Raw genomic sequence first — 64,421 nt, forward strand, 5'->3', positions numbered from 1 at the left:
TCAACCGAAATGGGAACTTCTTCCTAGTCCTAGTAAAGTAAACACTGTTTACGAAAAACACCTACCTGGCTCACAGTCACATAAAACTATAGTACCTATTTTAAGTCATATGCACGCAATTATTGATATCAGTTGGCAAAATAATTATTCCAATTCGTCACAAGCCGATCGTGGCCATTGAGCGGCCATTACCGGCGAGCGATAAGGTTTACTGCACTCCTGCATGGTTAGTTTGACTCCCTCGCACGTAATAAATTATTTTATACAAATCTACGAGAAAGTCTAAGTGCAATTTTCCGCAAATTTGATCCCACGCCATAAAGTTCCGTTTGCCAATCACGAGGCGCGTACGCTGATTGCGACCACTTGTTTATTCTGCCGAGCTCGAACTAATCAACTTTATAAAGTCATTCTAATTAAATGCTTTAAACGAGCAAACGTAGAGAAAAGTGAGCAAACAATAGTGCTTGTACCCGTAATGAAACTAGTGAGTTAATAAGTTGCCTGTTCAAAGAGTTTAATGTAAAGAAAAACTCGTATTAATTAATTTTATAGATGCATAGAGCGCAAGTATGTAAGCTATCGATCGCAGTTAATCACAATTTATTAATATCTTATAAGAACGGTAATAGTCTATCCGCTCGGGGCCATTTGCGTCATGTAATAAAAAGCAAGAGCTTATTTATTTATTCATATTAATATGAGCGCGAATATTCTCATTGAAGTAATCGGCGGTGAGGCGGAGCGGCATAAATAGTGATGCGAGGCGTCGGCGCAGCGAATAAATACCGCGATACGATACGATCGACTCACCGTTTAACGAGAGCCTTTTCCGCGCCGCGGTGAGCCATTTAGCGAATTTCAATAGTTATCGCGCGGAGAAAAACTCGCCGCTCTGAAGACGAGTGCGAGGAGCGAGCGGCCCGAGCGGGATGGCCGTTATAAGAAAGAAGTAATAAAAAAATCAGTAGTGTGTGCGTGGTCGGAGCGTGGTGGCATAGGGCGGCGATGCAGGCCCCTCCCTACGGCCCGCCGCCTGGCGCTCCGCCGCCGCCTCAGTCGAGTCGACATCGCGCCGCGCCGCACCGGTCCGCTCGAAACGCCTCGTCGCTGCGCGCGTAAAAAGTTTCCTCGCACTGAAACTTCTAACGCGACGAATACACGCCTAAACATATTGACGAACATTGTTTACTGCGTTACTAGAGCTCGATAAAAAGTTTGTGATCTTTATTTGTTGGTGTTTTTAATTTGTAAACAACTTGTAGCTCCTGAATCTGAAAACACTGACTGACAACTGAAAAGGGATTATAAGAGTTAAGGTTGTATTTGGACTATGTTCTGCATCAATGGGATGCGCGGACGGTGAGGTCGTCTTGAGCTGTGGTCGTGGGGTCGTTCTGGGGGCTCACGGGGCCAACTTGATGCTGCTGCAGCGCGAGCGCGAGGGGGCCGCCATGGAGGAGGAGTGCTCGGCGCGGCCGTGCGCCACAGACTTCTCCATCGCCGCCATCATGGCCCGCGACCGCCAAGAGCGCCGCGAGCGCAGGAGGCACAGGGACCCCAGGGAGGACACATTGACGCCTTTAGGTTCGTATCCCCTCTCATCTAACCATTACTGGCAATACTTGCTGCAAGCTGCAAATAATGCATTGCCTTATTTAATCCTGATGCTTTGCTGTTCAGGTACCTAATTTTAATTACTTTTTTCTTCTGTAGCCTGAAAACATATTCAGTAATCATGGCCATTTTAGCTTCATACTCGTATATTTATTATTATTTTACAATGCATGTGCTCGAAAAGTGCGTTTCCTACGGAGCCATATCATGCGGAAAGTACTACTTTTCCGCACTAGTGCTTTTTGTTTTCAATTTTTTTTACAGTACATATGGTGCTACTTTCTCGCACTAGTGCAGAAAAGAGCACTTTTCCGCACTAGTGCTTTTTGTTTTCAATTTTTTTATAATTAAACTTATTTGCCATTATATGTTTTTTTTTATTTACTCGCACAATGCATAGTAAAACATTGTATGATACACGTGCGTAAAGATGATTTCCGACTCGTATTCCTTTATACACTGCTCGCTCGTGAATAAAATTCCACTCGTCGGAAATCATACACTTTCCGCACTTGTTGCATAAATAGCTAAATTTAAATCAGCCCTACAATAACAAGTAGCTATCAAACCAATGAACAATACGTTTTAGATATGCATAAGGTACATTCTATTTTGATAGTTTTCGAAAAGTAACTACACTTCACGTATAAATATTCTAAGTCGTAAACACAACGTAACGCAAGTAAATCAGTTACTTAAGTTAAAAAAATACAACAACAAACACGGGAAACTGACACAACTTTAGGAAAAAGCTGCTTTGATAAGTATTAAAGGACAACTAATAGGTATCGTATCATATCATTTATTGAATGCCAACCATGGTATTACAAGGTGTTTACATATAATTATAACATTATAGAGTACAGCATAGACCCTGCTACGGCGAGACAAATCTTAAAATAATAAATTATCCAATTTACACTTAAAACTAATACATATTTTCCGATTTCATATATTCTTCGAGAGTGTAAAAAGCTTTAGATATCAAATATTGTTTTAGTTTTGTAACAAAAGTGTAGCTACTATATGACTAGGTAAGCTATTGTAGACTCTCATCGACATGGAATGTGGTCCGTTCGAGATCATTTTGAGTTTGGCTATTTCAATTTGCACCAGTTTGTTCCTCGGCCTCAAGTTATGGTTTCCTTTACAAAGGTCTTTATTGGGTATAGAGATAAATGTAATATAGCTTGGGTATAAAGGTAATTAGTAGTAGGAAGTAACTGAAGTAAGACGTGCCATTTCATCAACATAGCCAAAGGTTCACGATTACATTAATAATTTAGCGTATTGTATTCATATTGCATAGCTGTTTATATAAAAGGTTAAAGGTTAGCGATTTTTGAGTTATCGCGGTAATTTTTCCGCTAAGAAGTTCCTGAAGTTCCGCTGCGGAACAATTTAACTTCACAACTTATGAGATTTTTACTTTTTTTAGGTAAATTTTATATTGAATAGACGTATATTCATTTATTCATCATCAACGGACATGTTATCCATGAACAATATAAGAACATGTACCTACCTAAAACAAAAACTAGCAATATGTACCTAATCAACCTAATTAGTACATACGTACCTACATATGTATAGTTAGTTTTTTACACTTATTGGATTCTCAATAAGATTTTTCTAAAGTTCTAACAAAGCTTAATTATTTTATTTTATACAGTGAATATATATACAGTACAATACCTACTAAGAATGATAAATATGTCGAAAAGAGGAAGGGTTGTTTTTATGTATTTATTTTATCAAAACCGATTTAAAAGTTAATTTAAAAAACAGTCACATTTTTTGCTTGTTGATCTCAAACTTCAACAACAAAGTCATTGACATTTACTTGCTTGTAGCTAAACACTTCTTGGTACAGTCGCCATCAGATATATCGGAGCGGCCGAGGTGCTCACAAATATCTGAACACGCCTCTATTGTCATGGCGCTAGGTGCGTGTTCAGATATTTTTGAGTCCCTCGGCCGCTCCGATATATCTGATGGCGACTGTACAACAGTAACAACATCGGGTCATAAATTGTAGTTAACTAAAATCTAGTTATTCATTTTAAAAATTAAATAAAAATGTTGCACAGACCATTCTTTGAATTGAATTGAATTGAATTATCATTTATTCACAGAATATACCAGTTATACTCTTATTCTTTGATCCCGATGTATGACTATAATCTAGCAATTGTATTGTATTTTTTTTCTAATATGCCAAAATCTTATTAGACGTTGGTACTTTACTAATATGTACATACATAGGTACTACATAATACTAACTGGCTTGTATGAAATTACATACAAGCCAGTAGCTTAGTCTGTTTCATGGAACTTAAAGATTACATATTACCTACCTATTTACATAAGTGAAATTTTTTTGGTAAAGGAAAACGTTATTGTACACCAGACTAATCCTAGTAAGTGAGTACTTTTAAGTGCCACCTATTATACAAAATATAGCTAAGGAAGTTTTAATCTAATTATATTTTTAATTGGGTTGAAATTAATTTGTTCGATAATTTTACGAGACAAAAGAAATTACACACAAAATAAATAATATTATATGTTACATGTACTTACACATAAGTTAAAAAGAAAAAAATACCAATAAGGACCAGTTTCTTGATAATCAGATGACAATCGGTTTCATAAAAAGTAGCGCCGATTCCGTTAAAAGTTAAAACGGCTACTTCCCATAAAACGGTTCCCGCACTCCTTAAGGATGCAACCGGGAAATCGCTAAGTCGAGGAGGAGAGGTCTTATGCATACATTACCTATAGAATCATTCTACATATTATGTGTTATCATGTTATACTTAGGTACCGTAATAGTTACTCATGAAATAAAACTATGAAAACGGATTATATCGCGTATATTTTTTGTATGTGGGTAAGTACTTTACTTACATTTTTCTAGCAATAAGTATTTGCAATTTGATTGTATGAGTAGGTATGTATATTAATCAATGACATTTTATAAATAATAGACGCGTGACGTTCATAGTTGACAAAACTAAAATGCAGGCAATTTTTAGAAGTTGATTGTGACAATTTTGACACATTGGCGTCAGTCGTACAACTTACTCAATATAGGTTCCGGAACCTATATTTGATGGCTCACGATCGAGCGCCTGGTGCCATATATCGACCTCCCTTTACTTACATCCATGATATTATTAATATTGTATGTATAGTCATAGACAAAGGGTATAGTGAAGTTAAAAACCGGTTAAAATGAAACTAATGTTTATTTTGTAATTTACAATACAATACAATACAATACAAATCCTCTTTATTGCACAACCTCAGAAAAAAATATTTATTTTATTATATTTATTTATACACTGTCTCAGTTTGGTCACCAGGAATGTTTATTTTTCTATTGTATTCTTAATTGATATTAAGAAACAAAATAAACATATGGCATAAAATATACCTACTGTAACTACTAAAAACAGAAAGTACAATATTCTTTATAATGTGCTCGAAAAGTGCGTTTCCTACGGAGCCATATCATGCGGAAAGTACTACTTTTCCGCACTAGTGCTTTTTGTTTTCAATTTTTTTTACAGTACATAATGGTGCTACTTTCTCGCACTAGTGCGGAAAAGAGCACTTTTCCGCACTAGTGCTTTTTGTTTTCAATTTTTTAGTAATTAAACTTATTTGCCATTATATGTTTTTTTTATTTACTCGCACAATGCATAGTAAAACATTGTATGATACACGTGCGTAAAGATGATTTCCGCACTTGTTGCATAAATAGCTATACTAGGCATTTGTACTTCTTTTCTTCTTACAGTATTTACTTCAACTAATAATTATTTATAAAAATTATAAACAATACCTTGATACAATAACAAAATTATGAAAAATCCTGAAATGGCGAAAGAGTTATAAACCCTAATTTCTTTATTATTCACAAATGATGTTAAGACATCCCACAATCGAAATCTTCAACTAATCAAAAGCAAAAACACTTACATGTTATGCTCGTAGGAAGCCATTTTCTTCATTATTAAGGTGGTAAATAATGCAGCTGCCATGTTGGCTGCCTGAAACTTCACGCCTGCATATTTAAAGCTGTTTTCGCTGGGGAAGTACTCTACATTTGTGTTTTCCTTTGTTTACGAGTAATGCGCTAATAGGATAGGGAAATTTAACTTTGGAATTAATTTCTGAAATTAGTACCTATACCTAAACATATGATAATATATTCATAGCTGTTGCTGGGAATACGTTTCTTGGTACTTAATTAATAAAAACATTGTAGTTTTTCTTTAAATAATAATATTTTTCCATTTAGATTTAAAGAAACAAAATTGCCTTTTTCTCATTAATGTGTACCTACTGCGTAGTCACAGGTAGGTAATGTACTTTGATCTTAGTGGAATTAGTTAACATACTTGGCCCTGCATTTTTTCTAAATTGATTAATTACTACTTTATAATTATATTTCAAATTTGTATACCTACATGTATATTATAGTTACTTATATTTATGTACTTTAATTATATTTAATATCTATACTTATACCTTAAATATTTAAAAAATCCATTCTATGATATGTATTTATGAGTTAACCAGTTGAGTTGGTGAGTTGACATCTGTTCTTAAAAATGTATTCTTTAAAAATGTATGTACGATTGTAACCGAAGCCAGACAAACTTCTGCAAGCCCTATAATTATTTAAAATCATATCATTAATTAGGTACTTACTTGCTTTTGTTAATTTATTTCACGCCAATGTTTTTTTATTAATACCTAGATATCGCTGCTTATCTAAAATAACGTAGTATTTCAAAAATCGTATTTTTTCAGGAGAGCTGTTTGAAAAATAAACAAAATGTATCAAGCCATAACTTTTATTGTAATAAACTAAAATCAATAATTCTTTCTGTTTCCTTCCTGTTTTTTAATAAAGTACAAGGTAAAGTACAATAATAATGTTATAAATAACAAAAACTATAGTTCAAAATCAAAAATATTTGAACATACTTAGAACAACATTGTGACGTGCAATTTTTAAGATATGGTCGAGTTTTTTTGAGCAATATGGACCCAACACAAAATAGTTCACCAAAATGGTTTATTTTTATGTCGAATATCGGCACATTCGTCTTTACCAATAAAAGTAACTATAAGTTTATCAGTAATACCGTAGTATTACGCTTTATATAAAAAAAATGTTTTCTACTTATCAACTATAATGACTTTTCAATGCTTTGATTTTTATTTAAGCCATTTCATTCCTTATTGACAATATACATTTCCATAATAAATTAAAAAATAATAATACATTAGTAAATTCAATTAAATATGTATTATCAAACTAATATATATTCCAATCGGTAATAATTTTATACAATAAATTTAGTTATTTTTATTATTAGGAACTTTTGACGAGTAAAACGCTCTGATACGAGTACCTGTACTTAACTAATAATGAATACTGTCTTATTTAATTACTCATCCCAATTATTTTTGTTTCCAGAAAAATTCGTAGACGCAGCCGCATCCGGGTCCGGTTCGCCGTCGCCACCTCTCGCCGAGTACGAGCGAGAGTCCCCCGTCGACGTGTCCTCCACGTCCGAGGCGGGTTCGGCGAGCGGCGCGGCCGGCGGCTCGCGCGCGCTGTCGCCGCCGCCGCGTAACCCCCAGCTGGCCGAGCGGTGGTCCAGCGACGAGATGAGGCACATACAGTGCCATCTCGAGACGAAGGAGCTTTGGGACAAGTTCAACGAACTGGGCACGGAGATGATTATTACGAAAACTGGCAGGTTAGTGTACAAATTGTGATTAAGTCTGCTTTTTAAATCAAAGATGCGTGAGGGGCTCAGGTCAAAGCTTAAGGGGCCCACTGACTATCAGTCCGCCGGACGATATCGGCCTGTCAGTTGTTCGGAACTGTCAAATTTTAGTTCTAACTGACAGGCCGATATCGTCCGGCGGACTGATAGTCAGTGGGCCCCTTTAACTACAAAACACACCACCAGCCACCAGGTTCAATACTACTGGAGCGATTACAGCGCATCTTACAATACACCTCAAAAAACTCAAAAATATTAGTCTTCAAGACCCTAACCCATCGTAAATATTCAACAGACAGAACAGATCGAGAAAAATGAATGGATAAGAAATTTGAACCTTTAAGACATAAGTGACATAACGACATGTCTAATAGGTATGTGTGTGTAAATATTTACGAAAATCATGTCATCATTTAAAACCACTTTTGTTGTTATACCTATATAATAGTCAAAAGTAGGTAGGTAGTAAGATTAAAAATAATGAAGACATTTCAGATAGGAAGGATACTTAAATTTAAGTACTGAAATTTTCATTAATGCGGTACCTAACTGCCTCAATTCAACATTAATTTAATTACTGATGTACTATGTATTTATAAGCCCAAATGAGGCTTGCATTCGATAATGGTGTAGCAAAAGTGGTTGGCTAACAGACGCAAATGAATCTGTTATTAAATTAGGTATTATTAACACAATAGTCCAATACTAAAACGTTACTTCATCGTCATCATAACATAACACATGCAATTTCTCCAGTATATATCTAAAACTTGAATGGCACATTAGACCACAATAGAACCTACCGCATCGCCGCTCACCGCGCTTGATTGAGCACATTTAGTCAGCGACTTGTAGTGTAGGTAAGCCATTAAGCTTTACAGCGAAATCAAAAACTTGGTGGTAGGTAATCGAATCGATTGTTGGTTAACGAGATCAAGGCGAAATCGTCGATCGGAGTCGCTGGCGATAAGGTAGGTGGCACAGTGGCGGTCGAGCGAAGCGTGTCGGTCGCGCCGCGAACGCGCACAATGGGCAATCGGCCACCGCCGCCGCGCCCGCGGTGGCCGACTACCCGACATCAAGTCGTCAATCGAAGAATTGTATAAGTTGAGGTATTGATAGTCGATACAGGTCTAGTAAAAGCGTTTGTACCGGCCATGCGAAATTAGACCTTATGCCAATATCAGACTAAAAATTAATATGGAAAACCTTTTCTGACTACATAACCTGTACTAATCTGTAGAGATCGGGGGGCACGGCAGTGCCCCCGCCAAGACGAGCAAAGCGGAGCGCAAGGGCACTACCTAATACCTTTTCTCGAAGCGCTTCGTCGTTTTTTTGAACCTTTGGGTTTGGTTTGGAAGTTTGGATTGTACCAAATAAACAAAATTCTCGGAATATGATGTTAATAGTAGTTTACTTATTAAGCATAAAAGTTTTCAATTGTATATAGCTCTTATACTTTAAATTTTATTCATATCTAAAAAAAAAACGATTTCGTCACTGACTCACTCACTCACTCACTCACTCACTGATGATCATCAAAACTCTTAGGGTATGAAATTTGGTATGTAAGATAAGATAGTATAACAACAAAAAAATTCAAACCTTGAAATTTTTAGCTCCTAAGGGGGTGAAAAGGGGGGGGGTGGAATTTTGTATGGGGAATCAGTAAAAAGCAGAATGTATAAAAAATTAAAAAATGCCCCAGATACGTATTTCAGGATTTTTAATAGTAAATTACCTCCAACCCTATTAGGAGATGGATTATTGACATAAGCAACTTACAAAAAGAAGTGAAATCCCACCAAAAACATTGTCATGTAAAATGTTGCCAAGATGAAACCATAAGGCTCGCACTGTCAAAAACTTATCAGATCTCTTCTAGGGCTTGTAGAGTTGGAAGCTTGGCTCTACAAGAGATCTGATAACTGACAGTGCGGCGAGCCTTATGGTTTCGTCTTGGCAACATTTTACATGAAAATGTTTTTGGTGGGATTACTTTTACAGCAAGATTTTTGTGTACCTACACATGTTTTTATGTTAATAGACATCGGCGGCTCGTGGCATTTAGGTAGCACTAGTGATGAGACATCTCACATATTACCTTAACTGTGACATATTTCAACTTTTGAAAATTACTACACAATTTGACAAGAAACGTTTCTGACAGTAATGTTACCGAATAAATTATACTTTAATGTCATGTAAAATTTCCGCTACTTCTGACGTCAAGTGGATTTTCACAGTTAAAGACGTAGAATAACTTGTAATAACTTAGAACAAATATTAATTATATATCACGAATGTCATATATTAACTGATTGAAAATAATTTTTCTAATTGGTTTCCTTTGTTCGACTTGTAACTTATTCGAACTTACTTGTAAAAACGCGGTTACATCGCTTAACGTCAAATGCTACCTAAATACCGTGCCTAAATGTATGTACAGTCAAGGGCATAAATATATATACATTCCCAAAGTTTCAAAAAGAAGTGTACGCTCTTACACCTTAGACAATAAAGTCGTGTTCACATATTTTTGAGCAATTTGTCTGGATCGATATTTTTGCCTTCGACTGTACTTACCATATTAGTAAAATATTATACAAGGTGGATTTTCAAATGGGGCACTGAGGCCAGCTATCCTGTGCGGCTACACCAAAATGATCCTAGGAAACCTTCCCTAACTTTTTAATTACAAATTATTGGCTATTACAGATTTCGGTAAATTAATAAGAAATAATATTGTTTATATTTAAAGTAGGTACATGAAATATCAAGTTTTCCGAAGTTTGTATATTTAGCAATATTCACACCATTTATAATAGGTGTTCGTTATCAGTGCGCCCGCGCCGTTATCGGCGGCAGTAAATCACCGCGACAGCCCGCCGATCGTGACAAATTCGCGACCTAATCTATCGATAACGACTAACGACACACCACTTTTCTCTTTTTCTGCTTTTTGTAATTTGCCAACCCTTAATGCTTAATCAATATTTTGATAACATAGGATAAGAACATCCTTAATTAAAGTACATTAAATCCGGGTAAATGTTGATCCTGGTACGAAAATTTGGATGTAGGTTGTAGGTAATGTTTACAGCTATATATTTTATGATGAATTTTTAAATATTTTTGCTTTAGAAAATATTTTTTTGTCAATATAATAATAACCTAAGTCCCAGATTTTTTTAAACGTCATAGTCCTAGAGGCCTCTTGTTAATTTTTTTGCACATAATAAATATTTGCTGTCAGTCCTGAACAGACTTTTTACAACCCTATGGTCTGTCAGAATACTCCGCGCGAGCATTCAAATTTGAAAGTGGGGGGCATCTAAAAATTTTGTACCGAAATATGTACTATCGGTGTTTATTACTATAGTAACTTACTTAATGCTGGGACTGAAGGGTGAATTTTATTATGTATAAAATTTGGTACCGCAGGACTTAGGAGGATAAAATAAATATATGTTTAAATGTTCATTTCCTTTCTAGGTAACACATAATAACTAATCTATGCGAAAAGTTTAAAATAACTACGTCACCGCTAAACGAAATATAAACGGGCACAAAACCGAGTACGGAGCACTAAACAATGCTCGCTCTTTCACGGACTATAAAGCAGTATTAATACCTTACTTATTTATTCCTTATAATGTTCTCGAGTTAACGACGCCTCGGGCATTCAGTTTTTTCTACCTCTCACCATAAAACACGACATCTGGAAACGCATTAAACGCACACAATACTTTTATACCTATGCCAACTAACACAATATTTATGCGTTAATATGATTCATAATATTGTGTTAATTCATCCTTTTCACTCTTAAAAGATTATCTAGTGCAAAAACGTTGACTTTTCTTACGAGGTATCATCATGTTTCGCCCACGTTATCTCTTTTTCTGCATTAGCGATATGTTCGTTACGGTCGTGCGAGTTAATAAAAGATTAAACGCGATAGCGAATGCTACAAAGGGCTTTGGGAAGTCGCAATGGGAGACAATTTGCCACACACCGTCACGGGAGCTTATCTGAGTCGGCCCCGTCGATTAGCATAAATCTCGCCAACTAACCGTCACGAATGTGTGTCGGACGACGCGAGCCGCGGGAGCAAAGCAAACACGAGGCGAAGTCTACTCGGGACGACGCATCGCTCGCAATGCTCGCATGTCGCGGCGACGATGCGCGACGAATCACGGCCGTCGCCCGGCCACATAAATCAGCATTATCTCGCGAGATACCCGCCGGACCCACCCCGCCATATCACGCGGCCCCGTGTCGTTCGAAAAAATTAATGACTCGGAAAAACGATTCGCTTATGAGGGATCTTTCACTGTAATTGAATTGCCCCGCGGAGATCTGCCGAGTTGTCGGGTCATATCGAGGACGTCAGATGACATTCGGTGTTCAACAATTTGTTTAAAATAAAATAAAATACGAATTCAATGCCTGTCAAGCCAATAGTACATTATGCAACATGGGGCGTAAGTTAAATATTGCAAACGAGAGTATAGTTAAAGCGCGACGGCTTGCCGGAGCGATTTATAGACTCGAGTTTGCAATATTATTACGCCCCGAGTTACACCCAAAGTTTTTCATCACACATGCGATACAAAAACGAAGTATAAAGACAAAAAACTGTTAATTATAATACTAGAAACTTCATAACTCCCTAGGGAAAATGCTTTTTTTTATAGTTCCCGCTAAGCCTGAGTGCAATTCCACATTTACTGAGCGAGTGGGATGAAAGTATTTTGCTTGGGTCGATATGTGCATCAAATCGTAATCCTCTCTGGAAGTACGCTTGCAGGATAGGTTTTGTTCTCATGAATTAGGGCATTTAACAAACATTTCACCTAGGTCAAGAAAGTATTCGAAGCTTTTATCTAGATAAAATAAGCCAAATAATACCTACAATAACTATTGGGAGCCATGCCACAACATGGTCTGTTATTTATGACAAGTGCATCACCAATTGAATGGAAGGGCTTAATCCGCGCACATTAGCTCGGTTCACCCCGAGAGATTATCATAACAGCCGTAATAGAATAATGTAAATATCCAGTAGTTGGTATGCTAATCGCGTCGGAGCGGTAAGCTGCGTTTTAAAACCTGTCTCATTGTGTGGCTCTTTCGAACTTTATTCAACTGGGGGCTATTTTTCATCCAGTGTGCAAATATTTTGATGTTTGTCAGCTTCCCGATTACGCCTTCAACTGATGCTGGTGTGTTTAGTTTTAGTGAAACACACTATCGGTAACTAGTTTTTGATAGAATTTATGGTCAGACGTAGTTTTAGATATGCCGATATAGGTAATCTGATCTTAAGTTTTGGATATATAATTGCACAGACCACCCCCTGTTTTCTGTGTATAATTGTAATTTAATGTTGACCCTATTTTTGGGTAGCAAAATCTCGGTTGCTCTCTTAGCACGACTCGCACTCGCACTAGAATATTAGTTAGACGACCGGTCTGGCCTAGTGACACTGCCTGTGAAGCCGATGGTCCTGAGTTCGAATCCCGGTAAGGGCATTTATTTGTGTGATGAGCACAGATATTTTTTCCTGAGTCATGGATGTTTTATATTTATTTAAGTATTTGTATAAGTTTTATATATACCGTTGTCTGAGTACCCGCAACACAAGTCTTCTTGAGCTTACCGTGGGATTTAGTCAATTTGTGTAAGAATGTCCCTATAATATTTATTTATTATTATTATTATTTATTTATAAAAAATAACAATAAGTCGTCCCAAGAAGGAGTGGTTCCGTACTATGCACTACATATAAGCCCTCTTACCTAATGGGCGGGCTAATTGGAAGGTGTCGAACCAACCATGCCCCCATCATTAGGCTCATTTGTCAAACCCAAACTAAACACGAAAGCCGTCTTTATCTAAAAATGAGCAGTGCGAATGGGAGAACAATACTTCAAACAGCTGCTTTAAAAGCTATTTGTCGAATGTATTGTTGTATGTGTTGGAGTTCCGACCTAAGGGTTCTGAGGTGGTTTAGGAGTTGCGGGCGAGCCAGCGCGGTGAAGATGTCTGCCGGAAGGCTGCCAACGCTTTAATCGGCGCACGGACTTGGCAGACAACGCGCTCTTTGATTTACTTCTCAACACCATTCTCTTAATATAAAGATATACGTATTTATTTGCACAATAAAATGAATAGCTTTTCGCCGCGTCTGATGTGGCCGCGATATTTTCGTGTAAAACTATTTAATTTAAAGCGTTTGACTATAATAAAACATTTGAGCAGTGAGTAATAACCATTTAAAATATTGCTTTGTTTTATATAATGTACACATTTCTTACGTATTTTATCACGCCTGCGTTTGAAGTTGTTCTTAATTAAAACACTACTCACTAATACTTCATGCGCTGTCACAACCGAGCGAGCGAACCCGCATTATAAAACAACTGAAAAAGACCATTATTTTTTTCTTTTCAAACACCACATGTAATGTATGTCCTCGCGACGGTAGCAAAACTGGAAGACACGTTTAATAGTTGAATGCATTTGAGATAGATTTAAAAGCTATAAACAAGCATCACATAAACATCAAGTCGTACAAATAATGTATTTGCCTGTGTTTTATTTACGAACAAGCAGTACAGAGCTCGCGTGTGCAATCCGCAGAACTAGCGGACAATTTATAAAGCGATACCGTGCGCGTCCCACGTGTCTCTCTACATACACATATAGATTCGGAAACTAAGTAGCAGTTTGTCACAGCTTGCGTTGTACCTATTTAAATGCTACGATTAACTATGACATCCAAAACTTCATCAGGTACTTACCTCCACAGCCCACCCCCTCTTTCCAATAATTGTAGCGAAGAGCATATTATGGACTCATCAGGATGGCGGCGCACTGTGAAAGCCCTTGAGGCGACGACGACGAATGACAATATGCACTTTCCGGCATTCCCCAGCACAAGAGCACACGCTTGTAATAGTGGATTCGTGTAAATCGTGTAATCTTTGATATTTTATAGTAATGTGGATTTAAGTGTGTGTGGGTGTCGCTCGAGTAGCGAGTGAGTCTAGCGAGGCTGCGCGCTCCCCGCGCTTACAGGTGCACGTCGGCGTCGCCCGCTCGCCATTTGTCGCGCTCGCACGATAATTGTTGATATACGATCGCGACCCGACACCGTAATTGTCAACGCTTAATCTTCTAATTGGATCGCATTTAACATGCCAGCGTGTCGCCTCCATATTGATGTGCCAATAGTAATCTCATGCGAAAAATTCATCCCCGACTTCGGTTACATTCGTAAAACATAAATCCACCGTCGCTATATAAACGCTGAACGGGCAAAGTCGAAAAGCAATTCGCAACGCCAATTTCAAGAACAGTAAAAAGTGCGATTCACAAGTGCAACTTGAAACGGCGTTTAAGAGCGAACCGAGGGCGGCGCCCACCGGGGGCGAGAAAACAATTTGGAATTTTATCGGTGGTGCCTTACCGCGCGGGGGGAAGGGAGCTGTTACCTCTGATTTATGCCCGGACATTAGGCGCGAGGTGGGCCAACGAATGCGCGAACTGCACACGAGCCGCGACCATTGCCACGCATTACATGTCTCAACACTCATACCCTACCTCACTGTAAAATAGTACTCCCCTCTGTAAACTACCCCCACCGCCACCCTACCCTTTCTTTATGAGTTTAATTCCTATCAAGCGCCGCAAAAAGCTCAAGTTCCTTGTGAATAAATACTCGGATTAATATTGTCTCCTAAAAGTTCAGCTGAAACGCAACGGATATTCCGAAGTCATTTGAATTCAAAAGCTAATTTCACTAAAACCTACTAAAACCTTTAGATGAATCGAGTTGGCCGCAACTCGCGTATTATTTAACTTGTTCCAAGTTTAAATTGAAAACGCCACCAAACTCTTTGCGGGGCCGAAGTCAAATTTTGAACTTTGCTGCTGAATCGGAAATTTCTTTATAAATATCTAATTAGCTTAAATTCAGTTGGTGTCACGCTGCCGACACTAATTTTATTCGTGAAAGACGGCGTCGGGGGGAGAGCAGGGCGAATTTTCACCGCACCGGGGTGGCGCGGTGAAAATGTATGCAAACGGGTATGCGTTATTTGACGGAACTGAAAACGACAAAAGAATGAAGAAGTACCTAAGAACGCGCGACGTTGACGCGGTGACGCGCGTCCCCCCGCGTCCGTCGCACCGCGAATTCACTTTGCTTTGTGTCTTATTACGAGATTAGCTGACACTCGTGTGATGTGACACAAATCTTTAGAGCCTTTACATTTTATGAAAATCTCTCTACATAACGACAATGCAAGGTGGCGTTACAGGTAGGCACCGCAGACTAAGTTGAAGTTGCTAATTAATAATAATAATACATGTTTTACCATACCATACGTAAGTGTCATTACTTGTACTAAAAATACCTATAAACGCTGACTTAGAACTAATTGTGATAACAATAGTTTAGAAATTTGTGAATAAAAAAAATGTTATTAAGTTAATCGAGCTGAGGGCAGAGTTACGTAGTAGGTATATATATCTATTTCATTCTAATCTTACAAGCAACGCAAGTCGTTACAAAAAGAATTACACCTATTTTTAATTTCCAACGCATTAGTAATTCAAGCACGCAACCCTATCAACTATTATCTAGGTTATGTGAAGAAAACACATGCAGGGTACCTATTAGAATACAGCGTGTAATAGATGTGTGATTCATGTAAATGCACCCTTAGCATGTATATCGGCGGCTGATCTTGCCCCGCGCGCCCCGCATATGCCGCGGGCACCCAACGTCCCGAGACTCCTGGGCTAAGGGTGTCTAAGAGAAAACGTGTAAACTAATTATGTACATTTTCGTAGCCACTTATTTACATAACCACGGGCTGAACCCCGCTTTCACCGTGAATATTTCATTTGTAATCTTTACTTTGACGGTTTAATATGACAGCTGTTGGTTTGTTTGGTGGAAACTTTTAATTTTCGTCGTTTTCTTCCGGTGCTACCGACGCCCTTTGTGTGCGTCGTCTGACGCCTCCCGACAATAATGATAGGTGATTATTGAATAAGTTTTTTCGGATAAACGTTTGGGAAAGTTTGTAAGGTGTAATTTGTAATTTTCGCTGAGACGCGCGGCATCGGTTGTTGCCTGACAAAAAGGGAAGGCGCTTATTATATTGATGACTGTTTTGTCCTCGGGTGGCATACGTGTATACCTATTTGGTTCGCGACCGATATCGACTATTAATGAGGGTGAAAAGGGTTTCCTGGGCCAAACTATTCCGCTTTCGTTTGGGAAGCAATAATTTGGTATCGGAATGGTGCGGTTGTTGTGGAGCGCGCAGGAAGCCAATAAATAAAACTATTAGTGTACCTTAGTAATGAGCGAGTGAACTGTGGCGTTTCGCGGGTATTTATACCATGCCTTCACGGGAACTAATTTATGGAACTAAGTACGCGGAAAATGTTTATGTAGAGACTTTAGCCCTTTTGCGTTTGCTTGTTGACATCCGGTACCTAGAGTACCTACTATATAGTCTAATGAGCAAACTGTGCGATATTACTTAAGTTGTAAAAGTAAGCATTTTTAACGGCAAACATTTTGTATCTAATTACAAACTTAATTGGATGTAACAAACTAATAAAGGGGTAAAGGGGCCCACTGATTACCAGTCCGCCGACGATATCGGCCTGTCAGTTGTTCGGAACAGTTATTTTTTTGTTCTAACTGACAGGCTGATATCGTCCGGCGGACTGATAATCAGTGGGCCGCTTAAGGATTAGGTAATTATGTCAGTGCTACTAATAACATACCAAACATAGCATGAGTAAAATGAACTTCTAATATTTAGCAGAAACGTGTTTATTCTTTTAAATTAATTTTAAAACTACGGTGGCTTTGTATTATCCACAAATCAGAATTCTTTATATGTAACTGAAAATGTACTTACCTGAAATAATTTTACAGTAACATTCCCTTCGCGCCCAGTTACAGTCAAGCATAGTGGTAACCTCCACCGCCAACGACGTACTAAGCACTATAAAAGTAATTCATAGAACCGTGCACAATCAGTATTATTGTTTAACAGTCATAATCATAAAGCATGGTCTAGACAAGTTTAGCCATCATTCAAGACAAGCGCAGTCCGTTTGATCTCGACGAGTGTCGACGGACGCGCTGCACTAACCGCCGGTGTGGGCTGTCACCTGCTACTTTCGGATGACAATTTGTTAGCCCACCGGGCGTTAAAACACATTACTCATAAACTCATAATGACAACTTCAATACCTACCTACCTAGTTACTACTACTAAGTTCAAAGTAGGTATTCTTGTACTAGCTTCTATCCTCGACTTTGTTCTCGTTTATCGCATTTCCATTCCTAATTTCACTCGTTCATTTACTCCCTTAAGGATGATTCACGTTAGACCGGGCCGTGACCGGGCCGGAGCTTCCGGCGCTTCGTTTTCTATGGTCGCACGTGATCACCTGTCATGTCATAGAAAAGTAAGCGCCGGAAGCTCCGGCCCGGTCAAGGCCCGGTCTAACGGGAGTCATCCTTTATGGAATGGTTTTTGAGCAAAGAGTATTTTATATCACCGAAAATGATCTATGTGCCAATTTTTACCTACATACTGTGGTGGGATTTGCTTAAAGAGTACCTAAATAAAATCCTCACAAACTTTCGCATCTAGGAATAATAATAATAATAATTAGCATATTTTTTCTATAACGGTAATTTCATGAAATAAGAATTCCGATGATTCGAAAAATGGAATTTATGACACATCTGCTGCAGCTTGAAGTTAGCAAACCGCCGTTAATCGAGAAATACCAGAGTATGCAAATATGTAATCGCGCGGTAGTTTGGCGCAACCCCAATAATCTAGCGAGAGGTCACGACATTATCAACGGACCTCCATCGCAGCGATTACAGCCGGGGGTAGGGTTACCACATACCGTTATGTAGGTACAAAGTCCTGGCATTATCCCTGTTTCTTAAACAAAATTCCTCGTGATGGACAACTGGGAGGTTGTTTTATATTCGATTTGTAACATTTTTCCTAAAAAAATTATGTTTACATTTATCCGTTTTGAAATAAATGTCCCTTTAGGTCAGTTAGGAGACTAATAACCGCACTGGTACGTACGTGATATGTTTACCTAATGAAATTACATATCGTCACTACTTTGAAAAAACCTCGTATCTCACACTGTTACTCAAGGTTGAAACGCAGTAACTCTGCATGCATCCCATACATAGTTACCACATTTTTCTTTTGATTGACAGAAGAAGATACGAGTTTCTTTCAAAGTACATATACACATACAGCCACGGGGAGAAACTTGAGTTTCTCAGCCTTATTTTTTTATCCAGTCCTGAAATATATCTAATAATTCCTGAAAAGTTGTAATGTCTGGTAACCCTGGCCGGGAGACGCCTCCCCGTTGACATGTAGCGTTTTAACAGTTAGTACGTGCCTCCCCAACCTCCCCCGGCCCGGAACTGACGACATTAGCAGCCGCAGACATAGGGCACGTCTCCAGCCAGACGTTGACATACGTAATACGTAGCTATAGCTACACTTAACATTCTTGAGACGTGCACACGCTTTATAAGTACTACATCGTCTTCTGGAGATTTGCGTCGCATGGTTTTAACTTGTCAAGCGAATGTAGGTACCTACCATCCAGTCATCAATCTCGCATGTCTTGGCGTACTTACTTTATTACGTACATTATTCATAGTTTTTCTTTACAATGGTTTGTTAGATATTTCTTAAACATACAAAAAATAATTTGCATAAAATCTATTATCTACGGGTTTACACTGTCTCAATAGGTGCTGTTAACGCCTACTTTTTTCAATGAACAGCTGCGGTGTTCAATAGGCTCATCTTACAGCATGTAGAGACTATTCTAATAGGCCTTAAATAATTCATATCAGGTAGCATAAGCAGTTTATTTTACCGCGGGTATTGTTTCCTTAGTACGTTCTAAAACACATTAGATGTGTTCTTGTACCTACACTTAAACGCCATAATTAGATACTGTTTTTTTATGAAAATGAGACACCCAAACCAAGCTTTTACAGTTTTAGCGTAATCACATGAAAACACGTTTGATATAACTTTCAGAACCACAATTGTAATATGTCCTACCTATGCACTCTCACTTTTGTTTAAATAGATAATCAAATAATAAAGAGCATTAGTGCTTAAATATTGTCAACATTACCATATTGACACCCTTCTAAGATCAAAACAACATTAGTAATTCTACTTCGCAAAAAAAAAAAACATTTTGCTTCCCAATGAATTGTCATTTGTGATAAGAAAGCATTATGATATTTAATTTATTCTCCTGTTTGAAAGAACTAATGTTAACATACGAACAGGGCGGTTAGAATAATCAAAGGAAAGGTGGTGCGAGTGGTAAATTAGGTAGCGTGGGGGGTGCAGGCGACAGTTTTCGCAATATTGTCGCCAAAGTTCCCAATTTCGGTGTCGAGTTGCGAAACTCTTCGCCGGTGTTGTGAACGGAAGTACACACACAGCAGGTGTGGCCATTGAGCACAAAAAGGAGAGGAGCCCATTAATACTTAATTTTTCGCCTACCAGTTGTAAATTTTAAACTAGCTACTTGATTTCTTATGATAACCTATGATATGAATCTATGATTGATTTAGTTAATAAATTACATGCTATTTCCATGTTTGACTTTCACCATTGCCATATTTTTAACGAAAACATACCTATACCTACATAGTTACAGTGAAAGTGAGGAAATCCATTTTGATCGTATTTTAAATTTAAACCACATCTTGGCGGATGTAAAGTAAAAAAAAATTAAGTATTCTGAAAAATAATCTTCGTGTAATTTTCACCACGTAAGTAAGGAGTATTCAACCTTATTGGTTTTCCACATAATATATATGTGTAAAATTACATCGGTAGGTACCAATTTGGTTTAAAAGCATTTCGGCTTTGTAGTGTAGTGTAGACAACAATTACATAAATCCTATCGCAGTGACATTTTGAATTTCATGTGCAAATAACGAGTCATCCACGACACCGCAACACCTCGTAAAATTTACAAGCGACTGAAATACACGGGAAACAAGAAGAGCTTGGACGTCGCTATGCAATGTGACACCATTACCGCGAGGAGACAATAGGAGCAGAAAGAGGAGGAATTTCGCGGCCGTCGGCTGACTGCGCTGTAACGCCCCTGGCACTTCAGCGCGTGCATAACACTATTTTGTAATCCTTTTTTTAAATAGTATTTTGGTCTAGGATTTACTAAAACATACATTTGCTAATTTATGACTGATAGGCTACTAGGTATATTTTTCTGGATGAAACGAAAATTCTTCCTAGAGGCGCAATTAAAGTGTGTTGTGATTAGTACCTACTGTTGTAGGCGTAGCACAGGAGTGGCGTAACAGTATCTCGTCCGCGAGATAGACAACCCTCTCTAATTAATACACTGAAGAAAAAACGGCGTAGCTTGTATTGAACGAGTCTTTGATATATCTGTATATAGTTTATTTGCTATTTTTCTTAGCTCTAGCCATACAGTTATTAAAAATGACGAGCTGATACTTTTGCAACAATAATTACAATACCACAATCATCGTCGAGTTGTTTATTTCGCTTACTTCACCAAATGATTGTTTTAACAAAATCTGTTCCCGTGTGTGGCACTGATCGAATGTTGTTTGTTGGAATTGGAACTGATGAGTGTCCTCCTCGGGACATTCGTCGGATTCCTTGCCCCGCCTCCGACGCTCATAAAGCTCCACCACGTATTCATAGTAGGGAATGCGAAGAGGCCCATTCGGCCGCATTATTTCCCGGTTTTTTCGCTCATGTTATGTCGGAATTAAATTAGCTTTTTTTCCGTTTTGTTGGTACATTAAGTAATTGATTCTATGCGCGATGTTGGAGATGCATCTTCACTGAAAAATAGACTTTTTAGCAATGAGAACGCCAGGTGTAGTCTAATTATATCATTGTATGTTGTTTTAACCTATTTATATATTGTTAAGTTACATGATACAAATATAACCTACCTGTTTACATAGGTAATAAATAACCAATATTTTTAGAATTGGGTCAAAATACTTTTCGTTGTCTTGTTTTTTGTCCCCAAAAATTGTGACGGAGTGTGGCTTTTTTATGAGATGAAATTTAGTTTCAATTTTTTCTCATGTAAAATATAATCTACAGCTAGAAAGCCATGCGATAGCACACGACTTTTTTATTTATTTATTTAATTATTTGATAGAAGACGGAAATACAAGCGTGACAGAGTGGTCAGAAATAAGACAACGAAAAGAATTTTGACCCAATTATGTTTAAAAATGTTGTATACTTTTTACGAGCAACTAAAATAAATAACAATAATATTACAACCCCGAACCAAAACATTCAGAAAAGCTTCCGCCAAACTACAGCTAATAAGGGGTACGTTTTATACCTCTCTGCACTCAACAATTAAAATCGCTCGCTTTGAGCGGTATTTGTTTAAATTCACTAATTAAGTTGCCGCTAATACGTAGTTATACGCGACGCGCCATCTGCGATCGTCATATTCTATAGTTACAGCGGCGTGCACGCAACTTGTAATGTCCTATTTGCGCAAATATAGTTTTTAACTCAAATTATAATAGATATTAAATATTAGATACACATTTTGTTTCGAGGGTTGTTATATTTTTTCTACAATTATGCGTTTAAACAGCGATGTTAACAATATTTTGTGTAGTACGTTATTTAAAGTAAAATTATCCAGAATTCTGCCAATCCAACTTATTAAATATTAGGCACGTAACATGTCCAGTAACACTAAAGTTACATCATTAGAAAATGGTATTAGGTACATAATAAATCCTTTGGACTGGTAACCGAAAAAATGTAAAAAAAAAGAAACTGAAAATCCTTGCCTTTTAGTTTCAGGATTACTCGTATTAGTCACCGATTTCAATTGTCATGTATACCACAACTGCGTCAGAATTACTTACTTACTATGATGATTATTCTAAATATGATATTATAGTGGGTACATTAGACACAAATGACGCAAACTATTTTCTGCTTACATTAATGAAAAAACAGTATAGATCTATATTAGAGCTAATAATGAGCTTGGGGGCGGGTCCGCTGCGGGTGAAATATCGCTCATCTTGGGAGGTCTGGGCGCGGGCCGCGTCAAATTTTCGACACTCGCACGATTTTGTCAATCCCATTGATTAATATCTCTGTCAGTACGGAGATCGCAGATAACTTACCGGCGATCGAACGCCGGCCGTCATGCCCGACTGATGCGGTAAAAAATTGACAAGGTCTTAGATGTTTTTGGTATAGTAACACTTGATACGTGCTTTGAAGATCCTTATAATTGAAATAAAAAAAAGTTTAATCGATAAGTACCTAACTTATTAAGACCATAGCGAATATTCAATCTCATTTTCAACGCTAGTTGTTAGTATTATAGTATTCACTGTCGTTTGTTATCCGAACGTCGCGTCGCGCTAGCTAGCGATACGCCCTATTCCGTCATAATCGCAACCGGCATAATAAATGTTGTACCTATGCCCGCCACTTATACCTATACAGGGTGTTAATTTAGTCACCTCCAATAATTTACGGGTTGAATAATATATAGGTCGGGAGATCGAGACCGATGGAGACAAATCACAGGAGTTGCAAAACCAAGTGCTGGTCACGATCCTCAGTAATGAGGGACTAACAAAGAAGAAGAAGAGATATAGGTCATACTATAGTTTTACTATGGGACTAACCCCGAAGTCGCGTAAAAAAATAATTGACCACAAAATATCAACATCAGCCAGCCAAAAGGCCAAAATGTATGGAAGAGTCAATTGTTTTTTGCGATTTCGAGGTTGGTCCTATAGTAAAAGATGCTCAGTATGACTTATATATTGATCCCGTAAATTATAGCAGGTGACTACCCGTAATAAATCTTAAGATCAATCATTTTAATACATTCTATTTTAAAGACAAAATATATTAAAATGTTAGATCTCAAGATTTAGTCATGCAGGATGCAACAGAAATACTTAATTATAGGTATATATCACTACTTACATAGAACGGCTTATTTACCACTTTTTGCGGAATTAGTTCAATTTGCAGTAATCATCAAAATATAAACGACCCACCCTTACACTGAAAATCTGTCAGTGACAATATTTTTGTTGAATATAATTATTGTTGTTTTTTTTGCTTGTACTAGGTACATGTACATGTGTAATTTTGTAACATTCTTGTCATTCTCCTATGACAACTATGAGTCCAAATGACAAATGATATTTTCAAAGGTTCAATTTAATTTCACAAGAAACCCGCGGCATGTGACTCCGGCCCACGGACATTGCAAATCATCAGCTAGTCTGCCAAGAGCTCGCATTTCAGCATCTTGTGGTGTCATGGCGTCAACTCGTGATGGATGCTCGGGTGTCGTTTGGATCCGACGGATCTGACTCGTTACAGATCAGCGCCTGCGAGAGACGCGCGTTTCAAACTGTTGTGTGACAGTCGCCCCTTTGAAACTCGACCCTTGACATGCATTTGTTACAAAATATTTTCAGCTTATAGATAGCGGTAGGTTAATTGGGATTCTGTCACATATATTTTCAGTTACACTGACTTTGAATATCTAGTGTCTAACTATTGATATCTGAACAATATTACGGCTTATTATAATCAGTATGAAATGTCATCTAATAAACTACAAAATGATCTGCAAGTGATTATAGCTGATGAAATATTCATAGGCCACCGCGGTAGATTGTTGTCACCGAGTAGGAATCACTTAACCAGTACTTAGCCAGTATTACCGCTAATTCATTCTAATTCGCGGTAATGACCGTACATGTCTCTGCGCACACGCATTGCGAGGTGCAGCCACTGACAGTAGTTATCAAAGCAGTAGCCACCTACATAGATTTATATATTTTTGTATTACCAGTTAGAGCGTGTGCAAAGGCGTTTAATATTTTCTTGCCTTCATAGAGCTGTTCGAGATTGACCACACTGGCGTTTTACGGCGACGGTTTTTTGGCGACCACATACGTAATGTAACGCAGTTTTGTTGAGGTCGTTTTTCGAAATGAACTTGCGTTTTATTTACCGTTTACTAATCTAGTGATCATACAAAATTGACAATACTAAGTGAATTTTTTACTCGCAATAATATATTTGAGAGTGCGTCGCGATTAATTATTAATATTGATATGATCAGTTATGGATTTATGTTGATAGGATATTTTATACTATGCCTATCTACTTGTTTAGGTATACTGTATTAGTCAAAAACGTCTTCAAAAAACGCAGATATCTCCAAAACAAATACCTCTTCAATAAAATAAAATAAAATAAAAGTTAACCATACAAGAGATATACCTACATAGATACCGCTATCACGGGTAGGCAACTAGGCAAGCAGCAGCTATCGCCAAAAGTGCGCTAATGAGCGGCTCCGGATCAGCAATCTCGCGCCATCTGTCTCTAATCAACGGATCGAGTTAATTAAATCGCGTCGGCAATATGGCGGCGTAATTGCTATTAATAAAGCGTTCCTGTATAATTAGACGCAGAGCGCGGATTGGCTGCGCGGACCCTAATCACGGCACGACGTGATAACACTGCGCTAATGACGGCTTCCTATTGCATAATGTCGTCCATATACACACAGCCTATTCGTGCTACACAATCAATCTTTATGCAATACCAAAGTAATTGATAATTTGCTTTATTAATCACTCGTAACGTATAAGGCGTTGGAATGTAAACAAACTATATGGCCCAATTATAGGTACGTTGAATTAAGTTTTATCTAACAGCCTTCGTTTATTACGTATTAGCATAAATGTATCTTACAATGTTGCGCGCAAAACAAGGTATTAAAAGTAAACCAGTTGTCTTGGTAGTCTAGTTAGGTAAATATTTATTAATAGGTACTTTGTTGCATAATGAAAAATGACGTTATTTACCGGTTAACTATGCACTAAAGTGAGACAAACAGGTGTAGAGACGAATATACATATGTACTGAATGGTGCAAAAATTATCTTGGTATATACAAGGTAGCATAGGAAAGAAGGTTTGTAAAAAATAAGGTTGAAAAGAAGCCAATACTTCAACGAAGCAAAAATCAGGCGATATTCTAGCGAGGAATGACGAATTGGCAAATTAGCAACTCGCTCGCTTTTCTAATTTGACTACAAACCCACTCACGACATTTTCATGAAATCACGAAGCACTTAGCGTAATACCTGTCTATTACCTACGCATACTAATCACTTACGAAAGAACATAATTACATTAATTACTAAGAGCTTGAAGCTCTACATTTTTAAATGTTCATGTTGCGCTTAAAAATCGGATGGTACAAAACGGCGCCAGTCATTTGCTACACGTAATTAGTTTAAATAAAAAGGATGCATGGTCGAGAAGATTCCAATAGTCCATCACACGCATGCAGAAGCGAGAAACAATGATTGACGAGTTCGCACCTCGGCTTCCTAATTAAGACGACATGCCCACTCGCGACGCTTCGCGGTCGCTTAGCTGCGAACCTACTAATTTTACCCTTGTAGTATCTCGGCAGCGCACTTATGTAGATGCATTACTGATTAGACCTAACTACTACTAAGGGGCGCCACAAGCCTTCGGAGAATGTCATATATTCTTTTACAATGCATGTGCTCAAAAAGTGCGTTTCCTAAGGAGCCATATCATGCGGAAAGTACTACTTTTCCGCACTAGTGCTTTTTGTTTTCAAATTTTTTTTACCGTACATATGGTGCTACTTTTTCGCACTAGTGCGGAAAAGTGCTCTTTTTTTGTTTTCAATTTTTTAATAATTAAACTTATTTGCCATGATTTGTTTTTTTATTTACTCGCACAATGCATAGTAAAACATTGTATGATACACGTGCGTAATAGTAGATTGTTAACCAAGGGATGAAAGGCACTCATTCCTGCCGAGGTATTTTTGGCGCTCGAACGCAGTGAGAGCGTCAAAAGTCCGAGGCTGAAATGATGCCTTTCACCCGAGTTAAACACTCTACTTTTCATTTCGAATACGAGGAAAGTAAAATGCATGTGTCTTTTTTAAAACATGACCAAGTATAATTTTTTATAGTATTTTTTAGGTACCCTACCTTCAGTTAACAATTTAGGCAAAAGTGTCTCTATTTATGGAATGGAGAGTCAAATATCAGAATGGAAATTGTATAACAAATCCATTTAAATTCAAATTTCAATTGCTTATCGTAAAAAAATTCAAAAAATCGTACTTCGAACGTAAAATGCTCTAGTGCAGACACGTATCATTTTCTGCACACCTTTTAGAACAACAATGACCCTCTTTCAGAGCATGAGAAATGAAAAGATGATTTCCGCACTTGTTGCATAAATAGCTATTTTAATACAGTTGCTCAAAAAGTGCTACTTTTCGTGGCTGTTTAGCGTGCGGAAAGTTGGTTTTCGCGAACTAGTGCTTTTTACTTTTCCAATTTTTTTAAATTCATACTTGCATTCATGACTACTTATTGATGAGTGTTAATATTAGTTTCCTTTAAACGTCGTAATCAACATAAAAACCTACTGTTAATGTTAGAATACGAAAAATATGCATATTTCATATTTTATTACTTACCTCTTCATCATTATAAGTATTATTATATGTTTATTTTTTAATGTTGAAAAACCGTACTTAATAAGTTGTCTGAATGGAACGGAACGCCTGTCAAAGAAGAGGCGTTTTTTCTTTCTGCAAGATTGTTTTAAGTTTCCAAAGGCAACATTCGGTATTGTTTTTATAAATATACGATACACAAATAATCGTAAATAACGATATTCAGGTAATAATAGTACAATGTTTTATATTTACAATTGTTTCTGTCTTATAGAACATGCATTTGAAATCAGTGGGTTCAATAATAATAACAAAATCCATTCTAGTCGAATAAAAGCTAAAAAAACACCTCTTCATAATGTCAATGTCAATGATGTCACAGAATTAATAATATAAAAGTTTCGAATTTCTTACTTGTTGTCTTTCTTATTTTTTCGCAACTGTATTAAAAAACGTCGTTCGATACACGTGCGGAAATGTCATTCTTCACTCGTCCCGATATCTCGGTACTCATGAAGTAATGACATACTTTCCGCACTAGCATCGAAATGTACTATTGTTCTCCTTGCACCATTTTAACATGTCTCTGTTTGGCCCGATGGTTGACTGGTAGATAATGCCATTAGGCATTAAGTCCGCCATTTGTACATAATTTTTATGTTTTGTGCAATAAAGCTTAAATAAATAAATAATTAATATACTTATGTACTTGGAAACTTCGACCCATGCCACCGAGCCCGGGAGGCCGAACGGTTCAGGCATCTGTAGCGTAAAACGGAGGACGCTGGTTCGATTCCAGCCCTGGGCACTAGTGATTTTTTCCTTTGTGTATGACGTTTATTTCTTTTATAGACCTAACTAAATTGGTAGCTATAACAATAGAATGAATGTGGGAAATAAACATAAAAACGAAAATTGTATTAAGTAGGTAAAAGTAGGTAAATCTTTGTTTTATAATACACAAAGAGCAGCGCTACATTTATTCTTACTGCAGGTAAAATTTGGCGAGACACATTTATATAATCTAGACTAGAACTTACTGTTCTGTATTGTTCAGTTGTTAGGGTTCCGTACCCAAAGGGTAAAAACGGGACCCTATTAATAAGACTCCGCTGTCTGTCTGTCCGTCTGTCTGTCTGTCTGTCTGTCCGTCTGTCACCAGGCTGTGTCTCACGAACCGTGGTAGCTAGACAGTTAAAATTTTCACAAAATATTTAAGTCCCATACAACAAACGTGATTTTTTTGCCGTGTTTTTGCGTAATGGTACGGAACCCTTCGTGCGCGAGCCCGACTCGCACTTGGCCGGTTTTTTTAATAAGTAACTAATCGGGTAGATCTGTGACTATTATTGCCTACATTTGATTATGATAATTAACATAGTGAGTCTACTGACGGGCAATACTCTCTCAAGGGTTAATTTATGGTGTCATTTTGAGATTCCAGGCATAGACATGCGTTTTAACAATGTCATAACAATAACGAGGCGTTGTAAATGGCACCCCTTATTTCTGTCCGCGGTATCTGCTCATTAAATCAGCTCATATGCGTTTCTCGTCTTTTTGGTCTCACGCGCTTTTCCTCTAACTTTTGGGTGGTAGAATGATGGACGACGTCGGTGGCCATATATCATTGCGGTAATATATCGCGTGGTGCGCCGAGTGTCGCCATTAACGCTGTGCGTAATTTTGCGCGTTCTGGCGAAGCATGCACCATCCCGAACGCTATAAGAAGCGTCGTGCAAATCGACGCGCGCGACTACATCCAAACGCGCATAAATCTTATTAATGCTCTTCTTATTTCCGTCCTTCGATCTTGTAAAGTCGTTAGAACGCTTGTATACCTATATCTACATACTATTAAGAGTGCCGGAATGAAGATCTATAGTTAGTTAAATCGTGATGTAGCCGTTCGGCCGTAAGATAACATTTTCTGTAGAAATCAAACCAATCAAAATCATATTGTAAATTAAGCATGTCTGCACAATATCAGTAAACGACTTGGGTGGGCGCTGATCCCGTGTTATGAATGTTCTTATGCTAGTTTGCGGGTCAGAAGCCGCATTCCGGAGTCACGTTGCGTTGCGCAAGCTTTGATAGCGAATTGTCAAGCGCGCGCTCCGCTCGCTCGGGGGCTCGGGCCGCTGCCGCTGTCTACTCTAAAAGTGAGAGGCAGCCACTGCAGCCAGTCGAAGTGGCGTATCAACTTACAGTTAAAGATTTGTTGTTTCCGCTCTCGCCGCCTCAATGACTACCATTTTATGTCGATTAGGAGATAGTGTTTCACGCGCCCGCTACCGACACCACTTTTTGTGACACTCCTTTCTGCTTATAACGAGTTTATTATCGTCGATCGATGTTTGTTCGTTGTATTTGTTTTTTAATTTAGCGCTTTTGAAAGCTCTGCTAACTGCTCCAAATGAAGTGGTACGAAGTGGATACTTACGGATGTATGATTGCGCCTTCCTCCCTATTCAAAACACTGCAACAGGAAACCGCAGCGGTATAGAAGTGTAATAAGAGCTATTATGTCGACCAACCACAATTTTACTTACAATAAACAACAAAAACATACACTTCTACAAAATGTGTACCCATTCATCTTTCTCCAACGGGTGACATTAAAAATGTCTCCGTTAAGAAGGGGAAGGGGGCTGCTCCGTAGAGTCAAAGTCGCCTGAAGTGGTTCGCACCGCAGGCTTACAATTTACTTAAAGACGTAACTTGTTGTCAAACGATTTTTGACTTTACTGTTGTTCAATTTCTACTTTTTATGTCTAAATATTTATCATTGCTGACGATGTTTCAGCTATAAGGGGAGAGTAAATATATACGCCCTCGTTACGATACATGCTTCCGGTTATGTTTAGAGGAATTACGGAACAAAAACAGTAGGTACCTTTGAAGTAAAATATTGCGACTTAATGATGTAGCGACGTTGTCGTCACGTACTCTGCGGATTTCTCTGTGCGTTTTTAAAAGTTTATTACACGCGTTGAAACGCATGTAATGTAACACTTATCCAGTGCACTGCAATATACTAATTAGTCGCGATAATGCGCGATACGAGCTCTAATGAGCGGCGACGATTTGCCGCGCTCTCAGCGAGCGATAATTGCTACGCAACCAAGTAATTGTCCAATAATTGCGATAACGCGAAAATGTACGCTTTAACAAAACAATGGATCGAGGAAGTCCACGCTTTAAAACTAAATAAAAATAAATTGCACATGTGTTACACTTTACTGCGACGTCTCGTCTAGGTTGGTCGTGGTAACGACACGTACTGAATATTATTTAACTTGGGCAAACAGGACAAAAAGTTTTCAAATTTAAGTGTCGTCAATTAACATTTAGCATAAATTAATAAGGTGGGTTTCAGTATTTTTTTAGATAAAATGGCAAAATTACTTACATAGGTACTAAACATTAGGATCAAGTAAGGTACTTTCGGGTATCTTCCGAATCATGTTCATAAAATCCAAAAATTACGGAAATTACCCATAATTTTTATCACATCAGTCCATTTTCGGAATAACCTGACATTTCCAAATTGATATAGAAAGTGACACGAAAGTAGTCAAATACATCTTACCTATGTAAAGCATGACCAGAAATATATGATCATGCGATTCATGCGCCATGTTGCGGAATTTCATTGGAACTAATTTCTTACACTGGCAATAATTTTAATGATAGGTTGTCACTGCTGTCAGTGTCATTGTGGCGGTTTATTTGAATAATGCTTATGTGTTGAATATTAAATATTAATGAAAAAAATGCCCAAAACTATACATAGTTAGGAGCGGAACATTGTTAATAATGTAAATAATAAATTGCTGGAAAAGAACAGTTAGGTAAATTAGAATATTTCGCTACGAAACATTTCCAAATTAACATCAGAGCTGACAGGTAAACAAATCAAAATGTCATTATAGTCTGGTTATTACGACTTAGCTATTGTAGTGTTATCTATACAAGCGAGGAAACACAGTAACAAAAATGAGTTTGGGTTTGAAAAATATTTACTATGGGCTTTGGAGACGATCAATCTTGTTAATTGACAATGTAGCAGAACCTATGTAAAGTTACGGGATATATACCTACCTAGTAACATGACCATCATCATCATCATCATCATCATGGTGGTCTTTTGGTGATCCAATCTTGGATGTAGGCCTCTTCTCTTGAATGGAGTAACATGATAGAAGAAATATTTTTTCAGCTATAGAGCTGTGCTGATGGTGTGGCTAATAGTAATAACACCATCTTATATATTACGACTAAATTAAATATAATTATGTAAATAATCGCACTTAAACTATCTTGAGACATATTTCAAAATATTTAGATCAGTACTGATCTAAATATTTTGAATTATGTAAATTTATATAAATTTGAAAGTAAATCGGAGGCATCGATTACATGGATTACGAGAGAAGGTTGTACCTCCTGAGGTTTTATGCTGCCAAAGAAAATCAAACCAAAAACGTAATAAAATACATGAATTTTATACGGCAAAAAAGAAGTACCGACTATAAAATAAAGTGTGGACACCAAATAAATGGGTTCTGATTTTGATTACGGTGAATAAAAGTATGTAAGTCAAACGAGTTGCCAATCCACATTGTTCAGACTATACTGAACTGTTGCCATATAAATGAGAATAATAACGCCCTCTTGACAATGATCTTATATTCCTGGTCAGGCTTTACCTATACATTCTATAAATGTTGACTTGGTTGTAGGAAATTTTGTAAGTAACTATTACCTACTCTCTTAACCACACACCACCCTTCTCTTTGTCGCGAAATGTTGATAGCAATTGAGTTTTTGATGGCATAATATTTCTCGTAAGCTCGAAAATGTTACCAACTGTTATGATTTACGACGCAGGGTTAGCCTTATACATTTTTAAACTACAGTTAAGTTAACTGTTGTGGAAGTATATGGTCGATAAAGTAGAACAATTAATTACGTACTATATTATCGTCAGATTGCTTAAAACATCTGCGTTAAGTCACACTGTATACAATATCATTACACAACGCTATATTTTCTTTAATGACATGTCTTCTAACCCTTTAACGTTAGTACCTACCTACTTATTAAGTAAAATAAACAATAAGACGCACAAAGTGGAGCAATTTAGACCAAAGCAGTTTAACTGGATGGCACTACAGTGTACTAACTGATAACTGGTTAGCGATGGATAATGACAACTTACGCTTACCACATTAGCCAGTGCTTTATATAATCATATTAGGTATTATTTTTTTTGGTCTACTAAGTAAGTACTAAGCTAATACTTAGTTTGATTTTGTTACAGACGTATGTTCCCGACGGTGCGCGTGTCGTTCGCGGGGTGCCGCGCGGAGGCGCGGTACGCGGTGCTGCTGGACGTGGTGCCGGTGGACGGCAAGCGGTACCGCTACGCGTACCACCGCTCCTCGTGGCTGGTGGCGGGAAAGGCGGACCCGCCCGCGCCCGCGCGCCTCTACCCGCACCCCGACTCGCCCTTCTCCGGCGACCAACTGCGCAAGCAGGTCGTCTCCTTCGAGAAGGTCAAGCTCACCAACAACGAGATGGACAAAAATGGACAGGTATATAAATAAAGTATACATTTCAGAATTATGTATTAGTTGACATATCACTTAGAATAGGTATACAGAACGATAAACAGCGGTAGCCGATTGGCATAGCTATTCCAAATGGATACGAATCCTGATTTTTTGCCTATAATTTCCCCGAAACTTATCTGCAACGCTCAGTCGACTTCAAAGTTGTGCTCCCTACACAGGAGTAAGGTGCAAAAGTGTAACTGTAATCATATCTTTGACGTCGATTTTTGCCTTGTTTGTAAGAATAAGCATGTGTCCAACAATAAGATGTCTATAAACTTGAGATTATGGAAGTAACGCTGCCTTTTTTGTCTAGTTGGTGTTAAACTCGATGCACAAATACCAGCCCCGGATCCACCTGGTGCTGCGGCGCGAGGGCGCCATCAACGCGCCGATCACGGACCTCGAGCAAGAAGAGTTCAAGACGTTTATCTTCCCCGAGTGTGTATTCACCGCCGTCACCGCCTACCAGAATCAACTTGTAAGTATTCTGTTTTCTGTTCTGCTAGTACAATAATATATTATTATGGTGACAAAGATGGTACAGTCAGCTTCATGGTAGCCGATGGTAGGAGTAGGTACGAAACTTAAGAAAACAGCTACTGAGTAGTTATAGGGAGGAGGTTTGCTGATTTTACTGTTAATGGGATTCAAACAAACACCTTAAAATCAGGATAAAGTTCTCTCATAGATTTAGACTAGGGAATGCCAATCGGTTATTACCGTAACCGAAATAAAATATTTTAATTGAATATTATATCACATTATTTATATATTTTCACTTTTACCGTATTTTGTGTATTTCCCTAATACTGTTCCATTATTTTCGTATTTTTTTAATTACTTGATTGTAAATTTATCATTTTTTGTCGAAAATAACCGTAACCGATTAACGGTTATTTTTCGGGCATAACCGTAACCGAAACTGGCGAATAAAACGAATTAGATTATAAAGTTTGACCAGTAATTGCATTCCCTAATTTAGACCACCTAACAATGGTTTGTGACATAAAGCACAAGCGCTCCCTCAAACGACTGCTCCGAATGTTTTATGCGAGTGATAAACGTCACCGTGCTAAAAGGACTGATTGATCGATCTGCCTAGCTTATCTATCTGATACCCGAAATAGATCTGAGAGCTAAACGTTTGGGATACGTGTGCGTCGACTGACTATCGACGGGTTCTATTTCCGCGACACTAATTGCATCCCGCTGAAAGGTATGTCCAGTGGAACAAAGGGAGGTGGCACATAATTTTTTGTATATCAGGCGGCCACACGCGGGCGAGGCGACGACGGACGGATAGCGCGGTTGACGCGTGCCTGACGGCGACGACTAAAGTTTTCACGCGCGCTAAATATAATCCTTTAAACGATGTCCAGCTATGCACATCACATTACTGAACGGTTTCCATAGATATAAGTATTCACTTCTATAATTTGTACCAGTTACTTAGAGCTTTAAGCGTCTATTCAACTGCAATTGCTCTGCTTAGGATTTGCCACGGTCTTGCTGTCAAATCGTTGCGCGGAGGTACACTTTTTATATTGATAGGGGTACAGTACATAGTTGATAAAAATGACAAGTTAACTTAATCAGACATTATTATATCGGTGCATTGTTGAGGTCGCTATTGTTGAAGCTACTAAATTAATTAATAGAATAGAAAAACTGTACTATTGTGTGCCCTTACAGGGTGTCATGAACTGGCTATATAAAATGTAACACCTTATTATGTACATGACAATGCAATATTGAATAAATGACTAAATGACTAACAATCCAAAGCCAGTATTTGGGATCACGAGTTGCTGAATGGACACTGTTCTGGAATTGATGATTGAATATCTGATAAGGATCAGTAATATGTGTACTTATGGATTTGGAGCTATGTGGAATTATAACCCAAGTTTTTATAATAAACAAAACGGTTGATATTTATGGAACAGAAAAAAATCTAATTAAAAAGGAAAAAAGATCGGTCATGAGTAGACTGAGAGGCTTGCTCTACTAATTTTATTAAGTATCATATTGATAAACATGTTTAATAGCTTCTAATATATATTTTTATAGAATCATCAACGAATTAGATTATAATTTTTGTCTCAAAATGTAATAATTAAACACGCTCACCGCCGCCTCGACCGCACGCCGCATATGTCGCCGTGCACAATTAATCCTCTGTCACAAGAGCGCTTGGGCGTCTCCGCGGTTCTCGTTTTGTATCTTCCCGTGTAGTAAAATAATTAGGACGTTTTGAGGTTCATAAAGGAAGCTACTTTATATCGACAACGCGGTACATAAATCTTCATTCGGGCCTTTAATTAGCTGCTCTGGACCATTTGTAAGCTTGAGACGAAACATAGTGAAAGGTTAGTTTATTGTATTTTAACAAAAATATACTCGTTGTCTTACAATAATGAAATAATCTGTCATCAATTAGTCTCGACGTTTTTAATTTATATCCGGTTACAAAGGATAGGTACCTTTATCCACGAAAATGATTGGCGTGTAATATACCTACATACATACTTTCTTGCTAGGTTGATAGGTAGAAGGCAAAACTTTACTCACACCAAACTAGCTAAGGTAGGTACCCCGTACGTACGTATAGGGTAGGTAAGGTAGGTAAGGTTTATACCCCGTCCTACGCAGTTAATGTTATAGAAGCTCCGCCTAAATACGATAGCTAATACAAATGACTCCCTTGGGTCGAAGCATATTGATTTCTATTGATTCTAATGCACTTCTAGATTTACTACCAGCCAGAATCTGACCTTACCAGAGAGCAAATTGCACTTTAGACATATTGGAATTATCTAAATGAGCCACTGCAGTCAGTAGCGTCGCAATTACCAAGTATTTTTTGGAAATAAATAAACGAATGCTTATTCACGGCAATTGTATAATCAATACCTATTTCGTAGCAAATCTAAAATATCTGTCTACTCACTTCACAAAGTAAAGAGCGCGATATCGGCGGTTCGATCGCGGCGCGCGCGCACCACTGGCCCGATTTGGCTGACGTCACATCTCTGACAGCTAAAACATTTGTCGAACAGCGGAGATAGTGTCACTGATAAACCAATCCCTTACAACAATAAGAATACACTTAGCATGTTTGCACCTGCGCGCCAAGAGATCGATATGGCTCAGGCCGCATAACTTTAAGCTTTTAAAAGAGCAGTTGAATACGTCGTTATAGATGAGTATAAAAAACCTAAAAACATTATGCAGACGATGAAACACCAGCCTAATTTTGAATAGTTGCTTTACAGCAGACTCGGATCGCTTTAGCTGCCCGTATGAAAAAAATGTCACCACAATTTTATATCGATGCGAGACTTTGTTAAATCGGTTTGAAATGAAACATCATTATTGGTGCTTTATCACACTGGAACGCTGATATAAGACAAGATAAAACTGCTCAAAAAACGTGAATAGTGTTTTTTGTGTGTCGCGGTGTGAGACTGTGCGTCGCCTGGCGCGGGCGCAGCGCCGCGGGGTGGTTCCCGGGAAAACGGCGCTCGCGCTTCAACCTGCTTCAATATTTATACATTTTTACACCCACCGGGCCATTGTCGTTTCGCTCGTTTTGTGAGAAACCTTTGTCCAGGATTCGACTCGCTGCGAGGTGACAATGTTTGTTAGCGTTCGCGCATCCCCAATGCACACAATGTGTTTTTTAATAGCCGATGACTTGTGAATTTGTTATGATTGATAGCTCTACTGAGGATTCTGGAGTAAAAACTCGCGGATGGTAACCTGCAGAGTTGTTTCAACCGTCTATGTTGACTCTTTCAATGGAGTTTTATAAAAATGGTAATCCTTTAAAATGTCGTATAAATCGGTGTCAACAGGGCGAAAAGTAATAGGAATAAGTTGGATGCTTAGTGCAAGATAAATGTGCCATAAAATGGTTTAAAAAATCGTGTAAGTATTTTTGTTAGTCACGCTATAGAGCGCATTACGCGGCTCGAGGCGAGGAGATGATTACGGAAATAACTGCTCAGGCTCAGCGCAACCGCACACACGCACCACAATGTTCAATAGACACTTAATTGAAATTTATTTCTCATTTCTCAGTAGATATCAACAATCAATATTCTAAAATCTATTCTCACATTGAGCTACAAACGAGTTTTACCCGAGCATAATCATACAATATAATGAAGGAGTAAAGGCAAACACAATTTCAATAACAAAGGGCAGCCATGACAAATAAACATATTTCATGGGCCAAAATGGCTGCGGTCAGGTGTCACGCCGCCGCCCGCGCCTGCGCCCGCTCTTCCCGCAATTCTTTCTTCCCGATAATCGATTCATTCTTTATTGTGATCCTTTTATGTTTGACAACTTTTAACAAGTATAACGTTGACTAATTCATGAATTCATATTAGCTTTAGATACTTTTGTAAGTTGTACGCTACAAATTACGAAAGTGGTGCAGACAAATAACCTTAATTCGGCAATACCTATATCAACTAAACTAGTAAACCAAGACTTACAGTCGTATTAAACCTTAGAGATTTAGATGCAATAGTTTCTCTTTCTAATTGAAAATAAAACCTAATTTAACAGGTAGATAGCACGTAGATAGAGTCGCGTCAAGCTAACTTCTCCGAAGACCTTGCAATGACAGAGTGTGGCGTTTTCACCATTTACGTCAAATTACTATGCAAATATGGCGTTTTAATGGCACGGCTATATTTTGTCCCGTCAGTCGGTGCAGACTTGCAGAGTTCCAAAGGCTAGAGTCAATTTAATTGACTAGGTACTTATTGTTCACAAAAATCACTCTTTTTCTGTTTTCGGGAATAGCGGAAATATTTTTTATGTTTTAAGAGTAACTAAGTATCCTGTCAAAGTTTTTAGTTATTCTTTTTATTACACCTTGTCGTAAGAACGCATTTTAGGATAAAATTAAAATAAATAAAATTATTATCACTTCGAAATAATAACGGGTGATCAAATTAGGCATAAATGAAAATAGGCAAATATAAATATAGCACTACCTGCGAATAAAGTAAAATAATCACTGATTTAAACTTTCACGATTTTTACTCACTATTACGCGATTTTTTATTTTTTTACGCGATTAAGTCCCGTCATTGTAAATAATAATAAGTAAAATAATCGATCATAAATTAGGCGGTTATAATTTATCATTATCATAATGATGCGGTATCCTGAAGCGACGCCAGTGTGATAACCGCCTTTACTAAAAATGAATAAGGCGAGTTAACAGGAAACAAACATAACTGAAATATACAACTTTCTTTAAATGTGGATTTAAAATAATGTTAATTGAATTTATTTATTGGTCTTGCATCTCGGTCGTACCTGATTTCTTTTTAGTGAATCAAGTGATGTCGTCCCGCTCCCTCCCGCCATCGATCACGTGACGTCACGCGCAGCCGTCGTGTGCGGGCGCGGGATTTATTGCGTCTGCGCACCCTGCCACTGTACGGGGAAAAACTAAACATCTTGCTGAACAAGAACTTCAATTAATTTCAACTTGTTAAGTGACGCCCTTTCTTTCCTACTATAAATTGAGCACCAATTTAACAATAATTTATGGAAGACAATATTATAATTATATATAACCTCTGTCCATTCACTAAATGTTCGGTAGTAGGTACTTATGTAATGTCATTGCGCGATAATAAGTCACCTTGAAAAAAAAAAAGTAAAATAGGTCATCACCTTGTACCATGACAGGTGACGTTACATCAATTTGCATCAACAACATCAAATGCCGAATTAAAGGAATCAGTAAAGAAATCCGGCATAAAAACTGCTCGTTTCAATAGAAATGTGGCAAATTGCTTATTCCTTAATTTTTCGAGTATGCAGCCAAAATAGCGGACACGAATGTAAAGTGGACCTGATACTAAGCGTGGGTCCACTTAAGGATCTTATAAACAAACTGAACCAGGAAACGAACGAATCTAATGATCGGGTTTATTTAAGTTAATCAAATGTTCGCGATGAAGCTAAAACAATTTAATGATCTGCTAGAATTTGTACCTACATATGCGTCAGAATCTTATACAGCGTGTAAAGAGTCAACAAGCAATGTGGGTCTGCAGAATGCTCATAAGAATAGTAGCAGAGATCGCGGACAACCTGTACGATTTGCACGATGTCTCTCTCATCCTGTCGGTGGGCAGCGTCAGCGACAGCCTCCAGCTCCTCGAGTTGTTGGATGAAGACGAAATCTGAAATCTTACTTGAAATTATTGGTCAGATATTACAGGTCATATAAAAAGCTTGCGTGATTTATTTTGTACTATCAAAGATAGATATAACTCCGTAATAGATGGATACAGTCTAAGGAAAAAACGTGCCTCGAAAATCAAGAAAATTTGATTCTCGTTCAGAGGGCGCTACTAGTTTTGGCCTACAGTCGTATAGATGGCGTTGACGGTTTCGTTTGTTATTTAACAATTTTAACGCATATCAGTGAAAGAACATGGGTCAAAATCATAAAAATAATTAATGCAAATAAAAAAAAACATTTATCTATATTTAAATACATTCTATCGTATTTTTATAAATCTTAATTTTTAGTTTTAAAGTGTGTCGACAGATGGCAGTGAATTTACTGGGGTTACAAAATTTACTATGACAGTACCGCTCTAGTATAAGTTACTCTATGGTACTATTTACTAGCTGTTAACTATGTCGAAATGCAATAACCAGAAGAAAGATATTTATAATAATCTTCCAATTAAACCTTCGAGTTGGTAGTAAACAAATAAGGAGATATAAAATTTCATACAGCCATTATGCAATGTGATCTGGAATGCTAATGTAAATTTTGTTTGTAGCAAACTGACGAGTCCCTCGATATTGGGCACATTATCCCACGTGGAACCGGTCGGGCCACATGCGGCGCGGTTTCGGAGCACTTGCGAATTATTGTCAATAAAGCATCGGTTTTCTGGAAAACGTCGTTAAAACCGGCAGCTGTAGCTCAAGCCCCGACGCCATGAGAACGTCTTCGCTTGAACCTTGTGCAACTTTCATAATCAGCGAACAATTGCTTATATCATTCTGTACTCGAGCTCGTAATCTCTTGCTATAATATCTACGGTTAAATATTTTTGTAATTACTCATTGTTTGATTTTCATTTACTTACATGTGACAAGAATAGAACCATTTCAAATTTACAGTCCGTTATTTTACGGAATTTAAAAGCTCAATCCATAATTTAAACTTAATACACTAAATATTTACTAATTCAATACATCAGTATTATTTAGGTGTATGTAGGTAGGTATATCTCTACGACTATTAGGTAAGTACTGAACAGAGATTTCGCCTTTAACGCGCACGCACACGTAGATCACTGCGTCTCCGTCGGCGATTCCCTCCTTACGTCCATCAGTGAGATACCTAGCCGTACAGGAACGCCGGCATTAATTTATCCCTCGGAATGTCCCTCCGAGTCTCGCTTGTCGACTGACTGCTCGCGTGTTTACATGACAACCGAACAATCTAATTTGTCATGTCTTAAACATAACCTATGCGGTTGAACATATAGTAGCATCAATGTGATGCTAGTCAATCTCGGATTAGTATTAATGATAATCGTATAGACCAGGGGTCGGCAACCTTTTAGCAGCCAAGGGCCACATAGTAGTTAACGAAATTGACGCGGGCCGCACTTTGTTAATATTTATGACTTTATCTGGTATTGTCGTTTGTCAAAATTATATACAAAATAGCCAAGGAGGCCCGCGGGCCGCCTGTTGCCGACCCCTGGATAGACTATAGAGCATTACTCGACTCTCAACTAAAAATACTTATATGAATGTTTAATTCCGTTTTTAGCTATACAAAAATATAAATAGATCTCCGTTTGTCGAGTGCACATGTAGGTATCTGTATCTCGTTCCATACAATACATCACCACCCCAATAATTAGAGCATCGTTTGCAGTGCGCAGGCGACGTTCGTTTCTCCTTGACGCTTTTTGTGAGATTTTTTTGTTTCTCGCTCGGGAATAATGTCATTATGGCGCCTTTAATGTTGTCAGTGAGCGTAGCTGCCGCCCAAGGCGAACGTTTGTTGATACTTAAATTAAGATGTTTTGAAACGCCTTGTTCTTATGTTTGTACTAAATCTAATAAACGTCAGTAGCAAGAAAGCGTCTCATTCATTACTCCGTGGCGCTTACCCATTGAAATATTACGAAAAAACTTCATAAAAAGTGAATGACGCTTCTTTAACGGAAAAGCAAATCACGAAACGGCCTATTGAAAACAATTACGGGCGGCTCGACAGGCATACATAATGTATAATGCGTCAATATTGTCAGCTACTACTCGCATTGTAGGCGCACTCATTACGTCAGGCGCAGGCGCGACGAGGGCGGCCATTGTAGTCAATGGAGCCGGGTGGGTGTGCAAGCGTAAGTAGCTGTGCCATGGTGACCCGCGACCTGCCAGCCACGGCCGGTCGCCCGTCTCGGACTTCGACGTATTCAATGACACATCGTGTTTTACATTACAACCCTTGAAATTGAGACCTGCATCAGAATGGCACCCGCATGATGTGCCAATTACAAAATAATCTAACGGATTAAGAGTTTTCAAAGACATAAGACAGCAAGCATTGTCTCCACGTGAGCAAAACTTGCTCCAAAACGGAGGATAAAACTTATTAACACTATGGAGTGCAAGGTAACCAAGAAATGACTGTAATCTGAGAGCCCTACGCTAATTATAATTATATGTACCTACTACGTGGGTACTCCTTTTTTCCTGAAGGTCCCTACGAATACGTAGCAACCTAAGTACATCTAAATGTTACAAACTTACAAATTGACGCTTTTTCCGTGGTGCGCTATCTAAGTATAATCGAAAAAAAGACATTCATTTTCTGGTGCTATTATTTTATTTCAATGTTACGATATTCAAAGAAACAATTTACTGAATGAGTAACTTACACGGTTCTTTGTTCAGCTTTTATTTATTTTCGTAATCATTAGGCGGGCGCCACGTTGTGTGTGATGTTGTATATACTTGCGGCGACCGAAGATTTGTCACGAGCTGGTCAATATTTTGTATTGTTTATTGTTTTCTTTGATCCGTGACAATGCGACTCCGGATGTATTTCTAGTCTTTAGAATTAACGCGTCTCTCAAACATCGCAGTTCAAACAAATGAATATTATAAATTTCAACCAAATAGGCATTTCCTGAAATTTTTAACAATTCAAACATTTAAAATTATAAGTATACTTCTTTACTTACTTGCGGTTACTGCACAGAAATCAGGTATCATTGAATATCTGACTAAATATCTTAATGCAACTCGTGAATAACAATGCCCGTTATCCAAGTTTGTAGTGCACCTTTAAAGCATATCTAGTCTGCAGTGACACTAAAAAATACTTCGATAATTATCTTTAATGGTCGCACTCGCAGACCGCTCGGGCGTTAGGATTCGAGTGGTCTTAGGGCCACCCCACACTAGCGTCTCCCGAGCGTCGGCGTCTAGTCAACTCTATGGTTGCTACTCGACGACGCAACGTTGGCGCAACTACGCAGCGACGCCATTTTCCATAACTTCGGCTTTTCAAAAAACGCTAGTGTGGGGTACATACTAATGGTTTAAGAGTCCCCGGCAAGCTCGGCCGAATTTCACCCTCCCATACAAACGGAGTTTCGTTCTCATTTTAAAACTACGTGTTGAATTGTAATGCAACTTTGCACATACAATGACTAGGGTCTGTAATTAATTTATATAGCTCCAGTTTATAAAACAAACGAAATAGACCAAAAAAAAAGTTTTATATGAAAAATTTAAATTCGCTGTATTTTTTTAACTATGGTATCTAAAGCTACATAAACTACTTACAGACATATACCTTATCCTATTGTAAAACCTGACCAGGATTATATGATCACGCGCCATGTTGCAGAATTTCATTGGAACTAAATTTTTCATACTAAACTGAACTGTCACCACATACATGAGAATAACAATGATCATATATTTCTGGTAGGGCTTTAAGTACAAAGTTTCAGAGCAAACTAGCTACTCGTTTTAAAATGAGAGCGTAACTACGTTTGTATGGAGAATCGAGCTTGCCGGGAACCCTTACGGTTTCCGAGGAAGGTTAAACTAAAATATTATTCAGAACGTGTGCCCGCAGCGGGTGCGGCGCAGGCTCAGCGGGGCGATTTCTCATCGCTCTGCCTCCGCGATGCCAAACACATTTTTTAACACCTCGCCTTACCTACCTTAAATCAAATATTTGCTTTATGGGTGCATCGACTTAATTCTATACAGGTATCCTTGGCAAATTTTTTAACGATGATGTTTTGAGTCATGGCATCCTCACATTGTAAATAATTAAAGATGGATTTGTTTTGATATTATAGTGATGAATTGTTTGTCATTTTTGGTAGCATTATTAGCATTGTATTAGCTACAGTATTTGTAATTCAGATTATTTAAGCGAAATATTTTTACAGCCTAAGACTACACAGCCTCCTATGTAGCTACATCAATGACATCTAATTAGCGTTGATCTGTTTAAAGCGCCTTTTATCCGTAGTCATCTGGTAGTCATCTCTTACCATAAAGTAATGAGCATTTAATTCAATGCAAACACACCCTACTGTTGGTCATAAAATAATAGGTGTATCTCGCCGTGAAGTGTTGTGATAAACGAAGGTGGATGTCGTCAATAAGTTAACCTTATTAGTCGGAGCGCGCGCCGCGGGAGGTGGTGTCGCGGTGCGCGCGCGCAGCCCGTTCACACTGTAACACTAGCAGGCCCTTCCTGCTTACTTATACGTACTGAATTTGCAAGCTATATAGGTACTTAATAAATAGCCTGCTAGTCGATTCCCAGATGCCTTGTGGTATAAAATTCAAATATCGAAATATGGTGAGCAGCAGGTTTGCAAATTCGATGATCCCACAACGCTCCTACGCTGCTAATGCCGCTAAGCCGCCTGCTGTGTCCAAGTCTACGCAGCGGCCGAAGAAAGGGGTGCAGAGACTTTGTGAACCTGTTCACAAGGATCGATCACAGCCGACTCGAAAAGAGTCGGGATACGACAGAGATGGTTTCACAAACGTGGAGAAGGGAAGGAAGCCAGCTCGTCAGAATCAGTGCGGTACCGCACCGACTGGACCCAACCATTTGCTGCGTCTTGCAACACCAACGACGCTGCTGTATGTGTCCCGATTACACTACCTTACGAAGGTCGAGGAGAGTATGTACGTGTCAAGTCCGGATTCATCCTGAGGGTCGTGAAGTTGGAATCTTGACATAGTATGAATTTTAATTATTTTGTGGTGATCGTTCCGACTGGACATCTAGCGACCTTCACCAAGGAGGAGTTCTGTTCTGGCCGAAGCGTGTCAAGTACCGGCGGTTCCACGGTCGGCTCCCTGACACTGCGGGGTTGCGGACTGCATCGCAGCCATAATTGTGTGTTTATAGTTTTAGTTTTTAGTTTTAATATATATTTTATAATAATATGTATGCTAGTTTTAAGGTCATCTATGGGTCAATAGTTGCCTGAAAATGAAGAATTTCATTTCATTAAATTTCATTTATAGTAAAATAAGGTAGCAATAAAGGCCTTGTATTAATTAAGGATAAACGTCTAATCTAATGCTAGTTAATCCCTGGTAATGATGCCCTTGAATTGGCCAGGAAACAAACGCAATCAATTTATAATGCTCAAAGTCTAATCATATATATGTATAGTTTCAACTTTCACAAGCTGCATGCTCTACAAATAACTACATGATTATACGATATTAATAGGTAATTCTTTTTGTAGGTAGGTACTTATATAACACACTTTATACCAAAACATTGCATCGAAACTCATATTTTAAGAGCTTCTAATGTGAACTTCTACTTATGGTAATTTATGTCAGTGGGTCATAACATAAGCCCTTTCTCAGCATCTAATTGAAATTGGATCCAAGACATAAAATTTGTTTTCCGTTAATTAACAATCAAATATTCAATATTATAATAATATTTTATTACCAGATTGTACTTTACAGCTTGCTTTTGTCAAGCGATAATCACCTTATTAAGTTAAAACAAAAATATACACACGGAATTTAATACGAGACCAATGCTAGCATAATTTTGGCAGTCAATTGAGTAGCTCGAATAACCGTATATCTTTTGTTTCAGATCACGAAACTGAAAATTGACAGTAATCCATTCGCAAAAGGCTTCCGCGACTCGTCACGTCTCACTGAATTCGAGAGGTAAATATTCTTATTCTCCTGGTGAGGTTGCCTAATTAACATATTTACTCGATTGATTTATCAATCAAAATAAGAAATGACCCGGAAACATGCCGTTGAAATAGTTATGCGGCAATGACGGATAATGATTGGGCAGGTATCTGAAACGACAGCCGTGTATCATTAATTTACGAACACTTATTAGTCTCATTACGTACGCATACTAGTGTACGTCAGAACTCGGCCCATGTCTAATCGTGTAGGTATTGGATGTGTAATGATGCTCACAGAAACAAACACGATGACCAACACTGATTGATGCCTCGGGGTGCTCAATTACATTTCCATCTTTATTATTTCTTAGCCAACCCTAATATTGATCTAATTATAGGTCTTTTAAAAATCGGATCTATGGCCGATTGCAACCGTAAAATTTATAACTTTCCGATTTCTCTCTATACATTCGCTCATTAAGCCCCACCATTGTATCGCTTCCTTCCACAAAATAGTGATATTGTATGATTATACCGATCAATTCATATCTGCATATGTTTTATTTTGAATTTTTTTCTTTGTCGAGATTTTATATCACGGGAGAGCACGAAAGAACATCAGTCTTCCCCGATGAGGCGCGCTTCAACGCCGCTAATCATAGGTAGATACGATCACACAATCATATTACCTATTCCTACTCGCATTAAGGTAAAGTTACGATGAAATAATGAAATAGCAAGCAATTTACTCAATTGCCGTTTCGTGTTCTTCCAGAGAGACAATGGAGTCGATGCTAGCGGAGCAGCACTATCTGCGCTCGCCGCTCCGACCCTTCGATTTGGATCAGCATAATAACAACCTGACTCTGGAGGAGAAGGCTATTCTGGCGGCGCGTTCACAGCTTTTCCTGAGGGCGGCGTACCCGCTGTACGGCGTGCCGGCGGCGGCACTCTGGGGGCAGTGGGCCTGCCTGGCGCCTCAGCTGCTAGCGCAGCAGCACCTCGCCGCCTCAGGCTCGGGGCTGCAGCTGCCGCGGCCCGTGTACCCGGGCGGCGCGGCGGCGCCCTCGCCACTCGCGCAGCACCGTTTCTCGCCGTACCCTCCGCGGCGGGCCTCGCCCGGCTCCTCGCCCGACTCGCTCCGCGACGCCAGCCCACACCCCTTGCCGCTGCCACCGCACCCACCACACACTCCCCATCCGCCGCACAGTCCCACTTAGTGCTAAGCCAATAAATATAAAATCTCCAAGATCTCTGTAGTAAGCGATATCGTTGTAGGTCCTCCCTAGGATGGCTGCAAGGCGGTGTCGGGTGGAGGCGCGCGCGCACGTTCCACTGACTTTAACGACGTGGGTTATTAGCATTCTGCTGACTCGAGTGAACGTGCCCATTGTATCGCGAATGCATTTAAGAATAGAACTTGCGCTTTACATGTGTTGTGAAAATGCGTATCATAGAAGCATCGGGATCCTTCACTTTTGACATTTGTAACGATGTCCTTTTCGTTCTTTGCGGACTCTTGTATTATATTGTATAATAATATTTAATTTTAGTTATATTTAATATTGTTACAATATGTTCCTAATAGTTTTGTCTCGTAGTGATGGTTACAGAAAAAAAACATGTTATATTTATAGCCAATTAGGGTTTAACAAATGCATTAAATGACAGTATTCGAATTTAATTGGATTTAGTTAGTACGATTTCTCACAAGTTTGTTTCCTCGAGGAATACGTTTGCTGTTCTGAGCACCTGATTTCACGTATTAGGTAAAATGTGCAATACATCAAAATACTAAATTGTTTTAGAACGCCTAGGTGTTAATTGTAAGAATAGATGTATTAAATAAATTGTAGAAATGATATTTAGTGCCGCGAGGATGTTTCAAAAGCTAAATGGTTTGCAGCGGACACATAGAAGTACCTACATAGATACATTGTAGTTAAATTATAGTTATTATTATCTATGAATAATATATTGCTAAACGAAAAAAATTAAATGTTTGTTAACATAAACGTGCTTTGTTTTTGATTTATTAATAAGTACCTACCTTAAAACATAGCTTATTTTTACCTATCTTACATCGAATGCTCTCAGCCCATATCAAATCCGGATCTCTGACCTATCCACTTCCAAAGGTAACCCTGGGGCTGGGGCTTTAATCACTTTCTTCTGATGCCCTACTTTTTTTTAGGTGTGTAACGATGCTCCGATATAAATACAATGCCGTTAAACCGTGTGGAACGAATACTTAACAAAACTTGTAATGGTACTACTGGGAGATAGTATAATTGTTAATTTTATCGAGAAATAACTATAATAATAGTATTATTGCGAGCCCAATGAAATTTCAAAAGTACGGTCCCAACCGGCAGAATGCAGCATGAGACTTGCCATGTATACAGGGTGATTCATGAGACGTGAGCAGGGCCAACCCTAGGTACATAGTTACATACTTCAGTAAATAGTAAATGTTAATGGTTCGTTCACCGTCATATTTGGGGCATTTTCTATGAAAAGGGACCTTATTGTCAATGGCCCTTACGCCGCACAGCGTCGCGCGGCATTGTATTTATATCGGAGCATCGTTTGTAATGGCGTCTGTAATTTGCTGTACAAAAAATGTATACGTAACGTCAAAATAGCCATGTCAGACAAACGTCAGTCCATACATTGTGTATGACCATTGGCCGACTATTTTCGACAAAGGGGAAAGACTGTTAATGGCTACTCCGTTTGGTTATATCCTCCTAGATTTATTTTTTTAGATATTATAGAAAATACCTACCACATTTAAGTTTAAGTTTTTGTTTTTACTTTTTTGGTACGGACCAATTTAATTATCTACAATCATGGTCAACCTACAACCACCAATTCATAAATATTTTATCGTTATGACAGCACTTTGATTATGAAGAAAACAAATTGTCACACTTGAGCACTGTCACAGTTTTAAAAGTAATTAAAGCCTAACCGTAATATATGATAATTGTCAAGAGGGCGCTGTTATTCTCATTTATATGGTGACAGTTCAGTATAGTATGAAAATTTTAGTTCCAATGAAATTCCGCAATATTGCGCGTGATCATATGTTACTAGTCACAGGCTTTACATTCTGATAGCATTCAATTTGACACTTATCATGGATAAAGCAAAGAATATCGGTATTTGACGGAAGTAGATATTCTAATTGTAGGATATACCCTATACTATACAATTAGAATATCTACTTCCGCATATAAATTTGCGACATGTATTGACATGTCGCAAATTTATATATATATAAAAAATACACTACTTAGAAGAAAAACAACAATTATTTCACTATATAATGCTGGAACAACTAATACAGTTGCTGATAATTTCCTGAACGTACAGGGTTGATCCTGCTTAAGTCTCCTGAATCACACTGTATAGCTTATCCAAGACAAAAATAATAATGAGTAGACAAGTTGTCATGTTAATCTTCCCTTCCACTTTTGTGCCCCAATATCTTAGATATTCTTACTGCCAAAATATTTAACATTTTTTTAGGACATCTGCAATAGGTTCTTACATGTCTATGAAGTAAGTATTTTGCTAAGACTTATTAATTCCAAAAAAATCTAACATTTTACACAATGATAAATTGAGAAGTAGACACATACATAATGTATATGAAAACTTTATAAACAAAGTTCCTTTCGTCTTCCGTCGAGTAATTACAGCAGCGTGTTGTTTTCGCTGAAGCGTGTTAGGCGGGCGTGCACCGCAGCGCTGTCGTTTGCGCGCCTACCGGTAGATGGCGCTACGAGTCTCGTGACGAACTGATGAGCTAGTTAAAAAGCTTTCGTGCGACGTGCTAAGGGGAAATTCGCGACTGTTAACAGTTAGCATCGTCAATAGTAGCGGATGAATCAACGCGGCAAAAGTATATGCCACCCTGGATCACTTTACTTACAGAAAACCGCAGCCAAATAACACTAGACCCTACTCATAGTGTTGTGTTCCTGCCGGTGAGTAAGGTTGCCAGAGCTCAACGAGGGAGAGGAGTGTTAGGGTCGGCAACGCGCATGTAACTCATCTGGAGTTGCAGGCGTACATAGGCTACGTAGACTGCTTAACATCAGGCGGGCCGTATGCTTGTTTGCCACCGACGTAGTATAATTTTTTTTTTACATAAATAGTGATACAATTTGTTTTCATGTAAAATGTCTAGACGAAATAAGGCTTGCACTGTCAAAAAATTATCAGATCTCTTATAGAGCCAAGCTTCTAACTCTACAAGCCCTAACTTCACAAACTCTACACCTTAGTCAAAATATGTGGCTTGGCCGTTTCGCTACCGTCACAATTTGGGCGTAAGCTGAAAAATTTATTCACTATTCATTATTTTTTATTATGCAATAGTTCTTGTAGTAGCGAAACGGTCAAGCCACATATTTTGACTAAGGTGTAGAGTTTGTGAAGTTAGGGCTTGTAGAGTTAGAAGCTTGACTCTACAAGAGATTTGATAACTTTTTGACAGTGCGAGCCTTATGGTTTCGTCTTGGCAACATTTTACATGAAAATGTATTTGGTGGGATTTCACTTCTTTTTGTAAGTTGCTTATGACAATCTTCCATCACAAAATTAAAGGGTTGGGGGTGATTTACTATTAAAAATACAATCTGCTTTTTACTGATTCCCCGTACAAACTTCAACCCCTTTTCCCATCTAACGCCCTTTTCCACCCCCCTTTCACCTTGACAGGGTGATTTTGGGGTTGAAAACTATTTTATATCCTTCCCCATAACAATTACCTGCTCTGCTACCTTCAAGGCAAAGCTTTATGCGGGGTTTCACGGTAGCTGAAAAAGCTGTCTTTATTCTTTAATAATATATTAATTTAAATTATATAGAATTTAGCTTTACTATTAACAAACAATAGGGTAGAATAAGAAAACAACAATTAAATATATCGTCCAAACAAAACCCGCGACAGCTTGCAAAATTGCAGCAAATTAGAGCGTCACGCTCGGCAATTATGCAAAGCGACTATAAAGTTATCTTTAGCAAAACAACGACACCCCACTATTCAATTATGGCGACACTGGCGAGTCATTCGAGTCACATACCCGAGGGTCGGAGGCTCCATCGAATTAGTGCGGCGCGTGGCCGCATTACCTACAACAATACCATGCTTCTAATACCAAAAATAGCTTAAGTTGTGAACCTTTGGACCGGACACCGTCATACTCGTTTGGAACGTATCCTACCCCTCTAACGGTCCTCCGGGCCGGGATGCAACGCTAATCTAATCTGGGTTGTAGCTAATAAATGTTCAAGATACCCCCTGACGGGTGTTGCAACAATTTATTGCTTGTAAAACTGTTTCCAATCGCAGAAATTGCCGGGTGACGCCACTTTTGCGCTGATTGAATTTGTCGTGCGAATGAATTTTTCATTTGCGCAAGTGTGATGTGCTACGGTAATTAGAATTGGGGAAAGTTTTACGTAGCTATGAGACATTAATATTTATAGGTACCTTCATTATTCATATTATATTCTTAGCGTGCATATAATATATTATATATTTATTTACATACAAGATACAGGATGACCTTATCCATTGGACAAACCCTGAAATCCCACGTAGGGTTACTTCTCAGTATTTTTTTAATTAGAACAAAAAATAAGAAAATAAAATTTCAAACAAGTTATTTTCAAAAATCGACAACAAAAAGAAACACAATTTGTTCGAAAATATGCGGCAATGATGACATTTGTCAAAAGTCAGAATCTTATTAGAGTTTAAAACTCATAAATAATAAAAAATATCAAAAAGGTTTCATGCTATTTATTACCTCAGGAGCTACTAACACATACAGGCTGCTCCAAAGTAAAAAAATCGTATGTTGTTAATTACTTCGTAACCGCTACACCGGTTGTTATGATACTTTGTAAGTATACTGGTTCTAAATACCCTAATACATATGTACATTTCGGCTAGGGACATCCTGTAGGTATATGGTAGGTATTGTACTTACAATATATTATCGAATATTAATATATATACTTATATACATATTTAATATTTGATATTTTGGTTCACGAAATTGATCTATCAAAATTTCAGTTATGTTAAGGATAAAGGATGACTCACGCTAGACCGGGCCGGGGCCGGGCCGGAGCTACCGGCGCTTCGTTTTCTATGGAAAGCACCACGTGATCACCGATCAGCCATCAGAGAAAATGACATGTCGGACGCCTCGGTCTCGGTATTTTCTGGGAATATCCGTATAATTCTTCTATGAATTTGATACAACCTTATTCACTTTTAGAATTTAGACAAATATGTAACGACTCACACTCTTAAGAGTTAGGCTCAGTTTTATGGGAATATCCGTATAAATCCTCTATTAGTTTCATAAAACGTTAGGAAGGTATGACTTACAGTTAAATCTCAAAATTCAGACAAATGTATATAACGACTCACACTCACACTCGTTACATGTCATTAATTGTTAATCCGTTGACATAAAAGCATCATGTAGGTAAATTGGTAGGTACGTTTCATGGGCGTGGATTTGCTTGATTAATTGCATGAACATATGCAAGTCGCTCTCGCAATTAGGACAAATCTAACGACACCCACATACAGCTATATTATATCTTCGTTAGTCGGATGAAACAAGAGCTTATGTAGTAAAGTCATCTTGCGGCACGGAACGTGTGATGGGTACTCTTCTCATAATCCCCTTTTAACTGCGGCTCGCGGCGCGGACGTGCCCCGCATCGCGAATATCGCGATGTTTGCGAACATTCGCACTTCAGTCTACTCGCTAAAGAATTTGGGGCCTGAGGAAATGCTGTTCTCGCTATGAAGGTGAAGTTTCATGGAATTTTAGCGCATTCATAACATGCGTTGGGATAAACAGTGTTTATATATTAATTTCAGAAATAAATTAGAGCTTTTGATGTACTTAGGAACAGTAAGTGCCCCAACTTAAGTATTCACGTCGCCATAAGTACTAGCCGTATAGGTTATTTCTCAGAGGAAAATATCTAGGCAGTATAATAATATGTGTATAACGAATATTAGTTACAATAATATCGTCCTACCTTACCGATCTTATAACTATACTTACCTTAATTGTAACCAAATTTCCTTTCGCAAAGATAGCTATAGACAGACAACTGAAATTTGTAATCAAAGATAATGGTCACCTGCACGTCACGTTAATTACACTAATAAATTATGAGGTCACAATAAACATGATGAGCTATTAGTTAATAGGTTGTTACAGATAGGTATCTCGCGGGAGAGGCAGCTGGCGCTAACGCACCGTTCCGCTCACACATCTCCACATTTGAGTAAACTGCAAACGTAACTGGGTAATAAATTTACGTTTATTGCGGCAAATATAAGTACTCCTTGCCTTGGCAGCCGCCACCGGAACAAATCGGGGGTCCGCCGTTTACGCGGAACTTGTCGAACGTGTGTTATGAAATATTAACGTTTACGCGCGCGTTTCGGGAACAATGCATAAAACAATAGGGGTTTATATTAGATCGCGTACTTAATTATCTAATATCCTTCCGTATTGTGTGCGATAATGCTCCTTTCACTTATTTTTGAAAATTATGACGGAAACCTATAATATTTATAATCATATATCATATCCCTGTCGGGAAGCAAAATACATATGGGACAACTCTAGGTTACCTTTGAAAGCTCATGAGTCATGAAGTAAGGAGCTTTAGAAAAAATGATTTACATAGGTAGCCGTTTTCAAGTACCTAAACGCCGATGGGATTTAAAAGCGTCATTCTCTGGGGATATGTCCGCGGTTGCGTCTAATTGCCACGACTCTTGTCATACATTTTATATGAAAATATATGGGTCGCAGCAATTAGACCGCAGACATATTTTATCAGAATGACTCCAAAGATTTTCTGTAATGCTTACATGCAAGGTTAAGCGGTTTTATAAATGAACTAGCGGGTGTCCCGGCTTCGCACGGGTTACACAAAACCTTAATAAATTATACACCTAAACCTTCCTCAATAATCACTCTATTGATACCTAGGTGAAACCCGCAGAGAATTCGTTCAGTAGTTTTTGAGTTTATCGCGAACATACATACAGACAGACTCGGCGGGGGACTTTGTTTTATAAGGTGTAGTGATTGAGGGGGAGTTATATCGCTGACACGCTTTTTTTTACTTTAGTTACCTAGTAGTAGTAACATTAGGTAAACCTAAGTATCGTTTCTTTTATCATCGTTTGTATTGTGAAAAGTTTCTATGGGAAGCAACTAACTTAACCTGTTGTAAAAGTACCTAAAGAGTCTAAAGACCATCAGTAAGTAGGTATTTATCAGCCCCTTGGAAGGTTAATGTAGTCGAGGCAACTCAGCTCAGTTATTTGCGTTCAATAACGCGAATGATCTGACTTTTCTCGTTTTTCCTCCACGAATGGCCCCTCCCTGCCTCCCTAACTCCCGACACCCCCTTGCGGTGCAAAGTTGAGGGCATTAACGTGTTATCGGCGGCGGCGGCGTGAAGACGGCGCTCACCTGACCTCACATCACGGCGCCTAACGACGCCTGAAAGAACGACTACGCTAGTTAGCTTTCGACACATTGCTGCTTCCTAATTCCTTACGCAAATCGCGTACCGACTCAATTCGGCAATGTACTGCGCGCTACATTACGAAGCGGTCTCTGGCTTAGAATCTAATAGGTTTAACAGATACTATCTATAAGCGTTGAGATGTGGGGATAGGTGGCAAGCGTGAACGTGTTTTGCAAGCCAGCCGAGGAAATAAGGTGTCCCCAATTTTACTTTTACAGCACATAATGTAGCGTTATGGGGAACGATAATGTGGGTAGGGAATGTTATATGTATAATACAGTTTTTGTTGTAATTGGATGGATCACGTAACAGCAACGTCACAGTTTAATTGAATGCTACTTGGGACAAACTAACAATATGTCTAGGCTGGGTGTAATAAAAGTCATAGCACGAGCACTGAAATCATGGTGAAGCCGCGTGAAAATAAATCATAAGCTCTCTTCAAGAGACTATATCACATTTTTCGTTCTTGACCTAACTACAGAATAAATTAAATTAAATAATTATTTATTTCACATTTTAAATTTCCATATTATATTAGTCACTTTATTAATATACTAAACCTATGTTTACTAACATAGGTTTAGTACTGTATTGTTACTACAATAATAAACGTTATTTAATATGTAGGTACTTATTTCGTTTCTTACGTAAACCTCTCATTACATTATATTTTATTATAGTATGAGCAGAGAAATCTTTAGCAATTTGCTCAATCCCCGGTGCTAGTAATGACATTGCAAATTTCGCACGACTATCGTAATTCGTTTGAATAGGTTTCTAATCAAATCTCTGCGGTCCATGATGACCCACCGCGCGCCCGTCCCTGCGGAGTGCGAGTCCATTGACAAGTTATTGATACAAATAGTCCCCCTGCCCCTCCCACCGCCCTCCACCACCCCTACAACACCAATAAAACTTGATTGATATTGTGTAAGTGCGCTCGGAAAATGTGGGAACTCGATTGATGTTACAGCCAAATTCGATTGGCGGAAAATTGAAAAGAACTTCGGTCTCTAACGAAACCTTACTGTATTCCTGGCGTAGAAGATATACTTTACCTTGTAAGTTGCTTGTGTAACATCGTCTAAGTGTTCCGATTGTACCATTTATAGTCGAAGGCGTAAATATGTAGTGTCTAATCGAAATAACATGTACGTTACCTAAAAACACACGTAGTCCGGATGTCTTCTGTTAGACAAAAATGAAAATTAAACAATAGATGAAGCAGACGTGGGTTTATACTAGTCCAAATATTTTAATACGTATAGTTAAAATTAGGTTACCAACGCCCTTTTGATAATTTGACATAAATTAACGGAATTATTTACATAGGATCTGCTCAGATCCGCCAAGTGGGTGGATAATTTTCTTGCCTAGGTGCCTACCTAATTTTTGTAACCGTCACAATTTTTTCCTGCAATTATGGCAAGAAAGTAGGTATAAAGTGCTTATCTTTCATAATAGGTACTCCAAAAGGGATATCTTATTTTGAACAGCTTTTTTCCTATACATAAATAAATAAAACATGCATTTATGAGTGTGTCGCAAAAACTAGGTGTGTGGGCAGATCAACATTAGCAGGTTTCGAAGTAGAAGCTTTCGATCTGTCGATCTGTCAGCCACGAATTTGTAGTGAGTGAGACCGAATACCATAATATATATAAAGATCTACGTCAAGAACCTTAAGTTGTTTGAATATGACTTATTTTCGAGTGGCTGGCGGGGCTTTTGTTAAGGTGAAAGATTACAGCGAGCCAATAGTTCGGCGAGTGGGCGGCCATCGACAGGCTAGAGGCGGAACGGCTCTCGGACAGGAGTTCCTGACATATGGAACAAATGTATAAATAAATGTTTTCTATTCATATTGAGGTCATGCCGTACATGGCTGCTATTTTGAAGCTGCTTTCGAGAGGCAGAGACATCTAAGTACCTATGTTGTAGACGGACAACTTCCTAATAACTATGTAAATCTATTTCATCCAGAGCATTTATCTTGCCGCCTTAATGCTTTTTTATACCATTGCCATTGACAAATAAAATGTGTTAACTATGTAACAATAAGGTGGTCAAACTTTAAAGTCACTGGTTAAGGATGACGCACGTTAGACCGGGCCGTAACCGGGCCGGAGCTTCCGGCGCTTACTTTTCTATGACATGACAGGTGATCACGTGATACTCTCCATAGAAAACGAAGCGGCCCGGTCTAACGTGAGTCATCCTTTAATCGTCATTAGGCATCCACTATCCAAATATTAATTAGAGTGCAATTTTTTGTTGAGTCTGCTAGTGATAAGGATCTAGTTGGTCGGACTTTAAGACTAATAGGTATAAAAATCACTATATCTGTCTTCCCTATATAAATATGGCACGTGTATGGACATAATATTACCTGCTTCTTGACTATACATCTAATACTTAAAATGCTGCTTACCATCATAAAGCATGCAATATAAAAATAATAAACCGGATAATTCACACGACTACCACTTACAAACGATGAGAAACCTGTCACTAATCCAAATGGGATGAAATAATTTGGTTACCCACAATAAGTGGAACAAGCAAATAATTTTGCTTAGTAAGCTGAGGGTTGATATATTTATGGGATTCCGATCGGTCGCACTTTTACGGCGCTCCTGAGGGTTAGCGGGTGTGAATAGCCACCCCATTGTGGGAAAATGACTATTAAATATTTATGATCTTTATATTGCGAGTATTACGCGTATCGGCAAACGCCTCCGATAGACCTGAATACGAAAATATCTACGAACTTTTTAGCTTCATCGCCCGTCTTACGACCACCCGTTTTATTGCAGGGCGGACTTGTTAACTGTATTTACTGAAAGAAAGTAAAACGTTATCGTAGATAGAAGTGATGTTGACGTAGACAAATACCAAAGAGGGATATAATAAGATAGAGCGGTACTTTCATAGTAAATTTTGTAACCACTGTAAATTCACTCCCATCTATCGACATACTTTAAACTAAAAATGAAGATTTATAAAAATACGTTAAAATGTATTTAAATATGGATAAATGATTTTTTTATTTGCATTAATTATTTTTATATGATTTAGACCCATGTTCTTTTCACGAGAGTAGGCCAAAGCTAGTGGCGCCATCTGATCGAGAATCAAATTTTCGTGATTTTCGAGGCACGTTTTTTCCTTAGACTGTATCCATCTATTACGGAGTTATATCTATCTTTGCAAATACCTACTTAATGTGCAAATATATGACAATAACCGGTGAATTGATCAACTGTTTTAAACAAGCTCAACGAGGGAGAGGAGTGTTAGGGTCGGCAACGCGCGTGCGCGGGTGTAATATCTCCGGTGTTGCAGGCGTCCATAGGCTACGGTAACTGCTTACCATCAGGCGGGCCGTATGCTTGATTGCCATCGACGTGGTATTAAAAAAAAATATATAATCTCAGTTCTACAACTAAGAGGAATTCAGCGACACCCCAAACGTAAAAACGGTCGGCCGTGCCAAAAAATGAACACACACTACACTACTAATGAGTGGTGATATACACACACTCGAAAATCATTACTGGTCCTACTTTTTCAGTCGGATAACAACCTCTATCAACAATATAAGCCAATTTAAATTACCAATCCAATACATTAACAAGACATAGAAGAGAAAATCCTAGAAAGCAATCGTCAACAATCATCCTACGTCATTTCCCCCAAACTTGGTAGTAATCGCAGGGCTGCATAAGAGACAAGTTATGGGACCGAATAAATCAATTAAAAGCACCCACCGCGACAATTACACTTGTAAACTTGTTCCAGAGATTTATCTCACACAGCGACACATAAATTGTGTGTGTACCTACGCACACACACGCAAATGCCCCTTAACGCTCTACGCGCCTGTAATAAGTGCATCAGTGTCGCTGTCTGTTTCAAAATACACTACACGTTTATGATACCCTAATCACTCGACCCTCTGATTTAAGCGGAGGTTAAATTTGGCTTTAACTCGGTAACCGACTTTAGCAATTGCCTAATAGAGTCGTTTTTCAAATGGCAACTATTGTGGCAGTAGCCACCGCAAACAGAGCATCGGATTCAGGAGCTCAGCAACTTACTATTGTTGAGTAAGCGATGTTGAGTTTTAAATTAACTTTTAAGTCGAGATTGTATTAGTGTCAAACTATTCGCTCTAGCTAAGTTAGAAAATATAAGCTACGTTTTTATTTTAAACCTACGCCGTAGCTAGTAGCGCTTAATCATAGAAGTGCTGATGTGTAGGAAAAGGTTACATCGTTATAAATTTAATCCTAAAACCAGTAAAACCTGTATCATAATTTAAACATTTAGTTAAGAATAAAGTAGAAATTTTTAAATAATTCGATTTTCTTAAGAACACCTATGCAAGATAGATTGCACCAGTGAAAAGCTTCCGTGAAAGCACTTGTAGGTACAAGAGCAAGTATCTTTCAAAAAAGAGTATGAGTAGCTTCCGCTAGTAAACTTTCATGGAATGGACCCCTGGTCTAGTGAAGATATTTTACATACCTACTTACTTAACATTAATTTCCTGTAATCATTTAGTTAGATACTTGGCTGCATAGCTTATAAGAAGCAACATCTTTAACCGTTCCTAAACTCATATCTTCAATTAATCAAGTACATCAAGCCTCGTCGAGCTCAGCACGATGAAGTTATAAATAATTTAGCAAAGTTCATATCGATTGAAGCCCGGGAAGGGTTCACGACAAATTAGGCGCGCCATCTGTCGGACTAGTCCCCTCACTCTATAGTATAATGTAACGACTATATTATAAACCGAATTGGAAATTTAACATAACTTTGGTTCAATATGAATCTGGTAACACTTGATTTGATTCTTGAGTTTTAATATAGCTAGTTAAGTTGCATAACTTGCATACTTGGTAACTTACTGAATCATTCAAATACTTGGCAAACTTGATGAAGTAATAAAATCCGAGCTTTTAATGTGATAAGTTTATAGCGTTTTTAAAGAGCTAGAACCTTACATACATTACCTATAACTGTTATGCAATCTAATGCCATATTTAATAAATTTATTCTTTATTCCACATAATTAAAGGTAAACTAATTGAATTAAATAAAAAATCCGATTTCGTTTAGGTTTTGCAAGTAAATTTTAAAATATCCTATGTCACTTCTACAACCGAGACAAACATTATGACACCTCATTCATTTATTTTATTTTATTTATGTGTTTTTATTTTATTTCTAGGTTTAACTTTAGTTTTAATTTTGTAATATTGTAGTTTAGTATATGTTTGTATTATTTCAAACATATACTAAATTATAATAATCCAAGTTTGAGACCTCGAGCGCGGAACGCAACTTTGTCAAAAATCTAAAAAATCGGGAAAGTTTGGGTTTTTTTTAGACTAGGGCGATTATAACCCTAAAGGACTAGTTTTTGATAGTACCTTCTCAAATTTTACCTTTTAAAGTATACTAAGTTAGCTACAATAGTAGACTAGAATTGTCTCTATAGATTTAATAGTTTCCGAGATAAAGCCTTTCAAAATTTATAATTTTTCGAACTTGAATTCGTAGGCTATTCGTGCAGTGAGCCAGTGAGTATGCACTTTTGTCCCAGGCGATGCCGCTTTGCACGATTGTTCCTAATGTCAAACAAAGCTGGTTTAGCCCGGTAGCCACCAGATCGTACCGTGCCTTACCCTCAAAAAAAGGGGGGGGGGGGGGGAGGGTCGGCTCCCCAACTCCAATATATGCTATATTTCTTCTTACACTTAGCAACTAAGGGCAAGTTATTATACATTTTAGTATACGGTACGATCTCGTGGCTACCGGGCATCAGTTGTGTTTGACCTTAATCGCCTGAAACAAAAGTGCATACTCACTGCATTCACTATAAATTTTGTAAGGCTTTAGTCGGAAACTATTAGATCTACAGAGACAATTCTAATCTCGTATTGTAGTAAATTTAGTTTACTTTAAAAACGCTTTGAGAAGGTATCAAAAACTAGTCGTTTAGGGTTATAATTGCCCGAATAAATAAAAAAATCCGTAATTTGCGCAGGTTTTTCGGTTTTTGACAATGTTGCGTTCGGCGCTGGAGGTCTCAAACTTGGATTATTAATTGAGCCAACATCATAAACAAGTCTGCAACTACCGGATTTGACGCAAATGAATTCCATTACAAAAGGTGACAAAGTTACTAGATTATTATTGGTTAACTGCAACTATAAAATAACTCGTCATAGTCGTGATTAAAGGGTCATAATTATCAGCAAAAACATTTAAATTGTCAAGATTTTGCGGATCACTTAAAGTACTTAAGCAGCTCGAAAACCGAGTGCTGCCGAGTTTGTCCGACCGTTCAAATAAAACCATTATGATTACCTGTGCCTTAGACAAAAGGCCAGGCGCATGCGTCAGACGTAGGTACTCGTCAGTTGTGTCACCCTCCCACGCTGGCGCTATGAAAACGTGGCTGATAGAGTGCCCTCGCGCAAATATACTTTGTTGTCGTCGCATTCTTCCTGTTAGCGATACATATCGCATTTCCACAAAGCTTACACTAAACCTAGTGCATAGAAAAGCATAGATTAGCCTTCATATACTTTAAATATAATGGTTAAAAGGTCACAAATCAGATTCATAGGCGTTTCATGAAGATGAAGTGGAAATAATGTCGAAAAACTCGAAAAAGGATTAAATTTGCTTGTAGTACGAAATATTTTCGGGTTTAATATTTAAATACCTACATTATTTTACAAAGATTGCACAGATCTACAAAGAAAATATTTTTTTAATTCAATCCCTAGGGGGTAGAAAATGAGGTCCAAAGTTTATATGGGACTGCGATTATCGCGGGTAAAAGCTACAACGCGCAAAACGCGGGTAGCGGGTAAACAATATAATGAACACGAAATGAACAATGATAAACGAAATTGTACCTATATCTTTATAAGAAGATAAGTGAAATGTTAAATCGTCGCTTTTTTATTTAACTACATTACTTGACATTGTTTCAAAATAAACTGTAACCTAGTTGAAACTCTACCTCCATGCGGTCCAAGCGCGTACAAGTTGTTTGCAGAAATCGCAAAGGGTCTGGTTGACGTAACTGGTGACCGAAGGGCTGGCGGCTTCCTCGCACAAACTTGGTACAATGCCTCAAGGGCCTATTTTAGATTTAGGCTAGTTATTAATTTAGTTTAGATATATAATTATATATATTTATGTATTAAAAATTAATTAATTTAGTAACAACAAGAAAGGCATACCATCAGATCCACAGCGCAGGCAGGCTTTTGGTTTAGTAGTTACCACTGTATAAATCTTTTATGTACATAAATGATTGAATAACCATGTTATTATAAGTTACTGTAACCTTATTAATCCAATATTATGTAAATAATATTGGAAGTAAAAAAAAAATACCGGATTTTTTACTAACTCGCGGAGTTCTTATGAAAATGTAGAACCATATGAAAGAAATACAATTGTGTACTATAATTGTAATTTAGTATCTTGCTTTTTTTCTCTCTAGTTTACATCTAAACCCATGATACAAGAAAAAAAAATTTTTCAAGACGATCTTCGTAGCAGTGTACTAGTCCATCATTCGGACTTTGTTGTTGATTTTTGATCAAATACTTGGTTTTGTTTGCTTGAGGCTCTAAATGATAGTGCCGACGCCGACCATGACAAACCAAGTAGTCATTTTGAAAAGAATTTTTCGGCTAGTCAGTAATAAAGACGATTTTCATGTTTTTTTTTATTTCCAATATTATTTAAGTAAACGTTACAGTTCATTTTAAACAATGTCAAGTAATGTAGAAGAATTATAAAAAAAGATATAGTTTTCACCTAATTTTCATTTTCTTATTGACACACAACGCATTGCATTACGTACCTACTCTGTGTTTACTCAGCGAGAAATGATGCGAGTGCGACGCACATAAAACCTGAGACGCGGAAGACAACGGAAAGTCAACATTGTCAACTGAATGTGCCATTTTTAGGAGTAGGTAATTTATAGCATAGGAATTTTAATGTCCTATGGCCACGACAATTTCGCACCACACTGTTATGTTAAGGATGACTTACGTTAGACCGGGCCGTGGCCGGACTGGAGCTTACTTTTCTATGACATGACAGGTGATCACGTGATGCTTTCAATAGAAAACGAAGCGCCGGAAGCTCCGGCCCGGTCACGGCCCGGTCTAACGTAAGTCATCCTTTAACAATAAGTTGACACTATATTTAAGATAAGATTTCCACACGTTTTATTTAAAGTATTTAAACGCAACGGGATTTAATAGCGTACTGTTATAAATATTCCGTCGCCAAGGGGAATACAATCTGATCCATTTTTATTGCTCGTGATTGTATTTTCTTGTTTGTATTTTACCGTAGTCGTCGTGAGTTACGAAACGACTGGAAACTAGAACGACATCGTATGTAATAGGTAGTAAGAAAGTACATGTACTTAGTAAGTAATTGTATCCATTTGTTAAGAGGATACACCGCGGCCGCACGAAATCTGCTTTTCATACAAACGTAGTCGTCATTTTTCTTTCTGGATATTAACATTATTAAAAATATTTTGACACAGTTTGCTGTATATCAACCACAGTGTCCACAGCTATGCCCATATGTTTGTTTTTTTTCGTATCTTTAATTATTATAAGAGCTAAAGAAGTATTTAATGTTTTTATGAAATCTGTTTTTCGCTCCTAATTTTTACACAAAGAAAAAAAACGAAAAAAATCGAAAAAAACAAACATGAAGCATAACTATGGTTAATATACATCAATATATGTTTAAACATTTTCCATAATATTCAGAGAGGAAAATGAGGACTACTTTTGTATGGAGAAGCGGCCGCAGTGTATCCTCTTAAAATATAGTAGATTGTTAACCAAGGGATGAAAGGCACTCATTTCTGCCAAGGTATTTTTGTCGCCAATAGTCCGAGGCAGAAATGATGCCTTTCACCCGAGTTAAACACTCTACAAAAGTAGTCATTTCGAATACGAGGAAAGTAAAATGCACGTGTTTTTTAAACATGACTAAGTATACATTCTTATAGTATTTCTTAAGGGTACTTTCAATTAACAATTCAGGCAAAAGTATCGTTAGCTATGAAATGGAGAGTCAAATATCAGAATGGAAATTGTATAACAAATCCATTTAAACTCAATTTTCAATTGCTTATCGTAAAAAAATATCGTACTTCGAACGTAAAATGCTCTAGTGCAGACACGTATCATTTTCTGCACACCTTTACGAACAACAATGACCCTCTTTCAGAGCATGAGAAATCAAAAATAAAATGTATACCTACTCGTTCCATTTTAATATACATACAAATTTAAATTGTATTATTGTTGATTATAATGTACGCTTCTTTCTATAGTTCGTCCAATTTAGGTTCAAACAGCTGTGTAATGTCGATGCCGATAACCTTTTTCAATGAGCCCGCGAGTTGGGAGGTTTTTGCAATGTGTTCAAACAACTCCAGACAGAACGAAGCTAATTACTTTTGTAATTAAGCGAATGTCGTTGCGTTAATTGGAGTTTGCGGTGAAAAATTGAGTGTTAGCATGATGATAAATTAAACGCAAATAAAGTATTAAATGTGGCTGTTTGAGCCGCCCCGAACTACGGTGAATTAATGAAATGTCTGGCCGCCTTATTAACCTTTCCATTTAGCAATAAGGTATAATTAAATTTTATTTATTATTGTATTTTGTCTGTTATTGTATTAAAATTATAGAAGTAACAATATGACAGTAAGTTGCTGATCTAGTTGCCCTCAAAGGTTTTGCTAGTTTTTTCAGAACTTTTGGTATCTTTTTTAAACTTTTAGAGCAACATGATTTAACTACTAAAATAAAACCAATCTATTTTATGGATTTAATTTAATTTTGCTTTGATTGCTAACTATTGCTTCCATATATTTGACACTGTTACTAATGTCCCTATGTTATACAAACGACCTGGCACGTCCCCGAGCCTCCCGCACGCGGTGACTTGTCGCATCTCGCGATACCATCTCCATCCTCTGTAGCTTTGCCGAAAGTTATCTCAGCGTCCATCGTAATACCCGAAGCACGCATTGTTACCTGTCCGACACCGACTTGATCCTGTTGCCCCATCCATCATCCTAAGTCCTCAAGGGCACCGCCGAAGAAGTTACCGACTTTTGAAATGTGGATAAAAATTGTGACTTATGAATCGTTTTTGAGTGTAATCGATTTCGGATCATAACAAAATGGCGATCCCTTGAGATGTGCTCACTTACTTAATCACTATAGCTTATACATATAATACACAATGATTTATTTAAATTACCTTAGGGTAGGGTAGGTGTTAATAATATCTGGGGACACGGCTGTGCCCCCGCCAAGTCGAGCAAAACAAGGAGTCACGGCCGTACCTATCCTTTACTCGAAGCCAAAGCTAGAGCCCTGAATTTTCAGTGACGTATAGAAGCATAACATGATTTAGACATATTCCCAATAACGCATATATATATGTATATAATATTGTTACGGTTTTAACATCCCCTGGCACTGACTAAAATAACCGACTTGGTTTAACATTACATCTCAAAACTTTTTTGTAGTAGATGAACTGCGCTTCGTTGCGAGACTTGCATCTTTTTACATGTAATGTTTTTGATGGGAAATGCCTTTTCATTTCTCATGCTCTGAAAGAGGGTCATTGTTGTTCTAAAAGGTGCGCAGAAAATGATACGTGTCTGCACTAGAGCATTTTACGTTTGAAGTACGACTTTTTTAATTTTTTTTCCGATACGCAATTGAAATTTGAGTTTAAATGGATTTGTAATAAATTTTTCATTTTGATATTTGA

The 64,421-nt window shown here is 38.0% G+C and overlaps 1 protein-coding gene across 2 annotated transcripts; it reads left to right on the forward strand.

The window, feature by feature from the left end:
- The first annotated feature begins 326 nt into the window (after positions 1-326).
- LOC134741058 (T-box transcription factor TBX20-like) lies at positions 327-46,969 on the forward strand. Of its 2 annotated transcripts, XM_063673819.1 has the most exons (7): positions 327-1,587; positions 7,115-7,400; positions 32,430-32,703; positions 33,038-33,202; positions 44,906-44,982; positions 45,542-45,616; positions 45,730-46,969. In XM_063673819.1, the coding sequence occupies exons 1-7, from the start codon at positions 1,347-1,349 to the stop codon at positions 46,172-46,174; spliced, it is 1,563 nt and encodes a 520-aa protein (XP_063529889.1). In that variant the 5' UTR covers positions 327-1,346; the 3' UTR covers positions 46,175-46,969. The 2 variants fall into 2 exon arrangements, with proteins under 2 accessions (XP_063529889.1, XP_063529890.1); XM_063673820.1 differs by lacking the exon at positions 45,542-45,616 and having other exon boundaries at positions 338-1,587.
- The last annotated feature ends 17,452 nt before the right edge of the window (positions 46,970-64,421 follow it).

This window comes from Cydia strobilella, chromosome 4 (assembly GCF_947568885.1).
Source record: "Cydia strobilella chromosome 4, ilCydStro3.1, whole genome shotgun sequence".
NCBI classification, from domain to species: domain Eukaryota; kingdom Metazoa; phylum Arthropoda; class Insecta; order Lepidoptera; family Tortricidae; genus Cydia; species Cydia strobilella.

What these genes read in the sequence shown, in the direction of transcription:
- LOC134741058 (XM_063673819.1), top strand. Translation starts at nt 1,347, where the DNA reads ATGGGATGCGCGGACGGTGAGGTCGTCTTGAGCTGTGGTCGTGGGGTC. An exon ending in GGACACATTGACGCCTTTAG is followed by an intron (nt 1,588 to 7,114) that starts GTTCGTATCCCC and finishes TTTTGTTTCCAG; the next exon opens with AAAAATTCGTAGACGCAGCC. An exon ending in TTCAACGCCGCTAATCATAG is followed by an intron (nt 45,617 to 45,729) that starts GTAGATACGATC and finishes GTGTTCTTCCAG; the next exon opens with AGAGACAATGGAGTCGATGC.